Raw genomic sequence first — 71834 nt, 5'->3', positions numbered from 1 at the left:
TGTGCTGAGAACATAGCTTCTAAGAAATTTCTAAAAATATGTGAGCGTCTACCATGTTCTTTAGCTATATTTCTTAATTGTACAAGTTCCTTATTTGAGTTAGGTCTCCACGTCTTAATTGCAGTCTCCCCTCCATTCCTCCCCTGTCTGTATTCCACCAGAAAGGCATTTATTATTTCTGCCATCTGCCAATCGCCTGCCTTGGTCGCCTCTATTTTAATTAAAACCCAAGGATCAATTTGTAAAGAATCAGAGTCCGAATCACTAGAACTGCTGTTATTCTCCAATAAGGAGTTAGGGCGGGCAGACCGTAGCCTGTGCTTTTTGTAGCATTTTGAAGCGGGTTTATTCAAAAGCTTTGTATTTTGTGAGGAATCACAAGGCGTTTGGGCAGAAGGAGTCATTGAAACTGGAGTAGCACCACAGCAAACACAGACATGAGGGGGGGGGGTGACACCATGAGGGCTCCCGGAGATAACGCAGGGGTTGCATTGAGAGTGGGAGGAGGGCTGGGTAACATGAAGGTGAGAACAAGAAGCAGACGGGGCCGGAGGGGCAGCCCGATTGGTATGCGACCGCTTGAATGCATGGCTGTGGCCCCAATGGTTGTCCCGTGAAAAGACTGGAAGCAGGAAGGGAACTCGCGTTTCCAGGAGCGGGAACGGATGAAACCGAGCTTTGAATCGGTAACGCCGAGACCGAGGGGGAAGGGAGAGGAGCGGGGCCGGGGGTGGGGGAAACAGGAAGAGGGGCGGGAGGAGGGGGGGGAGGTGGAGGAGTGGGCTCTGGCGCGAGGGAAGGAGGGGCAGATGTCTGGGAGGCCGAGATAAGGACAGGAGAGAAAACAGGGGCCCCCGCAACAGCGAGCTGAGCCCCGGTTGAGGAGGCTAGAGGTTCAGCCTCCCCCGCAGAGGTAGAGCTGGTTTTTTTTGCCATTGAAGGAAAAAGCAAGGAATCCTCGGGAGAAGTTTGTAAGAAAGCTTTCGCAGAAGAATTTTGATGGTTATCAGGCTTATTAGCATGTAAAAGAGCCTCTGCCTCTGTTATGCAATCAAGGTTCTTTTTGTTAGATTTTTCGACCGCTTTGGTTATAACATGAAAAAGAGGCATGTATATCGTTACAGAAAAATCCTGGTTAGTCTGTACGTTACATATTGTTTTCCCAATCATATCCCAAAAAGAATTTTTTGTAATTATTTCTGTGTTAGTATCAGGAAACTGAGAAAGTATCCATTTTATAAATTTTTTTAGGTTAGTCTTGGAAAGTTTACCACTTGATAAGGAAAAGTTATTAGTAGATAAGATTTCTAGGATTAGTAAATATAAATCTCTCTCAATAGGGGATAACCTTAAACTTGAAATTTTCATCCCCATATTAATAATTCCCCTCCAGCAGCTAAAACAAGAAAAAAAAGAAAAAAAAAACAAAAAAATCCCCGAAAAATTTCTAGCGCGCTTAGAGGCTGGTTTAAACTTACATATTTCTTCAGCCGAGGGTCAAAAAGCTGCTGGAAGGCGTCTGCCGGGTCGTCTCCTCGGAACTTTGTCCAGATGACTGATTTGAGGTTCGAATCGACCCCCCTGCTAGGAAATCCCGCTAGAACGAGGGATAACTTCGCAGGGAGATGCAAAAGAACGGCAGTTACAGTTTCTTGGAGAGAAACGCTGCTCCGTCAGTGAAGAGTCTCTCATTCACCTGTTTGATGCGTCAGATGTAAAATAAAATGAAGCCACCAGGGCTAGCTTCTTAGCCGGATAGCTGGTCCCTCGTAGGGTAAGCGCCCCAGGCAAGCAGTCTCAAGGCCGACACCTCAGCCCTCTGGAGGCTGGGGTGCCCTAGGTCAAACTGCAGCTCAGCCGTGGCCCCTAGCAAGCTTAGTGATTGTCAGCTCTCAGTGAAAATCAGCTCTTTTATGATTTCAGCTCTTAGCTTGCTCGTAGGGGCTGTGGCTGGCTGTGGCTTCTGGAAGGCAGACGAAAAGAGAGAGGAGAAGGCGGCCAAGAGTTCCATGATGATTTATTCTGAGGGTCTTGCGAAGGGTCTTGAAGCTGCTCTTCTAAATAAATGGGCCAAGACAGCCTCTTTTATAGCGTTAGGGAGGATTGAAAACTGACCAATTGTAAGGGTTAGGGAAACTAGCCTATGGGGTCACAGAGAGATAAGCAGGCCTGGAGGACCAGAGTGAGGACTCCTGGTTCAATTCCTATGACTCAGCAAATACCTATCTCTAAACATCCCTCCACAGAGCCGTAGCTGGCCCTGCGTCTGCTACAGGAAGACATAATTATAGGGTGAAACACAGATTTTGGGATTTTGGTACAGGGGGGTTATGGAGACAAGATGGAGGAATCAGGGCGTGTCACAAGGCTCTTCTTTCTTCTTCTTGTCATCCATCTTCTGTGGTGATGTTGGCACTTGTGGATTGGTCTGGGGTGAAGGTGCACTTGGTGACGAGGGTGATAGGTATTGGGAAAAAAGAGTAAATATGATATGCGTAGTTTTTGCTATAAAAAGACGCGACCGCCTCGTGGGCGGTCAGAGTGCCTTTGGCTGCCGTGCTGGTCAGATCCAGGTCGGGCAGAGAAGGAACTTTGTAGATAAGAGACAATAAACAATTCTGAAGACCAAAAAACCTAGAGTCGAGACTCGTCTTTTGAGGCCCAGCATGCAAAGAACCATCCTACGTGTGTGTGGGAGCAGAGACGGACAGCCGAACCCCATAGATAAGAATTACAAGCATCTGTTGAGGGGACGTATACAGGGAACTGTAAGAGGTATTGGGGCAGTTTCTTTAAGAACCAACAAGTAAAGTAAAACAGGAAATAGAAGGCAAGACCAGGTTGGCCCCTGTGTTCGCCACTGAGAAGATTATGCCCCTGCTGCGGGCAGCAATCCCGTAGGCATGGTAAAGTGGGAACAAGAAAGCCATACCAGACCTCTGTCATTCCTCAGTTGTCTCTTAATTCAACAGAGACTAAAGGGCAAGACTGAGTTGGCCTCTGTACTCACCACTAAGATACATGTGCTATGAGTAGCAACCCCATAGGCACAGTAGATGGGAGTAAAAAGGCCATACTGTAACTCTGAGATCCCGTTTTGTCCATTCAAAATAAGTGTGTCTAAAGAAAATCTAAGATTTTTTTTCTGTTCCCACTGTCCTCACCCACATCAACAGATGCTAGTAAAAATTGTTCTTTTATTATATCTTTTTTTTGAGAAGTAACAGTAGATTATCAGAATCAAAAATGAGAATTAATTGTTCTAACCAAATGACTTATAGAAAAGGGGGGTTTCTTATAGATGAGTAATGTAATAGTTGGCTCTCACAATTAAGAGATAGATATTATGTGGATGTTAAAATGTATAGTAAAGTTATTGTAATATGTCCTCCCATAGTCCTCTTTCCTCTCCCCCTTGTAATAGTCTTAGTAGTCAGGACATTTGGGGAAGGCCAGCTTGTTATCAGGAGGCTCAGTGTAACAACACCTGACCTCCAATCAAGATGTAAGAAAGTAAAGTCCACCAAAACTTTGGGAGGGGGCTAACCATATAAAAGGCAGAGCATCCATTTTGTAGAGGAGCACGTGGCTGATAGTCACGGGGACTCCCAGTGCTGTGATTTTTCCTTATTCGGTCCTTTTGTTGTATTTTTGATAAGGCTTAATAAACCCTTTAAAATTATAAAAGTTAGGGTTGTTTCTCACAGCTGGGTTGCTTCTTTTTTGCGTTTCTTCCACAGCCTGGGCTGTGGCTGTGTTTTCACGACTTTGTGTATTCTGTTTCTGAGTTCCATCTTGCTACAGGCTGCAGCTCACTATATCTTAGCTGGTCCTACAGCTGGCTGCAGTCTTCCTTTCACAATTTGTGTAATTCGCCTGGTCCGGTGGCTGGCTTGGCTTGTCTCCTCTTTGTCGGCCGGTCGTTTCACATACTTTTTTGCATCAGGCTGTTAGTTTGTTATCAGGTCTTTTTCGTGGCAGGCTGTTTGTTCGTGATCATGTCCGGCTGTCACCAGATGTTGCAATAAATCAACTGTGACTCCATTTTCTTCATGCAGAAAAAACAAATTCTTTATTCACATAACTCATTTTATACAGTTTTCACAGACCTCATGTGCAACACCAATTGGCTAGTAGTTTTTTTACTACTTTATTCATTGGTCAGAAGGTGATTTGTGTGTTCGTGCTAAGATTCAGATATTTACATTTTTCCTTTGTGGGTTCTCACTGAACAGAGCTACTGTTTATGCAGGTGCAGACTTGTTTTTCTCCCCAATAATAGGTTGTTGTGTTAAGGAACTTTTCATGCATAAGATTGTTTTGCATGGGAACTTGCAAGCTATTGCTAGCTTAACTAAAGTAGCAGGACCTAATCCATATTTTGTAAGACTTTTCTTTTATTACACGTTTTACCAGTCTGCAACACACCTTGGGAGAGAAAGAGAGAAGAGTAGTCCTGTATTCCCAGAAGATCTCTGTTTCCAGGGATGAAGATGATTTTAGAGATAGATAATAAGAATTTTTGCCTTTGAAAAACTCATCTTTAAAACAATACCCCATAAGTTGACATGACCCATTGACAAGCTGTGAGATGGCTTGTGGAAAATGGGAGGGGCTTCACAATGGCAGGGTTCCCCAGGCAGCTGTTATCTGTGAGGAAATTGAGAGCCACTAGAGAATTGTTTTTTTCTCTTTTGTGGAGAAGTCTCCATAACATTAACAAGAGGGACTTGTCTCCCTAAGTGAACTGAAGAAAGACTATTTTAGAAGTGGTAAACTGACTAGAAATTTTAGGATTTGTTTCTTTACATTGTCAGTGGGAAAGAAAAGGTTGTGGGGGGAAGAGAATTGTTCTAAAGAGTTTGTTTTAATTCTTACTACTTTTTTCTTTTTTTTAGTTTCTATACATAAAATTTTCTTTATACCCTTTTAAAGGTTTTGAGCCTGCTTTGCCTTTCTCCTAATCCTATCTTCCTATCTCACAGCAGGAAGTGAGTGCGTAGGTGACTGGCTGGCACTGAAACCCATCACACTCATCAGCGCATTGGTTGGGAAATCTCAAAATTGGTGAAATCTTAAATTGGCAAAGCAAAACTACTACAAGTACGTAGCCTACTTGAAAGCCAATTAAGCTTTGACACACCAAGGAATTTTGCAAATGAGAAGATGAACTGGTAAAAATGTGGGACTTGAATTGTGGGTGCTGCTGCCTATTATCTGTTCCCAACAAAACTCTCATGTAGAAAAGAAGGTTGGGTTATTATTCAGGCAACGCAGTCAGATCCCTAAACAACACTCACCACAGCTGGCTCAGTGAGAGAGGCAAAAGGCTCCTTTTTGCAAGGTTTCATTTCAGCGAGATATTACATGTGGTGGCTGACGGGAACCTGGCAAGAAAGAGAAAGCAACCACATGGTGTAGGCAGCTTAAAAAGGGGAAGGGGTGGGGGACAGAGCTAAGGGCAGGGCAAAGGGGATTGGTCTCCAGGGGAGAGGGCGCAGCCACCAGGAGTATCCAACCAATGAGGGAACAGTGAAAGGAGAAAGCAGAGTAGGTTACAAAATATAGGGATCAGTGAGACAAAGTCCATGGGGGAGTCATGTCTTTCCCCCCAGGAGGAATGAACTCTATGGTGCAATGCCCTTGAGAATTGGCTGGGGCGGGGGGAGGGAGTTCATGGGATACTACAAGCTGCTGCGGCCAACATGGTGTTACTCATCATGTTGCTTCTATTAATGCCTGATATAGACACAAAAGTAAGATATGCTGAGTGTTTTTGGGTGTTCTCACTGTCTTGATAGTGTAAGTGAAACTTTCCTGTAAAATCAAGGCAGCTCGGGATAGGGTTTTTAGCAATGCAAATTGGGGGCAACTCAGTGTAAAATGCTTGGGAACCATTGATTTTGATCCATTTTATATTTTTTTTCAAGGGTCCCAGTGGTGGAAGCCAAATGCCTCCTGTCCAGTTTGTATCTTTACTTGCTATGGGTAGTTCAGCATCCCACTATGTAAGCGATCTAAAAATGTGAGGGTCAACAATGTAAGCCCAAAATACCTGTTCTGCAGTTGCCAAAGGCATGAAAAAAGAAAACAGAATAAACTTCTTCTAGCTACTATTGCTAGGTAGGCCAGGAAGGTGTTCCATGGGGTTGGTGCCACTCCTACACCATGCATCAGGATTTCAGCTCTTTCTTGTAGTTGCTTCAGCATCCCCCATGTTATCTCAGGGTTCATCTGTTTGCTGCTGGCTGGTGTTGTGAAGCGCCTCTTCATCACTACTGACAGTGTCTTCAGCTGGGGTATTGGGTTGTTGGACTGGTCTTTCTAGCTCATGGTATGGTTTTACCAGAGGAGAGGGTAACCACTTCACACCTGTTGGCCATAGAACACATGCGTACCCTGACCCTCAGGTTAATAAATCATCTGGGCCTTGCCATTGCACACCCAATTGTGTATTGCTCTGCTGGGAATTGAGACTGATGATCTGCATTCAAAAAAATAGTGTAACTATTACATTCTCTAATTGTTCTTGAGGAGCCATATTCCAGCTTTTTTGTTTTAACAACATGTGCTTCTTATTTTACTATGAATATTAAAGCAACACAAAAGTAAAACAATACATGTAATAAAACAATAAGCTTATTATGTGCTCAGCTTTAGCACCAAGCCAAAATAAACAAGGTAATACATGTAATCATTATTACATGAGAGAAAGGATAGTCATTTAGAAAGATATATCACCAATTGCCTAAATGCTTTACCATCATCCAGAGTCTGCAATCACTAGGGAGCCTCATTTCACAGCAAGGACCTGGAGAACCCTTTTCAGGTACGATTTCCAAGTTTACCCCGAAAGTGGGTCCAGCTTTCATAAGCCCAAATCAGAAAGTCAAAGTGACTGAATTATATTTTTAGTGCAGAAACACCTGGATCTGATGGCATGCCCCCTGACCAGCCAGGGCCAGGGCTTGACCAGAGCCTAGGCCTTGACTGGGAGGGTTTTCCCTAAAATATCCTACAAACAAACCTCTATTAATATCAGTTGTGAAAGTTTCTTTAAATGGTACATTTCTTGCAGATAAATACAGAAGGTTATCTAAAAGTTGCAAAGCAGACTGTTTGGCTTTGTCATCTATTTTTAGCTAAATAACCAATGGTAACGTAAACAAACCACTAACAACCAAAGGAATGTATATGAATAACATTAAACAATATCTTACAGCTAATTTTCTTTATAAAAGTGCCATGTATTAATGTTATGACATTAACAGCATATTCAGAATCACTATTTATATTGACTACTTCTTGCCTAAAAATAGTTGAGTGGAACCACTTTTTTGATTTTTTCCGTATTTCTGATCACAATCTTCTTGCCATGTAATGACTGCCTTTTCTGTGTTTCCTAATCAGTCAATAAAAACATTACATGCACCAGGAATAGGGCTGCAGTACACAATAGCTTGTAGTGTTAAAGGCAAGTGAACAACATTTTGCAATAGTTTGTGTGAAGGTAAAGAGAAAGAAATCTGTCCTACAAAATCTGCCAATGCTATATGAAAAATATCTGAACTTTGTAACAAATATCTATTAACTGTCAAGAAACAGTGATAAATTAATAACTTCCTGTAGGAGCGACGGTGGGTAGGACGGTTGGGATGGATGGAGACGAGAGATCTCTGAAGCCAGGTCTTGGAACTTGCGGTTTATTGCAAAGGGTGTGGGTGCAGGGGCCCTGCTTGGAACCGCCAGCCGCAGCTCGGAGCAGGCCCAAAAGAGAGAGAGAGAGAGCGAAGAATAAGAGCAAAAGGAAAAGAGAGCAAAGTTCCCATTACATTACAATAAATCTTCTTCTGTTCTGAATATTCTAATTTTCACTAACCAATCTAGTGCAAGACACAAATCCTATAGCATTTACATACAGCCTATAAGAATCATTACATTACCATACTGTGTTACATTTTAAATCCTAAAAACTACTCTTTGGGCCCTTTCTGCCAAGTTAGTAGGGTCTTCTCTGACCCTTGAACCTGTCTGCAAGCGGAGGGTATTGTTTAATCAAAAGGGGATTACCTTCAGAGGGCCACACCATTGTTTTCCAGTTGTTCAGTAACTAAGGTATCTCAAAGCTTGCTTTCATTTAAATCTCGCTTATAGTTTCCATATTCTCAAAATCTTTTGCCAGGCAATCATATTTATAAGGCTTTCTTGTTTCATCTTCCCCAACACTTCCAGATCATGTCCCATCAACTGCACGATGCGGGTTCTGGCCTTTGAAAAGATGCATAGAGCTCTATCAGGGTAGTGATAGTTTCTTAGGTGTATTTGGTAAAAAAATCCATTCTAAATGTTGGTGATGAGTTTAAATGCAAAGGAAAATCTAAAAATAAAAATAGGTATATCAGCAATGGAAATAACATACTGATGCAGTGTAATAGTGTTGGGCTTGGATGGTATTGTTTTTCCCCTCTTCCTCTCTATTTCTCATGCGAGCTGATGTCACAGTATGTCACAGTACAAGCTGGCTTGTACTTGGCAATTAATTTGGCTATAAAAAAGAAACCCACCCAGTTCCATAAAGCGGCCACATGGCTGACAGACAGGAACCTCAACCAATTGCATTCCATACTAACCTGCAGACATCTGACTGGTCCGGGAGCTGGGCGGTGTCAAAGATCAGACCAATGATCTATCCAGACTGGGTTTTTCAAACTCCCTTTATAAAGAGGGGTTCATACAATAAACTCTTGCTATTGCCACATGGACATCGGGGTGTGTGTTGTCCCTGTCTCTGACCACCAACCCCACAAAACACATGGCCCCTCACTTAATATGGGGTGATCCTGATAGTATCGGGATAAAATGTTTCTAAAATCATGGGATATTCAGGGGGGGTTGGAAAGAAAGGCTGGGCCTGGCAGGCCCTGGGAAATGTTAGGCTTTACTGGATCATGCAAAACTGCACCTGTATAATCATTTAATGACTATGATAAATTATATGATTGTTAGATGCGATGATTGTTTGGTAATTAGATATAATTGATGTTTAATTGTAACAAGAATCATCAGAAACGATGTTGGGGGGTTTGATGGAAATTACAGAAGTCCATGTTTGGATGAAATCAATAGAACAATATAAGTTTAATAATTAATATGTAGTTATATAACGATAAGGGTATAAGAACATGTTCATCCCGAACCCATGTTGGAGTGAGATTTAGGTCTGCACCCCTGACACCCAGAGCTCTCCAATAAAAGCACCTGCATATAATCATTCTGTGATTATGTGTTCCTGAACGCTAACAATCCCAACGTGATGGGGTTGCATGTAACATAAATGGGGAGTGTGGGTCGGAGACAGAGACGACTCACACTCCAGAGTTCTTGTGACAAATAGCCTCCAGTTTATTCCCACAGCTCCTTTTACAGGATCTCCAATTACAGATGTGATTCGCTGAGGTCTTAGCCCCATCCAGTTCTCTGGCCAATGATACACATCTGCATTTAGGGCTGAATGACATTGGCTGAGGGTCCCTGTGTAGATTGAATCCAACCTATCCTTGCCCACCCAGGGACTCCGATGCTACAGCTCACCCTTTTGGTTACATTAAAAAATGTAAATGATGAGCCTGGTTGAATAAGGCTTTTTCACTCAACTCAACGAGCCCAATCTCTTACAGATAGTGATATACCATGTGTATCATTGGAGCTGTGATGCTGACATCCAGAAGCTGTCAGTTAAAATCACCAACATTACAATCTTTTTAGGTTAGCATGTCACAGGCTTAATGCTCAGAAGTTACAAAATTACAACTTAACGCTACAAACAATAAACCTTGGAGCTTGAGTAAGGTGATTGACAGACTGCCTCACTATTGACAGTCTCCTGCCTCTGACTTGCCCGGTCATACTGTGATTTTATTGAAAAACATGAGAGAAACATGAGAATATGAGAACACTCAAGACCTTTGACAAGGGTGTACATCCATTCCTCTTTTCCCCCTTTTTTTCATTCTAGGAATTATAACAGGAACAAAATATGTACTTTTGAAGTTGAAACTTGCAACTGCCTATATGCTTTATCATCACCCAGTGTCTGCCATCGCTGAGGGGCCTCTTTCCCTCAATGAGGACTTGGAGGGCTTCTTCCAGACAAAACCTCCAAATTTATCTCAAAGGAAAGGGGTTCAGCTTTTGCAAAGCCAAATTAGCTAGTCAGTGTGACTTGCTTTCATCTTTTTTGTACAGAAACACCTGGTTTTGATAACTTTCTCTGCCAGACAAAGCCATAACCTGGCCAGGGCTATGACCTAGTCTGGGAGGGCCTGATGGAACACCTCTCCCACCAGTTAAGGCTACAGCTTGGCCAGAGCTGAGACCAAGACTGGATGGGCTTCCCCATCATATTCCCAAAATAAATCCTTCAGTAATAACCCATAGAATAGTTGGCTTTGTTGTTTATCTCTAGCTAAATTATATTATAAAAAACCTGTAAATAACTGTCATTAAGTACACACATAAACAAATCTCTTGAAAGCACCATTTGCCCTCATTACAAACAAACCAATTTTAAACTATAAACATAGATAGGCTTTAGTACTACAAAACAGAAATAACAAAAATGAAATCACTTTGACATATATGAGTCAGTTTCAAGCTTAGCACATGTAAATGTTGCAGTCCTCCCTTTTGAGGAAGGAGCTATTAAACCAGCTCAACCTTTTCTTTAATTTAGTATCAGCTTATTAGAGTTTGTAGGGCATGAAAGACCTTGGTAGAATTGAAGCAGCAGTAGGTGTCTTTTGCAGATTTGTGTCTCTCCCTCGCTGCTTTTGCTGCCACATGTCAGCAGAGAAAGGCTTGGAGAGGCTGTGGCAGGGACCGGGGCTGTTGCGCTAGGACTTGTTGGTTGCGGTATATTTCTGGGAGTGACATAGGCTCTGCATCTGGGCATCTGTAGTGGTGTCTCACTGGGGGTCCCCCCTGTATGGCAACAGCAAGCAGGCGTGGCAACCAGAGGCTGGATCGGGGGTGGAACCACGCCTCCTGGAGGCACGGCCATGCTCCACGGAGGCGTAGCTTTGGAGCCAGCCCGCTCGGTCTCAGGAGGGGGCAGTTCCATGGTGATGAGAGGTGTGGGCTGCTCCTGCATGCCACATGCCTGTTGGGCCCCCCGCTGGGGCTTTTCCCACACCCTGATTGGTGAAGGGGAAGGGTGCCTGGGAGCCCCCCTTCCCCTCGGGGTGACAGTTTTCGGCACAGCTGGGGTTTGTTCAGAGCGCTGTGTTGGGCTCTGGAGCTTTTCGGTCGCTGTTGAGGGTGCCGGTGCTGGTACTGCTGGCGTCCCTCTGAACCGGCTGAGACAGTGGCCCACCTTTTGCCGCTGTGACACGGCTGTGCCATGTGGCGGGCACCATCTTTTCGGGACAGCTTGATTGTTACCGCCCCCACGGTACCATGCCCCTGCTCACCTCTCCCCGCCGTTCCCCTGTAGGGGTTTTTCCCATGTTTTCTTGGCTTAGAGATGGGAGCCTTGGCCTCCCCCCCCAGCCCCCCGGGTGGCAGTTTTTTGCGCAGCTGGGGCTGGCTCAGAGCCCCAAGTGATCACAGGCGTACGGCGGTCCAGCCGCAGCCGCTGTGGCACCACGTCCTGGCAGATCCGCCTGCTCCCTCTCCCCGCCGCTGTCCCTGCTGCTTGTGGGAGGGGCAGGGAACATGGCGTTACTTTTGCTGGTGTTGCCCTTGCTGGGGACATGCAGCTTTGCGCATCCCCCTCCCCCCCGCTGTTGCTGTCGCTGTTGCTGTCACTGTCACTCCATTTTCGAAGAGGGTGGGCCGAGAGGAGGCACGCTGCTAAGGAGGGACCCCCTGGCCCCAGCCACTTGCCGCGGCTCGTCTCTCTAGCCCCTGTTGACTTACAGTTCTTGGCTAGAGGCGTAGAAAAACTCCGAGGGGCTGCTGTGGTGGCATGAACATCTTTCTTTGGTCTGAGGGTGCAGTGCAGCAGCTTGGATTTGGCCACAGATGCAATGACACATGGTATTCCGCAGCCATGGGCTTTGGTGGTTGCTCAGGCGCTCGCAGCACAGGAAAAGCTACGTGCAAGGCAGGGGCAGCCATCATTGGCAGCAGCAGCTTGGTCTGGGTGCCGATTGAGTCAGCCAGATCTCCCAGTCTCTCGGGTGCTGACCTCAGGGATGGCTACCTTGGTGCATCACAGGTTTCTCGAGTCCTGACTGTGGATGCAGTGATATGCGGCACTCCACAGTCTCGGGCGCCAGCGGCAGAGCTGCCGGCTTCTCCACCATCTTGGGTGAGTGTCTCCTGCGCCATGTGCTCGACACCATTTTGACCTAACGGCACTGGTGTTTTAATAGCCGCTTTTGCGTTTTTCTTGGCTTCTAACTGCCTTAGCCAGACCGAAACTAGTCTCTGTGAATTTATGTCTATAGCGGCTTTTAAAGCTTGTTCTATAAGTTTCCAAGGTTTTATAACATAAAAAAGAAAGGTCCATATTTGGATGGGAGCCTGCACTCCGATGTCCCTCGGCAGCGATTCCAATTAACAAAAAAGGGGTTTGGAACCACGCGGCACACTCCACCGGGATTTTTGCAGCAATTTTCCACTACCCACAGTAATTCCACCACTGTACCACTGCCTTAGCAGCCTTTTACTGCAATTTTTTTGCTGCTCGTGACAAAATCCGTCACTGTATTTTTACACGGCCTGATGGCTGTCCTGTCTCTCATGCAAATTCTGCAGTTGTTTAATGTTATGAACAAAAAAAGTTACCTGGTTTTTTTTAAGAGAAGAAGCTGCAGAGTTTTGAGTTGAGCTGAGAAACTGATCGCTGGCCAAGAGTTCTTTGTTAGTGAAATGTTGTAATCACCCCTTGAGTATCCTTAAGTATCGCCGTTTAACTCTCTATTGTGGAGAATTTTTGTTTTTCAGTACCACCCTAGCCTGTTGCCAGGAGGATGACAACCCCCCCTCGGAAGGTGGGGAGAGGGAGATATTTGCATCTCAGGAGACATGCAAATTTATCTCAAAACCCAGACTGCACTGGGACGGGACCTTCACCAAATCCTGGAAAATACCCCAAAAGAGACGAGCCAAAGCAGAATTGAGAGGTCAGGGTGGGTTCTGGACAGCAGGGCCGAGGTCCGGAGCCGGCAGAGATGCTTGAAAACCTCGGTCACTCCTCGCCCCAATAAAAAACGATGCCAGTCGGACCCAGGACCCCCTGGACTGACAACCCAAACTGAAAACCCTGGGTACACCCCCACTGCCATTGATAGGACAGGACTCCCGGCTCTGGCCCCTAGGGGACAGAGCTGCAAATCCTCTTCCTCTGAGTCACTGCTGGGAGCGGCGGCAGAACTCCGCGGATCTGCCAAAACCCCCATTTTGAGCTGATCGCTCTAATAAAGGCATTAAAAGGAGGAAAATTTCCTGCCCCTGTTTATTTCATTTACTATGGCTGGTATCCGTTCCTCATGCAGGGTCACCACGTGTAACGTCAATGGAGAGTGTGGGTCGGAGACAGAGATAACTCACACTCCAGAGTTCTTGTGACAGCCTCGAGTTCATTTCCACAGTTCCTCTTATAGGAGCTCAAATTATAGATGTGATTTGTTGAGGTCTTAGCCCGGTCCAGTTCTCTGGCCAATGATACACATCTGCCTTTTGGGCTGAATGACATTGGCTGAGGGTCCCTGTGTAGATTGAATCCAACCTATCCTTGCCCACTGAAACAGAGTGGAAATTTTACAGGGTAGAAATCCATTTCAGATTTAGGTGAAATGTGATGCTTTGAATTATTAAGTCTGTAGCTTGCTAGCGTAGGTGAAATATGCTGTTTTATTTTGTTTCGTCTGTTAGCTCTGCTGGACTCCAAGCTAAAGAGATAAGAGGAGCCCCTTGAACTTTGAAACAAAGGTGAAGAGCCAAAGCTGAGTCTGCAAGAGATGGACAAAGTGACCAGAGAGTTCTCTGTACAAAGACTAATTGCAAGTTGTAACCCGAAACCAGTAAAATGAATATGCATTAACCTATTGTGAAACTCTATGCATATGTACCAGTAAGGGAGGATAAAAAAAGATCGAGAATTCTCAGGGGTGCACATGTCCTTTAGGGGGAACGATCCCCACATGCGTCCAGCACTGTAATAAACACACCAGCTTTACAACTTTTAGAAGTCTTGGAATTAGTTTTTTTTCCACAAATCACCACCCAGGGATTCCAATGCTACAAGCTCCCTTTTATTTAATCTCGTTACAGATAAACCGCTGCCTTCTAATTGGTCCCTATTGAATCTTGCTAATTTTGCAACACACAAAACACGTCTCAAGCATTCCATGCATGTGATTGTTTCCAGTCATGATAAACCACATGGTCATACTCATATGGTGGTTTTCCACCCAGAAATGAGATTTCACAGCATCCTTCAGCCATGCACAATTAGCAGGGCCCTTAGGTTAACATTTTCTTGTTCTAACCTTGGTCAGGATGCCAGGTGTTTGGCACAGTTCCCACACTGCAAAAGTTGGAAGTGAGGAAGGACCTAGGTAAATTGGTGGACATCCCTTGGAAGGTATATCCGAATATAGATTCAGAAGATGGGGATCGAGAAGGTGGGGATCGCTGTCACAAGTGTCATGGACACAAAGGCCAGCATAGTAAGAGGGTGTCCTGGGGTGACTTTATGATGCTGATATCCCCATTCGTCTGCTTAGCCCAGGGCCAATGTCACATGCTCATACAGTGGTTTTGAATAATGATTTTAAAAGGGTTAAAATTTTAGCAGAGGGTTAGAACCAATTCATATTCAACTTAGATACACCAATGATAGGTTAATGATTATTAGATGGTTAAGCTAAAGCTAATTATTATATTATGAGCTCATTTGTAGAAGAAAGTGGAGCAAGTGAACCAATATAGGAGCATATTGAAACCAGTTGAACAATGCCCAGCACCTGGACTCTACGCTAATCCATCACGAAGCAGAGGGCATTGAATCGTGCCAGAGGGTCACAGAGACCTGATGAAAACCTTCCTGACTTCATCCCTGGGACCACTGACCCAATTCGAGACCTCCGACCCAATTCAAGAGAAGAGTTGTGCATGTGTGAAGGACTAATAATTTCATTTTAATACAAAGTGGGGATGGGAGGTGCTGGGGTTATGCATATGAAATATTTTGGGAAATAAATAGAAGGCAAAAATCCTTGTGCGGTGAGGTCACGCATTTCAGGGACGACCCCGCCTGTGCCACCAGCCGGCGTAATAAACATACCACTTTCTAACTTTGACTAGGCGTGCACATGGTCAGGAAAGGACGTTGGTAAGCTGTAGGAGATGTTCAAGGTGCAACTTGTGCCTCTGTAGTGTGCTTGCAAGATGAAGTTGCAGTTGAAATCTAGTCGTCAGTAGAAAGAGTTGTTGAACTGTCGTACTGAGCTCGGGCTTTTGTTGCTGACAGGGATTTTTATCATTTTTTTCACCATAGAGGGCTCAGTTTGCTACCGATAGGGCTAGCAGTCATAAGGGCAAATCCCAGTCTAAAGTTGTTATGCTATTGTGAATGTGTCCTGATTGTGAGAATGATTGTGACAGTGTTTGTTGAGACGTGCTGTTAACATGATGCAAGTGGGAATTTGGACCTGCAGTTCCATTTTCGGGCCACTGAAACAGCTGGGGAAAAACAAAGTGAGTGGGGTGCATGATCCTTAATAAAATCCCCTTACCGCTGTGACTGTGTGAGTGTGGTTAAAAGGGTTTGGACTCTGAGAAATTATAGGGGCGGCGCTTTGCTGTTCAGGTGTTTATGTTCGTAGAATTTGAAATATAGAAGTTGAGTGCTTTAGTGTAGTGTGTTTGTATATTGTTAGACTGCACGAAGTGTTTCCCACGGGAATAATAAGAGTGTGATGTATTCGTGTTTAGAGCTGTGGTGTTTGTTGTTTTTTTGAGGCAGCACTTCCATCTTGTGTCAGAAGTTGTAAGTGTAACACACGTTGAGTGTAAAGCAGTAAAACTAGTTTGTTTGAAGCCTTTGATAAGAATTTACTTGTAGTTTTAAGTACAGGGATTGTGTTTTTAGCTGGTGTGCGGAAAGTCACATTTAGTACCTGAGTGGTGGGCTGTGTGAGAAAAAGACTGGGAAAAGACTGTACAAATCTGTGAAGCCAGGTTTGGGTGGATGCAAGACAAGAAGCAAAGGAGGAGGTAATAAGGATTAAAGTGCTGGTTTTGTTAAGGAGAAGGGGAGCAATGGGAAGCAACCAGAGTAAAGAGATCCCCAAAAGTAGTCCTTTAGAGTGTATTTTAGCACACTAGAAGGAACTAGTAGGGTATGGGGGGATAGAAACTAAAAAGACCCTTGTGAAATTTTCCACACAGTGGTGGCCACTCTATAGGTTTGAAGAGGGGGTCAGGTGGCCCCCAACTGGAACCCTACATTATGAGATTTTGTTACAGCTTATGTTATTTTTGAGACAGGAACAGAAATGGGAAGAGGTGATGTATGCTGACATGTTTTTCTCCCTCCAGAACTACCCGGAGTGGCAGAAGGATTGTGGACTCAGGGCTCCCTCTAACCCCTTTGTATTGGCCCTAGAAAAAGACAATGAAGCTAGTAGGGGGAGGCTGAAATGGTGTTGTAGCGCATGCTCCATAAACCAATGCTGCACACACCCAGACAAAGTGTACCCAGCTGACTCACTAGAGCAAGAGTTGGGGGATCTGTTTGAACCACCCCCTAGAAGGCAAGGGGGGCAGAGAAGGGCAGCAAATTTGAGAACAACCTCAACTCCAGCTCCAGCTCTTATTCCACCTCCCAAGACTTCACCCTCAACTCCAACTCTAGCTTTTGTTCCACCCCCTAAGACTTCACCCTTAATTCCAACTCCAGCTCTTGCTCCACTCTCTAATACCTCTGTCCAAACTCCAGCTCATATTCCATCCCCCACTCCAATAAAGCCACTACTCTTTCAACCCCATCTCCAGCTTTAACCAAAGCTATTTCTATTTCAACTCAAACTCCAGTTTTAAGCTCAGCTAAATTAACTCCGGCTTCCATTTCAAGTTCAGCCCCAGCTTCTACTCTATACCCCACCTCAACTACTCCTGAATTTTTCCAACTACCCAGCAGCGACAGTGAACAAGAGGAGCCCCCTCCAGAAGGCCTAATAGCATCCCAGACTTGGAAACAAACTAAGAAAATTATACAAACACCTTTGAGGGAGGCAGTAAGTCCTGAAGGGAAGACAATGTTAGTTCAAATTCCTTTTTCTACAACAGGTTTAGAGGTTTGGGAAAAGATTGCTAAACGTTATCAGAGTGACCCAATAGGTGTTGCAAAGACATTAAAGTTTATGATTAAACATCTGATTGGTCAGATCTCCAGCTGTTGTTAGATGCCCTAATGGAAACAGAAAAACAGCTAGTTTTAAAGGTAGCTGGGGGTTTAGCAGAAGATGCTTGTAGAATAACACAGAGTGATATAAGAGATGCCTTTCCTCTTCAAGATCCACATTGGAATGCTAATGATGTTAGTGATATAGAAAGACTAGAGGATTATCAAGACTTCATAGTAAGGAAGTTAGAAAGGACAATCCCTAAAACAATTAACTGGTCATTCTTATATACAGCTAAGCAAGGTCCCTCCAGAACACTTTCTGAATTTCTAGAACATTTGTGGGATGCAATGCATCTTTATACAACTTTGGATCCTGAATCTGAGGAAGGGATACAACATCTAGTGGGTTTATTCTTAGGACAATCTACAAGGGACATTAGATGCTAACATCAGAAGATACAGGGTCCAACAGTGTGAGATTTAGAGACTTTTCTAGAAGAGGCATGGAGAGTATTTATTAACCAGGAAGAAAAGTGCAAAAAAGGAATGAAAAAATTATTAGCAGTAGTAAGGGAAGAAGAAAAAGGGAAATGTGGACAAAGGCCACTAAGGCAGGGACCACCTCAGCTAAGGAAAGATCAATGTGCATTCTGCAAGAGAGTTGGACACTGGAAGAACCAGTGCCCGTAACAAAGAAAAGGTGATGAACAAAGAAAAGGAAATAAAAAAGGGGGGCAGCGGTTGTCCATGTTAAGGAAGACTGATGTGGACTGGAAGATCTTACCCCAGGAGACCCTCTGGTTATAATGAAACTAGAGAATAAGGAAAAAAAATGGAATTTCTGATAGACACAGGAGCAACATATTCGGTGTTAAATAAAGCTTTAATACCAATAACAGATTATTTTGTCATGGTAAAAGGGACAACTGGCCAATCTGAAAGAGCTTATTTTTGTAGACCATTGAAATATAAACTTAGGAAACAATAGGGAATTCATAAGTTTTTATACATACCAAATGCTCTATCAGCACTTTTAGGTAGAGATTTATTGGAACTATTAGAAGCAAAAATAATATTCAAAAATTGAGAGATTACTTTGGAGGTTAAAGACCAACAATATGTGGGATTGTTAAGCCTGGTGGTAATAACCAATGAGGCTAAAGTTGAAAGTGAAGATGAGATTCACAGGAAAATACTAGATCAAGTATTTCCTGGGGTATGGGCTTCTAACATACCAGGGATAGCAAAGAATGCACCCCCAGTGCAAATTATGCTTAAAGAAGGAAAACAACCAGTTAGGGTCAAGCAGTACCCTTTGAGAAAGGAAGACAGAGAAGAGATTAGCCCAGTAATCAAACACTTTTTACAGATAGGGCTATTAAAAGTATCAGTCTGAGTTCAATACTCCTATTTTACCTGTTAAAAAGCCTGATGGATCATACCAAATAGTACAAGATTTGAGAGCTGTTAATACGATAACTGAGGATTTATACCCAGTTGTTGCCAACCCCTACACTTTGTTAACTCATTGAACATCTGTACTAACATGGTTTGCTGTTTTAGATTGGAAGGATACTTTCTTTTGCCTTCCTCTCCATGAGGCCAGTCAGAAAATTTTTGCATTTGAGTGGGAAAACCCCAAAACTGGATGAAAAACCCATCTCACATGGTCAGTTCTGCCTCAAGAGTTCAAGAACTCCCCTATGATATTTGGAGAAGAACTAGCAAAAGATCTGGAATCCTGGAAAGTTCCATCAGAAGAAGGACAGGTGTTACAGTATGTGGATGACCTCCTGGTAACTACCAATACTCAAGAAGCATGTGTGGAGTGGACAGTAAGCCTCTTAAACTTTTTAGGCCTACAGTAGTATCAAGTATCCCAGAAGAAAGACTAGATGGTGAAGCAAACAGTTATTTGGGCTATGAAGTTAGTGCTGGACAAAGAACTTGAAGACAAGATTGCAAAGAAGCAATATGCCAGACCCCAAAGCCCCAGAGAGTAAAAGAACTGAGAACCTTTTTAGGCATGACCAGGTGGTACAGGCTGTGGGTTTATAATTACGGATTATTAGTCAAACCCCTATATGCCTTGATTACAGAAGGAAACAGAGATCTCCAATAGACAAAAGAAGTAACACGAGCCTTCGGCCAACTAAAGAAGGCCCTCATGTCAGCTCCATCCCAGGGACTTCCAGATGTGAGTAATCCATTCTTTTTGTTTTCTCACGAAAACCAGGGAATTGCTTTGGGAATACTAGCACAAAATCTGAGCCCGTACCACAGGGCAGTCGCCCATCTCTCTAAGCAGCAGGATGCAATGGCTAAGGGATGGCAAGGGTGCCTCAGAGCTGTTGAGGCAGTGAACAGCCAGGAAGCACGCAAGTTCACCCTGGGCCAGAAGATGACTGTACTAGTGTCCCACACAGTGTCTGCAGTACTAAAAGTAAAGGGGGGACATTGGCTGTCCCCACAAAGATTCTTGAAATACCAAGCCATAATAGTGAAACAAGACGATGTAGAAATTGTGGTAACTAATATTGTGAATCAAGCTTCTTTTGTCAGTGGTAGTATAGGAAAACTGGTGATCCGTGATTGCCTAGAGGCTATCGAAGCTACCTACTCCAGTCGCCCAGATCTGAAAGACACCCCTCTCAAGGACGCTGAGACCTGGTTCACTGATAGAAGCAGCGACGTCATCAGTGGAAAAAGGTATGCTGGGTATGCAGTTACCACAAGCCAAGAGATAATAGAGTCTAGATCATTACCAATCAACACCTCAGCACAGAAGACTGAAATAATTGCCTTAACCCAGGCTTTAGAGCTGGCAAAAAGAAAGAAAATCAATATTTACACAGACTTGAGGTATGCATTTGGGGTAGTCCATGCACATGGTGCCATCTGGAACCAAAGAGGACTGTTGAACTCACAAGGAAAAAGCATTAAACATGCACAAGAGATGTTAGAGGCAGTCCAGCTACCTGAAAAGGTAGCCACCATGCACATCAAGGCACACCAAAAAGTGAGCTCTGAATTGGAGGAAGGAAATGAGCTGGTGGACAGAAAGGCAAAAGAAACAGCTAAAGGTGAGGAAATTGTTGAGTCAGTTGAGGCAGCCTTAAACCCAGATAGACAAATTTCTATTAAAAGTAAGCCAAGGTATAGCAAAAAACCCCAAAAGGCTTATTGAGAAAGAAAATGGAAGTTATAATCAAGAAGTGTAGGCTTTTACAGATGAAAGGAAAGGAAGGCTTGCAGTCCCCTCTTACATGTTATGGTCATTAGTGAAAGATGATCATGAAGAAACCCATTAGGGAATAGATGCCTAGTATAATTACTTGAAAGATAGAATCCTAGCCAGAAACTTGCAAAGTACAGTGATTCAGTTGACTCGTCAGTGTACCCTTTGCCTCCAAACTAATCCCAAAAATATTCCTAAATCAAAACTTAGGCAAATTGGAAAAAAGATAGGGACCTGGGCAGCAATGGCAAATTAATTTTTCAGAACTACCCAGGAAACGGGGGTACCAATACCTATTGGTGTTAACAGATACCTTTTCAAGGTGGCCAGAAGCTTTCCCTACAAGAACTGCCAAAGGGCAGGAGGTAACCAAAGCATTGTTACAAGAAATAATACCGTATTTTGGAGTCCCAGCCATGATGTCTTCAGATAGAGTGCCACATTTTATTTCAAAAGTTGTGCAGCAAATTAGCCACCATTTAGGCATAGACTGGGAACTTCATACTTCATATCATCTTCAGTCAAGTGGTCAAGTGGAGAAAATGAATCACTTGATTAAGCAGCAAATATTAAGACTTGGACAAGAGGTCAAGTTACCTTGGCCTCAGGCTCTTCCATTAGCATTATTATGAATCTGGAATAAACCAAGAGTAAAGGAAAAACTGAGTCCATTTGAAATACTGTATGGAAGGCCATATGGAATTCAAAAAAGGACAACAGCCACTCAAGTAAGAGAAGAAATCCTACACAAATATGTGGTGGCCTTAAACAAACAACTTAGAGAAACTGAGAAACATGTGACTGGGGCTCGAAGCAGAGAATTAGATGGACCAGTACATGATGTACAACCTGGGGATTATGTATATGTTAAGTCTTTTGCAGAGAAGACTCTGGAACCACAGTGAGAAGGACCATTCCAAGTGCTCCTCACCACCTTTACTGCAATCAAGATTAAGGAACAAAGTGCCTGGATCCATCATGCCCAAGTGAAGAAGGCTCCCGAGAGACTCTAGAAAGTTATACCGGGGGACAACGAACTAAAATTAAAACATTCTTGGGAAAATAAATAGAGTGTAGGTGAAATGATAACTCAAGAATGAAAGTTTGTAGTTATAATGGATAATCAAGTAGGTGTAGCCTGGAGAGTTGTGGTGTTTGTGATTATCACTATAGCCACAGCAAATGCAGTGCCGCTTGCATATAATGTGACTGGTATATATAGGTGCCAAGGGAAAGCCTATAACTCTGACTCCCATAAGTCTCTGTATCAGATGCTAAAAGTTACAAATGCAACTGTGTGAGAAGGAAGAAATATTTGGGGATATAAATATGCGTTTGTCCAGGATGGGTTTCATAAATTTAATCAAAAACCCATGAAACTTATTCAAATTGGTCCTGAATGCTGTGACAAATGCTTAACCAATTGTCCAGAGTTTAGACTCAAAATAGAAGGTTATGCAATCAAGGATTCTAAGACTGATTATAGTATAACTCAATTTTGTACTGCTTTCTGAATGAATAAGGTTAAAATAACTCAACCAGTACCAACACTGAGAGAAACCACGACTACTCAAATCACTTTAAAACTCATGGTTCCCATAATTACCAAAATTAGATCATATGCTGTTAAGAAGACCGGAATTCACAAATTGCTAATCAATCCAAAGTGATCATTCAAACGGGTAAAGATGGCAATGCAAGTGAATGCCTCTGCCATTCAGCCTGAGTGTGCTCCATTTTTAAGGACCTCTTTTATGGACTGGACCACCTGGCTGCAGAAGCGTATGCCTTGTATGTCCAGACAGAAGATCTTACTGCATTATTGGGAACAGGACTATGGGTTCTAAATACAATGGATTCAGAAGTATTAATGAACAAATTTACAGCACTTGGTGGTGATATAGTTAAATTACAACAACCCTTACAATCTTCCTTGTTGGCATTAGATACCAGCCAGTGGAAATTTTCCAAAATATTACCAGAATGAGAAAATATAAAAGAGCGAGATCATCAATTGATAATTGATACTTTAGGCACAGCTAGGGGCAACATTTCTTTAGCTTTTGGGTGTACACAGGTGCAATTATGTATACAATCAGTAGCGGCCTCAGGCATTAGGGATGAGAAAGAAGGCATAGTCCCTGCTGAAATGCGTAAAGTTGTTTGAGATAATGCCTCAGATTTAGAAAAAGAGCTTCAACCCTGGTAGGTTTTAGTTAATTTTACTTATGATCCCATGACAAGTATGGTAACAGCTTTTGTTTTAACCATATATGATGCACCAGTAAGCTTAATATATCCAATTGTTCCTTTAAGGCTAAATCACGAAGGGGGGGCCATACTATATCCTTTTGAACACAGAATGTGAGCATGAAAGGTAGAAGGAATGTGACAAACTATTAACTTAGAGCCCTGCTCAATGAGACAACAATTGTGGTTTGTATGTGAAGGCAATGTAAGTGATTATAAAGATATTTGTTTAGATACAGAGCAAAGCATTTGTCACTTTAAAATGCACCCCATTAACCAGACAACCTTGCTTATGTATACAGGACAAGGTTGTGTCTGCCTCAGAACAGCATGTCCCACTATGATAGTAGATGAGATCACTGTGAATAAAACTCAATTCAACTTGTGCATTTGTAACTTTGTCAAAATTGAGGGATGTGATTTTTCCTATCAGGCACCTGTCTTATCATACCAACATATAAAGGCAAATTTGATTACTGTCCAAGAAATATCGCCCGTGTCCATAGGGATGAACTTAGCTTTGGTTACCCAATTGTTGAAACATTATGAATTAAAGAAAATGCTTAAATGAATTAAAGATGAAACAAGGAAAATTTTGATTACAAGACACCATGACAGAGGGACTATACTGACAGTATTTAAAAGATTAGAAGAAGGCCCATCCCATCATTAGTGGGATGTGCTCTTTCGGTGGTCTCCAACAGCAACTGACTCACTCAATACTTTAGTTCATCCAATTATTGTTTTGCTTATCTTAGTTAGTATAAGTTTAATTTTGTCTATTATAGTGAAACAGAGTGGAAATTTTCCAGAGTAGAAATGCATTTCAGATTTAGGTGAAATGAGCCACTTTGAATTATTAAGTCTGTAGCTTGCAAGCATAGCTGTTTTGGTCTTCATTCAAGACTACCTGTTCTCACAAAAAACCCCTATGCTCGAAAAACTGCCTCAGCCGAAGGACTGAGATAAGAGGGGCCCGTTGAACTTTGAAACAGATGGAGACTGGGGCTGAGGCTGTGGGAGACAGGGCAGGATGACCCAGGAGTTCTTTCTGTACTTTCTGATAAAAAACTAGCTGCAAGTGTAACACGAAATCAGTAAAATGAATGTGTATGAACCTATTGTGAAATTCTATGCATATGAATCAGTAAGGGAGATAAAAAAGGATTGGGAGTTCTCAGGGGTGCGCATGTTCTTTAAGGGGGAACAATCCCCACATACGTCCAGCGCTGCAATAAACATACCGGCTTTACAACTTTTACAAAGTTGTGGAGTTTTTTCTTTCCGTAAATCAACAGTACTTGTTTAGAATTGAAGGTTGTTGCGGCGAGTAGCAGCTTTAGCTTCAATATCAAGAGCATATAGTACAGTTGTAAGAAACGCCTACCACGCCGCTTTGCTAGATGAAGAAGAATCTGTATATTAGAAAAAGAATTTACTAACTTTAAAAAAGGAGTGAAGAATGAATCATGATTTTAAAAGGGTTAAGATTTTAGCTGAGGGTCAGAACCAATTCATATTCAAGTTAGATACACCAATGATAAGTTAATGATTATTAGATGCCTAAGCTAAAGCTAATAGTTATATTATGAGCTCATTTGTAGAAAGAAGTGGAGCAAGTGAACCATTACAGGAGCATATTGAAACCAGTAGAACAATGCTCAGCACCTGGACTCTGTGCTAATCCATCACGAAGCAGGGGGCCTTGGATCGTGCCAGAGGATCACAGAGACCGGACAAAGACTTTCCTGACTTCATCCCTGGGACCATTGACCCAATTCGAGACCACTGACCCAATTCAAGAGAATGTTCCATCTCTCTGCATTATCCACCATATGCAACCTGGTCCCTGAGCAAAGACAACCCGATGAATGGGTTTGTCAGTACTCAAGGCAGAATTAATCCAAACAGTTTTCCCTGACAAACCTCTGACATGTACCACTGGGACTTTATCTCCGTCTCCTATATTCAGAGTCTCAGATTGGGCAGGACATGCTCGGTTGATGGAACCTCAGGTGTTAATTAACCAGGTGGCCTTTGCTAGATGCTGCTCCCAATTTTTGAAAGATCCCCTACTGTCGTGGCTTGAGAGGAAGTCAGTTTTTTGGGATGCTGTGGTCAAACCAATAGGTGCTCAGATTTGAATATTGGCACCTGGTGTGGCCACTGAGGACATGGTTACACCTCTGAGAACACAGGGGGGTTAAAAGCTGAGAACTCCTGGGGGAAGCTCTCTCTTGGTTCCGGTTTGTGAAAGAGAACAGACCTCTCCTGCCCGGCTCCGAGCTGGGAGGGGTAGGGGAAGCCATGCGGCTGGAGGAAGTATGTTGTATTGCACTAAATAGTTTATTTAGTTGTTGTTTGCACTGGGTGGAGGGAAATCTTTACTGAGTAGGTTAGGTCACGAGAATGGTTTTTCCCCTCCTTCACATCGTCTCCCCCTCACACCCCCCGCCCGTTATACACACCTGGGCGGTCTGTCCCATAGGTACCTTGCCCCTCCCCAATGGCATCCCATTGACCATGGTCCTCTCTACCCCGCCCCCATCCCCTAGGGTATAAAACTTCCTTGTGAGAGTTCGACGCCATCTTTTCTACCTGGGTGGCCCCGTCACCTGTGTCTTGCCACCAAGCCAATAAACAAGATACTTGCACCCACGTGGAGAAGAGCGCCTCTCGTCTTTTACTTTCGTCTATGCGGGTCCGTGTGGGCTAGAGTCTTAAGCTAGCCAGATTTGGACACATATAAGGCCCAGGCAAACCATGGAATACTGCAGAGGTAGGCTGGGCCTTCGACAGAGAAGGGAGGTGAAGGCCCCTGCAGGATGGAAGGGTGGAGGAGCACTGAGAGGCTTCAGGAAGCCCACCCCACCCCCCGAGGAGGAGAGAGAGAGCTGGTGTCTGTGCCTGTGCCACCTTGAAATTTGATAGCATGGCTGGTGTGAAGGAGAAGGCGGGGTGCTGTGAGAAGGTGCCATGCAGGGCAGCCGTGGGAGTTCTGGACAGGCAGAGCCTGAGACTTTTAAGCCTTTTCTTGGATGATGGGAAGGTTACAAATGCTGATTCCTCCTGGAGTTGAATGAGAAGAGAGATAGACATGAGGTAAGAGGAAATGGGCCACGAGAGAAGTTGAGAAGAATCTTAGGTGGGAGGAGATGATGGAGTGGCCTTTGGCTGGACTTTTCTTGTATAGCCATGGACAGAACCATTTTTCCTGTGACACAGAGACTGCATTTAGGGGGGAGGCAATTTCTTGGAGCCAAGAGAGTGCAGTGTTGTTATGTGAAGGAGTGGCGTGAACAGAGACGACAAGTGAGGAGGGTGGTAGTGGTGCCCTCCGTCTTCAGAGAAGATCTCTGTTCTCGAGACCCCTTGGCCCCAGGGGGTGAAATTTGGGGGGGACAGGTGTCCCAAAAGTGAGGGACTGTGCTTTTTTTGGAACTGGGCAAAGCACCCTTAAAAAGGAAATCCCTAGAAGCAGCTCTGGTCCATGTGCAGTGGTGAGAGCACTGGGCATGGAAGGAAGATTTTCACGATGGCAGATGATCTCCGGGTGGTGCCACATGTGACATGGAAACACGAGAGGTTTCAACTGTGTTTCCTGGGGAAGGCTATGGTACAGGAGGGACTCCTCTCTCCTTGATGAACTGAGAATTGATTATCTAAAGGGTGGTGATGGAATGAGAGTTGATGATCTGAGGGGTGGATGTATTGGAAATTTGGTGGGAGGAGGAATGCATTTGGAAGGTTTTCATCCTGAGTTCTGTGTGTTTCTTTTATAGCTGTAGGTTAATAAAGTTTTTTTTCCCTTTTATTCCTAAGCTGGAGCCTGCTTTGCTCTATTTGTGATCACATCTCACAGCAGACACCAGGGAGGAAGTATTTTCATGGGGGGCACTGGCATTGCGCCAGACTCAAACCATGACACCTACCCAATGCTTTCAAGGTGGTTTTTAACAGTCCATTGTACCTCTCCATTTTGCCTGCAGCAGGTGCGTTGATAAGGCTGTTCTTGAAATGAGTCCCATTGTCTGACTCATTCTCTCAGGGGTACCATGTCTCCAAACAACTTGCTTTTCAAGGCCCAGGATGGGGTTACAGGCAGTAGCCTCAGGCACAGGGTAGGTTTCCAACCATCCTGTGGTGGCTTCTACCATTGTCAGCATGTAGCACTTGCCTTGGTGTGCCTGGGGCAGTGTGATGTAGTCAATCTGCTGGGCCTCTCCATACTTATATTTGGACCACCACCCACTATACTATAGGGGCTTTACTCGCTTGGCCTGTTTGATGGCAGCACACGCCTCACAGTCATGGATAACCTGAGAAATACTGTCCATGGTTAAATCCACCCCTCTGTCTTGTGCCCACTTACAGGTGGCATCTCTACCCTGATGGCCTGAGGCATCGAGCTAGGAATAAATCTCCCTTGTGTTCCCAATCTAAATCCATCTTTGACACCCCTGTCTTTGCAGCCTGGTCTACCTGCTGATTGTTTTGGTGCTCCTCATTAACTCTAGTCTTGGGGACATAGGCATCTACATGGCGGACTTTCACAGGTATATTCCCTACCCTGGTAGCGATGTCTTTCCACTCTTCAGCAGTCCAAATTGGTTTTCCTCTACGCTGCCAATTAGCCTCTTTCCACCTCTCCAGCCATCTCCACAGAGCATTGGCTATCATCCATGAATCAGTGTAGAGGTAGAGTGTGGATGCCATGGGACAGAGAGAGAGAAACGGCAAATGTTTCTCACACTGGCTTGTGAGAAATTTTAGGGAGCTGGAAAGATGTGATAACCTGTTGACTATAAACAATTTGCAGGTGCTGTTTTTCTACTTTGTTTTTCTGTTCCTCTCAAGGACAGTGCGTGAGAAAGATGCTTTTGTTAGTTAGCCAATAGAATAGAATCTATCATACCACTCTATAAAAACCGAGCAGTTCTTTTGAATAAAGTCCTTCTTCACCTTTGCTACGATCCTGCCTCTTGCCTGTTCCTGCCCTGACCCCGGTGCACGAGTGACATCTGGACACCCCGACGTGTCCTGCACCGATCGACCGTCGCGGAGTGCGGTGGATGCCTGGGACCTTCGCCGGACCCCTCGGGGGAACGTTGCGCCCACGCGGCTTTGCTGCGTTCGGACACTCTTTGTTTCCCCGGAGAGATACCTGCCTTTCCCCTGTGCCCTTCTCTTTGGGCTTTGTTCATGGGGCTGCCCTGGTAGTTGGGACTCGCAGGTGGGGACTGCCTCCCCAGGACTTGCACACTTTGCGAACTGCTGGGGTTGGGTGCCAGTGTTTCCGGGATGGGGGATAGTCAAGCGGAGGAGGGCTGGGTTTTCTCCGTGTGGAGGCACCTCCTTTCCTATGGGGGGTTTTCGGTGCCTGACGCCTCGCTGATTGACCTGCTTTTGTGGGCCAGGGTTCATGAGATCCCAATGGGCATGGCTGATGCTTTTGACCTGGGACCGTGTCAGGAACTGTGTGGTCGGCTTGCGGAGGGGTTTTACAGTGGGGATGATGCTATACTCCCGCTCCTGGCTGTGTGTGACTTCCTGTGCATGGTCCTTCAGGACCGGGCCAGAGGAGCGGACACAGGCAGTTCGAGGGGCAGGGGTAGTGCCAGCGATTTGCAAGCACGATCGTCCAGTCACGGCTCTCCATCGGTGCGTGGTTCAGCCCCCGTCTCCCTTCAGAAGGTGGGACCGGGAGTTGGCTGGGGCAGAACATCTGCCTTTCCCCGCCTCAACTGCCGAAGAATCAGGATTCTCCCGTCTGACTGATGTCCCGCCTCTCTTCGCCCCTGACACCGAGGTTGCTGGATTCACCGGGCCACCGCCATCCCCGCCTTTCCCTCCCCCGCCTTTTGGGGGTCGGCATTCTCCCGAGCCACGGGAGCCGTGGTTTCGAGCCCAGCAGCTCCCCCCGAACTGCCTGAGGGGGCGGGGCCTGCTCCTGACTCGGTGGTTGCCAAGACGCTGCGGGTCGCTCCCCCTGCTTCTTCGTCGTCACCCATGGAGCCAGTGCAGCTGTACTGGCCATGCCCATCATCGATGCTGGCAGGTGGAGCATCGCCCTAGCTGGTGTCGTGTTCCCGGCCGGTGTTCCTGTCCTTCCCCATGGCGCCTGCGCAGACAACAATGGCGACTGTGCCTTCGGCCCCATCTTTCGGAACGGTAAATCATCCGGAGGGGGCGGTGCCTCTTTCTTCTTCCGGTGCTGCGGCTGCTTTGGGGGACTTGATGTCTTTTACATCTCTGCCAGGGCAGCCTGCGGTGGCGGTGGGGCCATCAGCTTCGGCTGTGCCACCTGCTGCCCCGTCTCGGGCCGCGGTGGTGCCGGTGGCTGGTTTGCCACTGTCCCAGCCTGGGGCTTTCTCTCCAGGTTTGCGGCCCACGGGTGGTTTCTCGGATCCGGGCCCCTTTGCTAGTGTGCCTCCCCTGATCACCCACTGGGGGCCCTTTTCGTTCCGGGGGGGGGGGGGGGGGATTCGGACAGCGATGATGACCAGCGGGCGGTCCCCCGGCAGGGGCACACCACAATGGGGAAGGGCCGGCAGCGGCGGGCTGAATCAGCATCCGCTTGTCACCTTTGGACGCTGCCTCCTTGTAGGGTGACTGTCTGCCCCAACAAACCCGCCAGCTTTTGGGACGCGGTTAAAGTATGGGTCTCGGAGGCTGAAGATGAGGGTCTGTTGGGGGATCGGGGGGGCCATGTTTCGCCCCATGGTGCCATGGGGGCTCATCCTGTGTTAAAACCTCTCCCGAATTCAGGGCATGCAGACAAGCAGGGGGTCATTGCCTGGTGGGTGATTAAGGAGCTGCGGGGTGAGGTCGCAAAGCATGGCCTTGGTTTGGAGGAAGTCATGCAGTCTCTCCGACTCATCGCCACTGACCTGCTCTGTCCCTTTGATATTAGGCACCTTGCTCATGTGCTTTTTTGGCCTCTGCAGTTTGCGATGTTTTTGACGTTCTGGGCAGAGGGGGCTGAGAAGATTGCAGTGAGCAACAGGCTTCTGCCACCAGAGGATCCTAGGCATGGCGTGGAGGTTGATGCTCTGCTTGGAGAGGGCACCTATTCCCATCCTGATTTCCAGGTCACCTGGGATGCCGCTGTTCTCCATCAGTGTCAGTCTCTGGGGTTTGCTGCATTGGTGAAGACCATCGAGGCAGCTTCCCCGAGGCCCGACTTTACTGACATACGGTAGAAGTCGGGCGAGCCTTTCATGCCATTTGTCGAGAGGCTGATTGCTGACTTGGAGAGGCAGGTGAAGGAGCCTGGCCTCAGAGAGCCCCTTGTGAAACGGTTGGCCCAGAACCATTCCAACCCTGAATGCCGGAAGATCATACATTCTCTTCTGAGGCATCCTTCAGTGATAGAAATGGCACGGGCTTGTGCGATGGTGAGCGGTGGCAGTCCTGACGTGTCTGCTCTGGCAGTTGCTCTGTGGCCAGGTCAGGTGCCCTCAGGGGGTGGGCACAAGACGAAGCATAAGGGTAAAAAGCAGCAGGGCGTGCCAAAGGCAGCAGGTTCGGGCCCTGAGTTTTTGTGCGCCAGGTGCCATAAGGCGGGTCACCCTGCCAGCCAGTGCAGGGCGACCTTCGGGGTGGATGGCCGGCCTTTGGCAGGCCCGGGAAACAGGAAGAAGAGTGCAAAGGGGAATTGCGCCCCGACAAAAGTGATTCCTCAGGGCTCGACACCAGCCCAGGTCTGCCCGGCCAGCTCGCAGGCAACGCCCACGTATGTACCACCAGAACAGTCATCTTAGACTCCAATGGTGAGCATAGGTGTCTTGGTTTGGATAAGACAGGTGCCTGCTAAAGAAGGCAGGAGCTTCTCCTGAAATGGAGAATGCAAACCCTCCCCACCCCTCCAAATTGCTATGAATTTTAAATTAAGGGGCTCTCAGGCAAAAAAATACGGGAGCAGGAAATAACAGTTCTTTAATAGGGAAGGGGGGAAAAAACATAAAATGATAAAATAAAAACAATGCAGTACACTAAAATGACAGAGTCAGAACTCAACCTGACACCCTGTTGGTCAGGGTGCTGGCAGCAGTCCAATTGGAAAAGTGGCTGCAGTCCTCCTGAGGTGTCAGGTGTGGTTCTGTTGGAGCAGGGGGTCCTGTAGAGAAAAAGGGTGATTCTTCCTCCGCAGATCCGTGGAAGTAGAAGCAGCTGCTGTTCCTCTGGTGAATCCAGTGGAGAAGCTGTGCTGGTGTGTCAGAATCTCCTGATTATATCTGGATAGCAATGCTCGGCTCCTCCCTCTGGGCGGAGCATCTCACAATGGGATGTTACAGTTCTTATCAGCCATGCAGTGACATTCAATAGCCTCTTATCAAAGGATGCCCCCTGCTGAGGGAGGAGTGATTGTGATATCTCAGGGAGAGAGATAAGGGGAAATTGCCCACTTAACACCTAGACAACTGCCATACAGATGGTAATAGAATACATCCTGCCTTGCAATCCAGAACACCGTTATACATATATAGGAACTTACGGAAATCTTAGGTCATTTCTGCTTCAGGCGGAATAAACTGTATATAAGCTGGCTACCTGGAGCAGTTGGTGTGAAACTCTGGGGAGACACTGACACTACGTCAGTTTGAACCAGATTCACCCAGCGTCAAAGTCTGGGGTTGACGCTGTCTTGACTGTGGCAGTTTTATAATAATCTATTTTTGGTTGTCGATCAAATAAATTTATAAAAATTTTTATATAAATTTGGCTGCCGATTTGATAATTTGCAACAGAAAGCAAAGCATGGAAGAAGGCCTTTGAACCAATCTTTTGGTTGCAATCAACTGTTATAAGTCTTAAGCTGTTTTGTAATAAGAACCTTTGAATTATAGCTTTAAAATGTTGCTTTGTATTAAGGGTTTTTAAACTGCAGCTTTAGAATATATAAAGGATTTAAACAAAAGAGAGAAGTGAACCTATCCCAAGCTCCTAAGGAAACGGTGAAAGCATCCTGAAAACGGAAGAAAGACATCAACGTCGCTGATTGATGATTTTGAAAAGGAAAGCTGGACATCACTATCATAGATTAATGGTCCTAGAAAATAGAAGCTGGGCCCCACCCCTGGAAGCTGGACCCCACCATCTGGGATACACATCCTGGGATGTACATCCTGGGATATTGAAACCTGGAATAGATCACAATAGAGTATAGAAATTGTAAAGAACCAAACATCACCATCATAGATTTACAACCCTGAAGTATAGAATTGTGACGTAAAAAATTTGAAATAGAAACTGCTGAGAAAGTTCATGAATATGCATGAATATGATCAATAAATACCAGCAAGCCCAGCAATCAGTGTGCAGTTGGAGGGGAAAACCCTCACCACTGTACCCAGTGCTGTTTTTGCTCATACGTTACCATGTTAATTAATAAATTGAAATACTGGTTGATATATTGGCTGAGTCAAGCTTCTCATTTCTAACAGAAATACAAATATATTGAAAAAAAAGCTTTTTACAATACTGAAGATAAAGCATTCAGTTTGCAAAGGTGTTTACAGATTTGAAAAGTTTTTAAAACATTCTGTAAGAGATTGTGTGTTTAGAGCCTGACAAGTCTGCTCTCTACTTCAGAAACATCTTCCCACTGTGGTAGGACGTGTCCTCCCCCTCTCTACCACAGATAGTTGGTACATATGGAAGAGATAACCTAGGGGCTGATAGGCCCAGCAAGGGGTCATCTCTGGAACCAAAAGGGCTCAAGCCCCCAGCTAACAATCAACATTTTAGCCTGGAAAGCAGATGTGGGAAGAGATAAAAGAAATATTTTTGACTGAGAGACAGTGGTTTACAAACTATAAAAGACACACAAATTATCACAGAGGCAGAAGCCTTCTACACACACCCTGAAAGTGTTCGAGACTTCTCCCCAGAGTTTGAACAGAGATTCTGTGGTTACTTTCCTGGGAATTGAGGGAACGGATCTCAATGTTTGCTCCACTAACAACTGGATGGTAAGATACATTGAATCTTAACTTATATTATTTCTTCACTAGATGTAGCATTAATAGGTACCTTGAACCTCACACTGTGTATACCTACAAGTAGACTATTTTGTCCTTATTCCTGTGTATTATATAGTTTAAGTCTTACATCTGTTAGTTTTGTGTCTATTAAATAAATAATTCATTCTATAATAGACCAAATCAACCATTATTAAAGAACTTGCAAAGAAGAGTGGGTTTTGGGGTGCCGTCCACCTCAGTAAACCTACTGCCTGCTGCTGGAGGCCTGGGCAAAAGACAGGGACTTATCTAAACCCCCACATCTATTCATAACACCCACTCCCCTCCTTGATATATTGCATCTCTAAAAAATCAGTAACACTGTAACAGTCTCTCATACAAGGAGACAGACAGAAGAATATAGCCATACAACTGTGAAAAATACATATTATATGATTGGCTCTTCACAAATATTAAAAGGAATATTATATGTGTTATGTTGGAAAGTTATGTTGTATTAATTTGTAGTACTGTATTCATCCTTTTAAAGTAATGTGGTAAATATAGTTTTAGGCTATATCATAATATTAAAATAGAAACTGTGAGAAGTGCATATTATGTGGCTCTACGCAGATATTTACTATACATATTATGTTGTATTGATTAGTAGTGCTGTAATAACATTTTAATAGTTTGATAAATGTAGTTTTGTAGTTAAAATAGAAACTATGTATGTGGGTTTTTTTTTTAAAGAGAGCAATGAGGTACTTGCACCAAAATAGCAGCCATAGGACACCTAAATCTTTCAGAGAAAAATAATTTATTGCTCTCTTATCAGAAGAAACTAACTTCTTCCTGCCTTGCTCAGCCTTGAAGATGCGGTCAGGATTAAGAGGAAGAAGTTGACACTGACCAGACAGAATCCTTTGTTTGAATGGAATTTACGCATCATGTATGAGATGTATGACTATGCAACAGGCTATTGCTTTTAAGGGTTAATCCTCAGTTAACGTGTGTTGTGTTGTGTTAGGTTGTTCTGTTCCCCTCTCAGTTTGTATGTTGGATTGTTCTGTTTCCCCCCCTCAGTTGCAATGGTTCAAGACTGGTTCATTCTGCCCTCCTCCCCACTGCCTGTCATCCCTGCTCCCCCCCCCCCGGCCTCATGAATCCTTCCTTTGATCCCTCCCTGTCTGTCACTTGGCACTCCCTCCCTTCCCTCTAGAAACTTCTAGCTGGAGCGTCGAGTGATTGGATCAGGGACCAGGACCCCTCCCTCGATGTATTCCCGTTGGTCTGTCCCTAATGTCAATCCCCTGCATCCCACTCCCCTCTGGTTTCCCATTTGTCCAGAGGTGGTTTCCTCCCCTGTTTCCCCTGCCCCCTTAAAAGCTGCTGCATTTCTGGGGTCGGGGCTCCAACCGGGAAAATTTATTAGAGCCAGTAAAGCCTGATTATACCCTCGGCTGGAGTCAGCTCTCTTTTTCTGTTGGCTGTTGCTGCGAGTCCCGTCCGATGCAGGGAGCTGCCTTCACAATAGCGTGGAGCTGTATCCCTAGGCGCTGTCTCGGGTGAGACCCGAGAGTGCTTCTGCTGCGAGCAGTGTGCTGGTTGCTTGCCGGGCGAAAGGGGGAGGACAAGCCTCCCCCCGACAGCTTGCTGCTTCAGTTTGGCCGCCCAGCGTAGGGCCCGAGGGCATCCCCGGACCCCACGGACGAGACTCGTGGATCTTTTGGACTTTGCCTCTGGATTTCCACTTTGAGCTTTGGCCGGCAAACTACCTTTAGGTTGAGCAGACCCCTTTCTGGTGGGTGGCGCTCCCTGAGGATAGGGAACGGCAGCTCCTAGCACCCGAAGGAGTCGTTCCCCCAACAGAACCACTGAACCCAGGTTTTTTTTGGTCCTCGCCGGATTTGGTAAGTGTTCTTTTTGCCCTGTCTTTTTAGTCCTTCTCGACTGACTTTTGTTCGGTCCCTTTTCTCTGTGCCTAAAAGCACCTCGCTGTGCAGCTTTCTCTTTTTCTGACAGGGTCTGGCGTGGGGCTCTTGCTTTCTTTTCTTTAACCTTTTCCTGGGGCAGTGGGTGGACTGAGTTGCACCCCGTAAAATCCTCATAATGGGTGCTAGCTTGTCTGCAACTCAAAAGAGAGCTTTTATCCAAGTTGCGGGAATCCTTGCGGGGGGTGGTGTACAAGTTTAAAAAAGGGAGTTAAAAAAGTTAGTGAGCTGGCTGTTTTCTCACTTTCCAGAGGTTTCTCCTAACAAAATTTATGACCCAGGTTTTTGGGGAGTTGTCACCCACAAATTACAAGATTTGGTTAAGTCAGGAGACTCTTCTCTTCTTAAAAATTCATTTTGGGCTTCCCAAATTAAACTTATTTTGCAGTCTGCCCCCAGATTATAGAAACAGCCATCCTCACAAAGTTTAGTCCCCAGTTCTACCTGTACCCCTTGTCCTAGCCCTCTTCCCTCCCCTGCTCGCCCTAAAGGTGGGATTTTGAGAGGAGCAGCTCGCTCCAGCACAGCACAGGGTGTCCACCATTCCCCTGGCTCCCCTCAAAGCTCCCCATCCCCTTGCCCGAAGAGTCCTGGCCAGACTCTCTGGGGTTCCTCTCCTTCCCCCTCTCTCCCAGTTAGAAAATCCCCAGTTCGCAGACCCTCAGTTCAGTTTTGTTTGCCTCCCCAAGATGGCTTCCATGGAGCTCAAGATGGTGGAAGCCACATGGCTTTTCCCGTCTTTTCCATTTCTTCTCCCCATAATCCTTTTCGCTCCTCAAAAAACCTCTTCCTGTCCCTCGGCTCCTCCCAACTTCCCTCAGCTCCTCCCTCAGCTCCTCCCTCAGCCCCTCCCATTCCTCCGCCCTCTTACCACTCCCTTGAGGCGGAGTCACAGGAAATTGAAATCTCCTCCCATTTTCCCAGCCACTCCTCCTCCCCTCTCAGCTCCGGTTCCCACGCCCTGCCTTCCGGTTCCCACGCTTTGGAGTCCGGGGCGGGGGAGGTGGAGACCCGAGACCTGGAGCTGGCTTCCATCCCTACAGCAGCTCCTGTCACCTACCATCCTGAGAGGGAAGGGAGAGCTCAGGTGTAGTATTGTCCACAAGGGTCCCAGGATGAGGGAAGAGACGAGAAAGTTGACTCCATGTATCAGAAGGCTTGATTTATTATTTTATGATAGATAATATATTAAAACTGTACTAAAAGAACAGAAGAAGGGATTTCATCAGAAGGCTAAGCTAAGAATAGAAAAGGAATGAATAACAAAGGCTTGTCTCTGACCGAGACAGTCTGGGCAGGTGATCTGTGATTGGCCCTTAGTTACAAACACCCAGATGAGACCAATCACAGATTCCCCCTGTTGCATTCCACAGCAGCAGATAAGAATTGTTTACAGTTTGTTCTTGAGGCCTCTCAGCTTCTCAGGAGGGAAAAATCCTAAGGAAAGGATTTTTCATAAAACATGTCGGTGACACTCAGGCTCAGTGGACCCCTTTCCCACATCATGTCATCAAAGAGCTGTGCAAAGCCCAAAAGGATTTCTCCCGGGAGAGTGAGTACTTCCGGGGAATCCTGAGGGCCACCCTAACCGAATCAGATGTGACCCCTGCCGACTTGCAGCTGCTTTTTTCATGACTGCTAAACCCAACCGAGTTTGTTATGTGGGAAGCAGCATGGAAAAAAGAAATCATGGGAGTTTTACCATTCCTCTGGGACAATCCCCGAACTGGGCACGATTTTGATGGGGGGACGATCTCCACCGACCATCTTTGCGGGGTGGGGAATTGGGCCGATGGCCCATCACAGGCATGCACAATTCCTCCCGAAGTTTTAAGAGAGAGTGCAAAGGCAGCAGAAAAAGCTTTCTTTGCACTTAAGCCGGCAGCACCGCATTTAACATATTCTAAGATTTTTCAGCTACCAGATGAACAGTTTGTTGCCTTTGTTGAGCGCCTCCGCAAGGCAATTGATCTTCAGGTGCAGAGTGAGGAAGCCAAAGTTGAAATTCTTAAGGAAGTAGCCTTTGCCAATGCCAATCCAGCATGCAAGGCAGCCATCTTCAGCCTGCCCCTGGATCCTCCTCCCACCCTGCACCACATGTTGGAAGTGTGTGCTCGCAAGGTCACCATTTCGCCTGTGGACTTTGACCTGAAGACCAGACAGCGACCCTGGAAAGTTGCTGCTGCCGATGCTGCTGGGGATAAACGCATCATATAGTCAACCTAGGGCATATGGTCCTTCTATTTGTCCTGATTTTAGAATTTTAATTAAAACTGGGGGGTGTTTCTTCAGTTTTGCTTTTTTGTTCTTCTTAAAATGTCTGTAAATGGGGCCATCTGGCTCTTCTGCAGAGCTATTAAAAAAGTTAGAAACATACAAAGCCTAATTCAACTTCCTCTGAGGTGTATCCTGGGCTCTCCCCCCCCCTTTCTATTGATCTAAAATGCGTTTTAGGGTTTGATGTGTTCTTTCCACCACTCCCTGACCCGTGGGAGAGTAGGGAATACCAAATGTATGGTGAACACCCCAGTCATTTAAAAATGTGGCCAATTCTTGTGAAGCATATGAAGGACCAATATAATTTTTAATTTCTTGAGAGACCCCCAATGAGGAAAATGCTTGTGAAAGATGCTGGCAAACATGCTTAGCTGTTTCTCCTGTATGTACAGATGCAAAAACTGCTTTTGAAAATGTATAAATAGAGACATGGATATTTTTAAATTTATGAAAAGAAGGGTACTTTGTGACATCTGTTTGCCATTTCTTCAAGCTTTCTAACCCCCTTGGGTTGGTTGCTCCTGTAGAAGGGATAGGTTGGACAAGCTGGCAGTCAGGGCAAGCCTGTACAATGGCTTGTGCTTGCTCTAGGGAGATGTGAAAATCTCGTCTGAGCGCCTGTGCATTTTGGTGAAAAAAGGCATGACTCAATTTAGCTTGTTCAACAATGTTTGGCAAGGTAGCTGCAGGAAGCACCCAAGTGCAATCTTTAATGTCTCCTGCAGTTCCCTCATCACGCGCTGCTGATGCCAATGCATCAGCTTGTTCATTCCCTTCTGCCATAAATCCTGGGAGACCAGAGTGAGCTCTAATGTGAGCAACAAAGTAAGGATTAGTTATGTGTAACAAAATTTGATAAAGACTGGTAAACCAAAGACAATTTGTTGTTCCTAACATCTTTTAAAACAGGCCCTTCAATTCTCCTAACAACATTAGCAACATATGCAGAATCAGTGACTAAGTTAAAAGGTTCTAGGAAGAGCTGAAATGCTCTTACAACTGCAGCAAATTCAACAATCTGAGGAGAACCTTCGACCTTTTGAATGTCTTGTTCCCAGGATTTAGTGTTTTTATTTTGCCATGTAACTACTGCCTTGTGTGTTTGTTGTGACCCATCAGTGAAGAGAGTAACTGCATCTAAAGTCTCTTCACTGATAAGGGGTTTCTCTCTGTAGCATAATTGAGCTTTGATCAGTTTGTGTGCTGGATAATGAATAGAGCAAACACCTGGAAAATCTAACAAGGCATACAGTAAATCTTCTGACTTTTGCACGGCCCAATCAAAATAGGATTTAATCATAGGTAAATAGATGATTTCAAATTCGCGACCTGCTATAGAAAGAAGCCTTGCTCTGCCCTTAAATGACAATTTGAGAAATCATCTCTAAAGGTGTGAAGATTGACTTTGGTGACCTGTAAGAAAGAAAAACCCATTTAATTATTAACAAAGGATCATTTTGAGAGGAGTTCCACTGGAAAATGAGGCCATACAATCTCAGCATTTCTCCTAGAACTGCAAGGAAAAAAGGTTTATCTGGAACATAACAATGTGCTTGTCTATTTTGTAGAGCATCAGTAATTTTCTCTAAAGCCTTGCTAGCTTCAGGAGTAAGAGATCTGGGGGATTTAATGTCATTGCTTCCTTTTAACAAATCAAAAATTGGAGCGAGTTCATCAGCAGTCATTCCTAGTACCGGCCTAATCCAATTAATTTCACCTAAAAGCTGTTTTAAGTCCCACAGAGTGTGAACACTGGTTCTGAGTTGTATCTTTTGAGGCATGATAGAGTGTTCTGTCAGCTTCCAGCCTAAATATTTCCAGGGAGCAGTCTCCTGTATTTTTGACTCAGAAATAACCAGTCCAGTTTTCCTTATTTCAGTGTCAACACTGTTGCGAATTTTTTGCATTTGTTTTTGTGTTGGTGTTGAAATGAGCAAATCATCCATGTAATGAAGAATAACTGATTGTGGAAACTGCTCTGAAACTGGAGACAAAGTGCGGGCTACAAAGTATTGACAAATACTGGGCGAGTTAATTCCCTGAGGAAGTACAAGCCAATGATACCTCTGGAACGGTTCCTGAAGGTTTGTACTTGGAACAGAAGAGGCAAAATGAGGAGTATCATCTGAGTTGAGAGGAATATTGAAAAAACAGTCTTTTAGATCAATAATAACAAGTGGCCAGTCTCTTGGAATCATGGAAAGTTTAGGTAGACCAGGTTGGAGTGAGCCCATTTTTTCAATTACAGCATTAATTTTTCTAAGATCATGTAACAACCACCAGGTGTTAGAAGTTTTCTTGCGGATCACAAACACGGGCGAATTCCAGGGACTTGTAGTGGATTTAATGTGGCCTTTTTGTAACTGCTCAGACACTAGTTTTTTGAGGGCACTCAGTTTTTCATCTTGTAGGGGCCACTGGTCCACCCAGACAGGGGTGTTAGTTTTCCAAGTCAGCTTCAGAGTGGTGAGTGCCTCAGTGACCCCTATTAAAAACCCACTTCAATTTTTGCCCCCCACTAAGAAAGCAAATCCCTTCCCCACACCGTGATAGGTTTCTGCACTACATAGGGGTGAATCAATGCTTTTTTCCCTTCTGGTCCTTTAACACTAACCATAGAATCACTTTGCAAACACAGAGTGGCACCTCCAATGCCTGTGAGACCGCCTGAGGGAGTTATTAACTTCCAACTTCTTGGCCACAGGGAATGCGATATTACCGTAACATCAGCTCCAGTATCAACCATGCCTGAGATATCAACCCAAGCTCCAGCCTTTGATAATTCACAAGTCAGCAGTGGCCATTGATGATTAATTTTTTGAACCCAAAAGACATCCGGATTTTTAGGAGCAACCGAGAAACAGCGTGGTGGCATTTGATCTGCAGTCCCCAGAGGCAGTGCTATAGCAATAGCTATAGGGGTTCTAGGAAGAACATGCAATGGGGGATCATAGGCTTTAGCTAACACCAATAACTCTTCATTGCAATCAACAGACATTACACAAGGTAAGACAAGCAGTCCTAGAATGCTGTTCCTCTATTTACCAACAACTAGAAAGTCTTGTCTTTTTTGTGAGGTTCCAGTAACTCCTGTTGAAATATAATAATATCCATTATCTTTTAAAAAGGTTGTTGGTTTGGAGGTTGCCAAAATGTCTGGGGTCGGCTGTCTGTCTCTGCCCCCACACACGCTCAGGATGGTTCTTGCACGCTGGGCTTCAAAGGATGAGACTGGATGCTAGGTTTTTTCGGTCTTCAGTTTTGTTTATTATCTCTTATCTATAAAGTCCTTTTCCCTGCCTGAAGGATCTGACCAGCACGGCAGCCAAAGGCACTCTGCCCACCCCCAAGGCGGCCGCATCTTTTATAACAAAAACTACGTATATCATATTTACATTTTTGTCCCCAATACCTATCATCTTCGTCACCAAGTACACCCTCATCCCAGACCAATCCACAAGTGTCAACACCACCCCAGAAGATGGAAGACAGGAAGAAGAAGGAAAAGCCTGGTGGCACACCCTGATTCCTCCATCTTGTCTCTACCACCCCCCTGTACCGAAACCCCAAAATTTGTAATTCACCCTATAATAATATCTTCCCTTCACTATTTACACCTGAGTGGTTCTCGCATGTTCCATTTCCTCATACATCGGTGGCACATCTCTAGATGGATCAAAATCAAGCCACCAAGTGCTTTTGGCAACATTCCAGGACTCCCGAGCCCCCCAAGGGTTCTCTCGGTAGCTCTGGACATCAGGAGTGATGTGCTGAGCTCCCACATCTCCCCCTTCTGTTTGCACAAAAAGCACTTCTTTTGTAATCGAACGTACAATGCACCGTACACTCAAAAGGATGCATGGTATGAAGACTATGAGAACTGCAAGAATTAACAAAATATAAAATCCTACCTTCAAAAGCTCTCTCCATATGGGAGAAAGATAAAAAAACTTTACTACATCATCAATCCATGATCCAGTGATCTCACCAAGTTTTTCTATGCTGTCTTTTATCTTTTTGATGTTTTCTGTAATTGATTGTGAATGGTCTGAGAGATTCATGCAACACATCCCTGCAAATTCTTCACATCCATGTCCATGGGCAAGCAACAGATAATCGACCGCTGCCCTGTTTTGCAGAGTTGCCTGTCTTACACTGCTCACGTCTTTCAACATGTCACTCAGTGCAAGAGAGACTGATTGAGCATGTTTGCTCAACCAACAACCCATGTGGTCCAATTGAGTCAAGGCCACCCCCAACGCTGTCTGAGGTGAGAAAATTGCTGTCGCAATTCTCCTTGCCTTGTCCCAAGTGTACACTGTATCATCGCAATTTGTGCTATAATGTTGTAATGTTCTTTTTTCTTTGCATTTTGACTTTTTTAGCATTTTTGAATCCGGTGACAACATTGAAATCTTTCCAATGCTGCATGGACCTCCCATTGCATTCGCAGGAACACCATACCAAATTCTGTCCCCGCAAATCAAAAACAATCCCTTTGGCAATTGCACTGGAACTTGGAGTGACCCTGTAGTTGTTATTGTGTTTTTGCACCAAGCTGATGCATTTTTATAATATTCATGATTCGGTGTGACATCAATGGTCTTATTTTTTGCCACATTTAAGACTCCGAATTGCATGCACAATTCCATTGTCATGGACCCAAAAATCTCCAATTCCTGAGGCTCAGTAGAATCCACAGGAAGAAGATGCGTCCAAGCACGCCACTCCGTCACAGGATCTTTAACAACCTGTGAGATTTTGACTGGAGCGTGCCCTGGAATTGGCCATTCGTCCACCGGCATCCCAATCATGCATGCCGAAAATGGACTCCCTGGTCTGGAGTGAGTTAGACAAATGCTATCTAAATTCGCTGCCTGAGCTAAAGCTTCCCAGACATTCTTTTTCGGTTGTTTAACTGGCAAATTTGCTTCGTCATTTGAAGCAATTGATGACGAAATGGAACACATGAGAATCACAAACCTTACGATCCCATTCCTGTAACATAACATTGCCATTTTTTCCTCCCAAACCTTTTTTTTTTTTTTTCCCAAAGAAAGAAAAAATCCCCAAAGTCTTTTTATTCTTTTGTCTTCTCCGAACTGCTGTTTGTAACTTCAACTTCCTCTTCTGTCTGGGTACTCGTCTCTCTGCTTCCAGAATCGGTGCTTTCCTGCTCTTGCGTCCGGAACGGTTTCACGTGCCGCGCCGACACCCACTTCGGACCTCACCCTGTGGAAACACAAGCAAAACCCTTGCCCCAAGTGATTAGTCTGAAAGGACCCTCTATTTGTCCTGACTCGGGGTTTCTGACCAAGACTAAAGGATTCTCCCTTAATCTTGCCTGAGAACTGTTTGAAAAATGTCTCAAAATGGGTGGATTGGGGTCTGAGGATGAACTATTGAGAAAGTTCAACACATACAATGCTTTGTTTAACTTCATGTGAGTTTCAGTGTGGTGAGTGCCGCAGTGACCCCGACTAAAAATCCACTTCGATCTTCGTGCCCCATTGTGCCAAAAGATCTCTTCCCCAAACGGTGATTGGCTTTTGCACAACAAAAGGACGAATGATCGCCGTCTTGTCTCCTGGTCCGGTGACAACGATGGAATTTTCACTTTGCAGACAAAGAGAAGCTCCCCCTATGCCTGAGAGAGTTCCCAAGGGTGCAATCAAGCTCCAATCACGGGGCCAAAAGATGTAGGATATTACTGTGACATCTGCCCCGGTGTCCAACATTCCTCTGACCTCTATCGTTCTGTCTCCACAAGTCAGCTGACAAGTGAGCGTGGGTCGATCTCGGCCTATGTGCTTTATCCATGTAGCATGTATCTCAACATGTTCCTTCAGTGGAAACCCTTCCTCGTCGAAAATCGACATGACCTGTTTGACGGCGTGTGGTGGCAAGGCAAAAGCCCTTGCGACTTGGGTGTTTTCCGCCACGGTCAATGGTCAGTTCCGTTTTTTTGTCTGCTGAGACAACAGACGGATAAACAATGAGTCCAAGGGTACTACTTCTGTCCAACCCCACTATCAAGAAATCTTGCTTCTTGTGTGAATCCCCGCAGATACCTGTGGGTATCTCTGCGTGACTCTCATCCAAGAAACACACTAATTTGGAAGCTGCCAATGTGCACTGTGCCCCTGGTGGGAGGAGGTCTGGGTCGCTGGGGAATCGGCTGAGGACTTTGCTGAGTGCATTTGCCTGGCGTTCTCCGATGATTGCCCTGTCTGCTCTTGGGCCATCGCCATCACTTGTGTCGTAGCGCGCTGGCGATTCCCCGCGCTCAATCTGGCGTTTCCCGGACGCGGTAGAGGATTCCCGTCCACGTCCATCTGGGAGTAACATTCATTCGCAGCATGTCTTCCTTTTCTGCACCGTGCGCAGATTGGTTTTTGCAGCTTTGGTGCTTGCACTTGTATGTTCGCTTGTGGACAATTCTTCCTCATGTGCCCAAATGCTCCACACCTGTAACACTGTCCTCCCAATGGGTTGTTTTTCTTGATGACTGCATGAATTTCGTTCATTATTTCGCTCTTCTGTTGTTGGAGCATCTTTTCCAGCGTCTTCTCCTCTGACTGTTTTGCTAGATGTCCTTCCAGCTGTCTCTTTATCTGTTCTTCCCACTCTCCTTTCAACTCGTCCCTCACGATCGACGCAACATGCTGAGGCGTTCCCACTTTGCTGCAAGCCTCCACCATCTCTGCCAAGGATGGCCGTCCTGGCATTGCTGAGATGACCCGTTGGCAATCCGGGTTGGCACCGCTGTAGGCTAAACTTTCCATGAGTGGCTGCTTTACCTGTTCATCTACCACCTGTCGATCCACAGCTTGTGAGAGTCGATCTATATATGATGAAAATGATTCTGTGGGACCTTGCTTGATGGATGAGAATGGGATATCTGGAACTCCTGCTGGTGGAATCTGCAGGATTGCTCTTCGCGCCGCTTCTTTGATGTCATTCAGCACTTGCCTCGGAAGTCGCACTGCTTGTTCCGCTGGATTGTCGTTTGGAGGATCCCCTGCCAACTGTGCTACAGTGAGGTTCGCATTTGGTCCACCTTGATAACTGTTCCTCAATCCTTCGAGATATCTTCGCCATCTTCTGTCCCAGATGAGATTCTCTGTGTCCGTGAGGATAATTGACACAAGGCTTCGGATGTCATATGGTGTAAATTCATAATTGTCGAATGTCCCCTTCAGCAGTTGTTTGAAGTACCGTGAATTCAACCCGTTGCTCTGAATGGCCTTTGCTAAATCTTTGACCACGTCGTGACCCAGCCTTTCCCACCTTGGGTTCTGTCCCTGTGCATCATACGTCACTGGCATTGTCAGATCTCCTGATCCTCTTAACAAACCCTTCTCCTTGGACAACTTCTTTCTGATGTTTTTCCAATCTATTGGCCTCTTCGGTTGCCTTTCTTCTTCCTCTGGAAATTCCTCTTCTGGTAGTTCTGATGGCAACAGGTTACACAGTGGAACCCTGGAAGTCATTGGTGATTCCTCGGTCCACATCCTTCGACTTGAGGTTTTTGGCCTCGCTCCCAAATCCGGAAAAGGAATTTCAAATTCTCGTGACTTCTTCTTCTTTTTCTTCACTGTATCAAATGATTGCAGAAAGCCTTTTGCTGCTTCTGCCATTGTAAACATCCATGCTGGAGTTCCCTCTGAAGCTGTTTTTGTATCATGTCTTCTCCTTCTTCTTCTTCCGCTTCTGATGATGTGTCTTCGAATCCTTGAAGCTCTAAAGTTGACTGAAAGTCTGTTTGCTGCGTTGCTTTTTCCTTCTTTGTCGCTGTTTTCTTTTTGTATGTTGTTGGGAAAAACTGCTGCATTGTTATCGTTTTGCCACGAGATGGAGCTGTGGCGCGACCGACCGGGTCCGGCATGTCCTGCACTGTGGTATTCCCGCCACTAGGTGGCGCTGTGGTCCGCCTGGACGACCGTAATGGCGTCCCGGACTCGATCGGCTCCTCAGCCGCTTCGGCTGAATGCAGCGTTTCTGATTTTTGGAACCGAGCTCGCACGGGTTTTGAATGAGCCAACAATGAAGCCTGAACACATGAACGTCCCTCAAGAATGGGAGAGGTTTGAATCGCAGGGATTGGGATCGGGGAAGCCGAAACCGGAGAGAGGGTGGAGCCCCGGGATGTGGAACCCCGAGCACGGCCCCTCCTCGCCCGCAACGTCACAGGGGATCGGGCTAGCCCCCGACTGCGCTCCTTCCGCACTCTCTGCGCATGCGCAGGTTCGGGAATGCCCCCTGTCTCCCCTGAACTGACGTCACTGTCTCCGTCCCGCTCCGCCTCTGATGACTCCTCCCCTATGTCTGTCCCTGACTCCCTCTCCTCCTCCTCTGACGCTGTATTCACGCCCCCTGCTCGCGCGTACAACCCCTGCCCCGCCCGTGCCTGCGTGCGCAGAGCAATCCAAGCAGACCGCCGTGGCTCGACTTCCGGGTCCTGCATCATCACGCGTCTCCTACGTCTACCTACGGGTGCCGCTTGGAGCTCTGCGGCTGCTCCTAGCCCATTGCCCGCGTCTGACGTGGACGCTGTATTTTGAGAGCCCTTCCCGGACGTTCCGCGGGTCTCGCCCTGCGCGCGCGTCTTTGGCACTGCGCCAGCTGAGGCTGCCGCTGTCGGTGTCGCGCTCACAGCCCCCGCGCCGAAACTCGCGTCCCCCACTGCCTCCGCGCTCCCCCCGCCGCTCGCCGCCGCCGCGCAGCCACTCTCGCCGCGAGAGAGCAATCCCTCCTCCCCCTCCGGTCCCCGTTCGCCCCCCCTTTCCGACTTGGGCGCTTTTCCCGTCCCTTTCCCCTGTTGTTTTCGCGAACTGGGAGGGTTTGCCCCTACAGGGCGTTCTTGCCCCTCTGGTTCGCTGGATGAAAATCCTAATTCATCTGGGGTAAGGACCGTATTTGCGTCCGAATCGGAACCCGAACTCCCCGCTGTTTCTGGGGTTTCAGGGCGTTTTGGAGGCCTCCTGGACTTTCGGGGTAGTGGAACTGGAGGCGGTAAAGCTACTTCCCGCTCCCTCTCATCGGGAGCTACTTCCCGCTCCCTCTCATCGGGAGCTAATACCGCTCCCTCTCATCGGGAGCTACTTCTCCAGGGCTGGTTGGGACCAGAGACAATCTCTGCTTTGAGCTTTGCTCTCCTCCCCCCGCCCCTGTGGGATTGACAATTAATGACCTTTTAGTTCTACTCCGGGATCTTGCCGTAATTGCCTCTAACATGATCCTTGCTGGAGACAGTAACTTCAAGGCCTTCCCATCACCCTTCGTGGCCAAAAGATATACGTGTCTATTAACTTCTTGCCAGAAACCCGTTTCGAATAACACACGGGTTTCCAGATGTGGATAATTAAGTCTCACCCACATCAATAAATCTTTGAGTGCTTTCTTAGGAATTCCCTTTGTGTTTGCCTCTGCCACACTTTGTAGTGCGGACAAAGCCTCTATTTGTTCCTGGGAGTATGTGTTCCCCATGTTCTTAATTTTTGACCTTCTTACCGAATTCACGTCGTCAGAGCAGTCCAAAGGCTCCCGGTCTCTGTCCAGCAGGTCGCAGGAGATGGGGTCGGAGGCGCCTTTCCAATCCCGGTCCGGGCTGTTCTGGTACGATTTTTCTTCGGCAGAGGTAGAGTGCGATGTCCTTTTTGGCCGCTGCTTCTTCTTCGGATCCCTCTGGCTGTTTTCCCAAGGAGTTATCAGTGGTCTCCTGGGAACCCGTCCAACTCAGGGAGCTGCCCGCCGGCGAGACTGCTTGCTTAACCGCAGTCCTCGATGGCCTTGCAGCACTGCCCTTGCAGCCCAGCTCCGTGGCCCACCTTTGTGGCCCACCTCTGTGGCCCACCTCGTGGCCCACCTCGTGGCCCACCTCGTGGCCCGCCCAGGGACTGCCAAGTCTGGGGTCGGCTGTCTGTCTCTGCCCCCAGACGCGCTTAGGATGGTTCTTGCACGCTGGGCTTCAAAGGATGAGACTGGATGCTAGGTTTTTTCGGTCTTCAGTTTTGTTTATTATCTCTTATCTATAAAGTCCTTTTCCCTGCCTGAAGGATCTGACCAGCACGGCAGCCAAAGGCACTCTGCCCACCCCTAAGGCGGCCGCATCTTTTATAACAAAAACTACGTATATCATATTTACATTTTTGTCCCCAATACCTATCATCTTCGTCACTAAGTACACCCTCATCCCAGACCAATCCACAAGTGCCAACACCACCCCAGAAGATGGAAGACAGGAAGAAGAAGGAAAAGCCTGGTGGCACACCCTGATTCCTCCATCTTGTCTCTACCACCCCCCTGTACCGAAACCCCAAAATTTGTAATTCACCCTATAATAATATCTTCCCTTCACTATTTACACCTGAGTGGTTCTCGCATGTTCCATTTCCTCATGCATCGGTGGCACATCTCTAGATGGATCAAAATCAAGCCACCAAGTGCTTTTGGCAACATTCCAGGACTCCCGAGCCCTCCAAGGGTTCTCTCGGTAGCTCTGGACATCAGGAGTGATGTGCTGAGCTCCCACAAAAATGGACCAGGACCCGGGGGGTAGTAGGTCTGGGTCACTTCCTGGGATTTGGCTGGCAATGAAGTGTAGTGATTCAGAGTCGGGGTACTCATAAACCCCCCCCCCGGATGAGTCCTCGGGTACTTGTGGTGCCACTACTTGTGTCATCACACCGTGACGCTGCGCATTAATTTTGGAGTTTTTTTGAATTGGGTTTCCCTCAGCATCATATTTAGAGCGGCACTGTCTAGCATAATGCCTTCCTCTTCTACATTTAGGACAAAGGTACGGTGCCTGTACATCTCTTTTCACCTCCCGGCAATTTCTTATTATGTGGCCATGTTTTTTACAAAAATAGCACGGTCCTGAGGCCACTGCAGTTTGCATAACAGCCATAGTGTTGTTTGGTTGTGGAGAGTTTAAATGAAGAGCAGCCAAAATTTCAGTAAGCTTTTGTGTTGCAGTGAGGGAGACTTGAGATGCTCAATATGAGAATCAGCAAGCTTCCTTTATTGATTAGAGCATCAGACATTTATGCACAACAAATAATAAACTCATGCATATTCTGTAAGCTAAGCAATCTATTGGTTATACTATAGGTATCAGTTCCCCCCCTTACTTCCTCATTCCTTACGACTTACATCTTTTTCTCATGTCTCTCTCTCAGCTACATCATCTTGTTATCATACTACAGCTATGCTCAAGGCCACAGCGGCCTTGCAGGTGCAGGGACTCAGATTAGCTGGGTCCGGTACTTTTCGAATTCTTGGTCAGCTATCCAGAGCATGTCTACGTGGCCTTTGTCATGTAACCAGGCTCCACAATTCCCGTTTTCTTTTTGCACAAGCAATATTTGATTAAATGCAACAAATATCATCTTTTGTAAGCACATGCAAAAACAAGGCAAAATTAATACTATTAACAAAGCTATAATGCTTACTATAATACCAGCTTTAACAATAAAGCAGAGCTATGATTTTAGGCTTAAAGATTTGAGCTATCTTTCAACACCAAAGCTTGATTCTACCTGTAAGTTTCTGGTTAATTTCCGCAACTCAGAGAGCTGGGAGTGAATGGACTGCGAATGGTTAGAAAGGTGTATGCAACACATGCTTTCAAATTCTTTACAGCTATGGAGTTCTCTTTGGTGTACTCACAGGGTTCTTTTACAGCTCCTCAGTACCACTCCCACCCCCTCTGGGTTGGGGAACAGAGGCAGAACTTTCAGGAGCTACCTCCCCCACGCCGCTGGGGCACGCGGGGGGAGTCAGGCATTCTAAACTCTAACGGGAACTTCTGAACTTCTGAATCGGCTCACGAAAAACCCTGAGTTTGAACATAGGCACTCGGCTGCGCTGAAATCAGCTGTCGAGCTACGCCTCCCTCACGGAGGGGTAGGCTGGCGTCCTTTTCCTCTGTCTCAGCTCCTCCCACAGGGGCGGCCTTGGGACAGTTCGAAAAACTTGGGAGGGAATTTGGGCTGATCACAGGTGCCGCTTGGTGATTGCTGTTCTCAAATTCAATCTTCTCTACCGGCGTGGTGGGCGGCTGCAAAACTGGAGGGAGTGCATTCCCCGCCAGGCTGGGGACAGCAGCTGTGTCGTCTCTGGGTACTGGAAACTGGAGAGCAGGCGCAGACAGCAAAGCTGATGGAGCCGACACGGGAGGTGGTGGGACAACTGCAGCCGGAGCCCTCACGGGCTCTACTGGAGGGATGGCCGCTGGAGGGGTTGGCGCGGGCGGCACAGGGTAGACCCCCGCCGGCACCGCTGTGAATGCAATTGCCGGCTGCGATGCAGAAGGGGAAGGCACAGGGGCAGCAGCAGCTCCCAGTGTAGGAACTAGATGTTGCTTTCACTACATCGCTACTCGCTAAGTGGTAAAGTTCCTCTGGTTAATTGAGACAAAAGAATCAATTGAACAACTCGCGATCTAGCTGGAATGAACAATGGTGGGAATAGCGTTTGTGCTATTATTTATATTTCACCTGTATAATCGGCATCAATTAGTCCAACAATAATAGCAAGTCTCAACATGCTGGCAAACAAGCGTCCAATCAATAAAGCTCTCACTGGTTGTCCACCTGCTGTAACAGGCCCTTTAACCTCTGTTTGAATACGTTGCAGCTTGCAGTCTATATGCAAGCAATCTCGGGAGTTCTTTTCCCAGGTCAATACCTTATAGTCCCGGCTTTTCTAAAAAGCATTTTAAAAGATTATACGCCGCTTTTCTCTCCATTACCTTCTAATTTAGTCATCAGCGCTGTTGCAGCCCTTACAAGACGTCGGCGGCGCTTAGTTGGCCGAGACTCCTCCCTAGGGTTGCTTGGGGCCGAAGACCAGCTTTTTGCCTCCCGTGCTGCATCGGGACCGACACGGATACTGCACTGGACTGTGGCTAGCAGGTTCAAGCCCTCTTTAGGGTCTCTGTTCAAGGTGCCACTTTTGGTCTCGTGCTTCTGCTTGCACTGCCTGAGCAGCTGCCTGAGCTGTCTGATCTGTAAGAGCTCTTTCAATTTGCTCTCCCAGAGTTTTTCTGAGCTCATTTGCCTGTATAGTAGCCACTTGCTGGGGGCTCCTGATCTTATTACAGGCATCTATCATTTCAGGTACTGTAGGTTTATCTTTTCCAAAGGCTTTGATAGCTCGTTTGCACTCTTCAGTGGCATTATTTTCAATAATATCACGCACCATAATTGGACGAGCAATATTGTCACTACACTGCCTTTCCTCTGCCTGTAGTACCCAATCAACAAATGTGGTAAATGGCTCAGATGTCTCTTGTTTAATTAGATTATAAGCTTTTTCAAAATTTCCAGCAGGCTGAATTTGCAAAAAGGCTCTGCGAGCCATTTTTTTAATATCATCAAATATCACTCTGGGTAAAGTCAATTGATCTTCATTCCTGTCATCAGGGTGTTCCCCTGTAAGCTTGGATATAGTAAGGGTACGAAGATCTGCATCAGTGCTTTGCCTGTAAGTTGACAATACTTCTGCAAGCATTCTTTTCCATTTGAGTTCCCATAGCATATACTGTCAGTCTGTGAGAATCATGCTAGTAAAATTTTTACAGTCATTTGGTGTAAGAGTATGCCCTTCCAGGGTGCTTTTCAGCAATTGTTTAAAGTACGGGAAGCATATCCCACTATCTCTCATGGCTCTTCTGATTTCTTTAATTTTGTGAGGGGGGATGGGAGCCCACGTTCTAGGGTTGCCAGGCTGCTGTCCAAAGATCACATGCATAGCTAAAAGATCTAGACTCTCCTCTTTGCAGATCTGGCGCCTTATCTCTTGCCAGTCTGTCAATTGAAAATTATCTGACCCCCCCTTGAGCAATTTTCTGACCTAGGAAGCAGTGCTGGAGGATGTCCAGGGCTTGGCTTCTCTTTCAGGGTCAAAAGATCTTCATTCCCGGGGCAAGCCCTGGGGTTATTTGGAAACAATTCTAGTTGGTTTTCGGGGTTTCCTAGCTTTGCAGTAAAGGAATTCCCCTCTCTCTCCGAGATATCATTAGTTTCGTCTGCCTCTTCTACTGCCTCGGCAGTTGCTGTAATCTTCTCCCCCTCCCCCCCTTTTCTCGCGGCTTGAGAGGCTGGCCGGGACTGTTCGGAAGGGCACGGCTGCGAAGCTTCAGGTGGTATGGGGGTGGGGGAGGGGCGCAGTGGCAGGGAATTCGTGGCAAAGATTTCCACAAGGACTTGGCAAGTGGGAAGAAGTTCCGCAGCAGTTTTGTTGGGCCAAGAGATAGCATTATACAATTTAACCCCCACAGAGTCTCAAAAGTGGTATAGACAGCTTCAGAGTCAGCATTTGGGAAATGAGTTATAGTCCATTTTAAAAGCTCTTTGAGCTCTTGCTTAGGCAAGGCTTTTGGACTTGATGCAATTAAAGATTTTAAATGCTGATACACATCTCTCTGCGGAACAGACTTATTCTGCCCCATTATTCCCAGTGCTCACCTGCTGTCCAGCTATGCAGCAGGCTCTGTACGTAGAGGCTCCGATCCAGGTACTGTCCAGCAGCAACTCCTGTCTGGGCCCCGGTCACCCTCCTTCCAGGTGCCTGATCCTTTGTGGCCACTTCCTACTGAGTTTACCAGGAGGTCTCTTACTGCCAAAAAGTCTGAGTTTGCCAACTAAAACGTGGGTGCCACTGTAAGAGCCTAAATGAGAGAGGCGGGACTCCAGGCGGCTCTCCAAAATGCAATTTATTACATCCAAGACGTTACAGCAATCCAGGGTCGTGGGCGACAGAGCCTGTGCCTACAGCTGTCAGCTCCAGCTGCAGACAAGCCTCGAGACCCTTTAGTTTTGGTTACAATGCATTATATACTTTGCTTTTCTTTGCATCTTAATACAGTAGAACCAATCTATACCTTAACTATTATCTATAGTCTGTCATAACTACTATAATTACCATATTAATGTTACTTGTTACTATTCTCCAATCACTAAAAGTTAGTACATTACAGTTTAAGCTAGAAGTTGTTTTTCAGTTTTCTTGCAGTGGAAAATTCTGAGACCTTTTTTCTACTTGCAACATCGGCAGGCTTGTTTGCCTGTGCTATCTTCCTGCTTGGTAAAAACATCTTCTTTTTTGAGGTAGGTTTATCCTTTGCTCTATGTCCTAAAATCCCCTTCTAACTAACAAACCCTTTGCCTTCTTGGTTATCCAGTAAGACTGGCTCAGCAGTTCTTTTCTTCTATATCAAAACTTGCTTCCATCTCTATTCCTTCATCAGACTCTACATTTAAAAATCTTTCTGCTAAGCATACATATCTGTGAGACTTTCTTGTCAAACTTTCATCCTTCCCAACAAGGGACAATCCACGCCTCAAAAATCCAGGATTGGAGGAACACCAGGAGTAACCTGAGCAGCTGTCTCCACATGTTGTCCAGTACGGATGTCACTTGAACATAAAAGAAGAAAAACACAGTGGGGAAACTAAACAATGACTTTCATCAGAAAATAAAGAAATGAAATATGGGAGTTCTGAGTTTTCTTGTTCTTTCATCCTCTTTCGGTTGGAGGCTACAGCAACATCGGCTGGGTCCTCCAACAGCGACGGGGTAATAGTTTGGTGGTCTTTTTCTTTTTCAGCCAACAGATACGGCCTGACCCATTTTTTAGGATCCACTTTGGACCAGAGGGAGCGGACATGCAAGTATACCCACACCCCCAAATGATCAAGTCTCAGGGCTCTTGGATCTGCTGCCACTCGGGATCTTTTATTAACACTGGCGGTTTTTCTTTGAACTTTAACATGTGATTTTGGTTGAAGTGGCTCACTACTGGTGGGTTTAGACTTTCAAAGGAACAGTTCAAGAAGTTGAGGGTGAACAGTGCCTTTGAAAGCCTGATTTTGGGGGATAACTCTTTGGCCTCGGCCCTCTGATGTTCTAGGGTTCGTTTCAGGTTCTGATGAGTCCTCTCTATTATTGCTTGGCCAGTGGGCCAGTATGGAATTCTAGTTTGATGTTCGATTCCCCATTCAAGCAGGAAATTACCAAAGACCCTGGAGACATAGGCTGGACTGTTGTCAGTCTTCATGACTTTTGGAATCCCCAACATGAAGAAGGCCTGTATTCGGTGTTTCTGTGCATCCATTGCCTTCTCCTCTGTATGGGCTGAGACATAGACTGCACCAGAAAAGGTATCCATGCTAACATGAGCATATTTAAATCTGCCAAATTGGGGTACGTGCGTTACATCAGTCTGCCAGATTTCACAACTTTGAAGACCTCTGGGGTTTACCCCGCCCCCAGTGATGGTAATGTGGACCCCTAAAATTGTGGGCATGTGGCCATGATCGCTCTGGCCTTGTAATGCGGTAGATGGAATTGGCGGACCAGACCAGGCACATTCTGATGGAACTGCTAATTGCTGAGTTTGGCTCGATGGAAGGTGTTGCCTTAGCCAGCCAGTTGTAATGGTGGGGCCAAGGCATCAGCTCTACGGTTGCCCTCCGGGATGAAACCTGGGAGATCAGAGTGTGATCGCACATGCATGATGTAAAAAGGTTGCTCTCAGTGGGAAACCAGCTGTACTAATCTTGAGAGCAACTTGTAAATCACCGGGTTCAAGACTTCTTTGAGCATCATGTGCTCGGCCCTAAACCCCACCCCTGCCACATAAGCTAAATCAGTTACTACAATGTTAATGGGTTCGGGAAATTTCTCAAATACTCTAACGACAGCATCCAACTCAGCTACTTGAGGGGAGCCTTCAACGATCTTAACATCGGTTTCCCACCGCTGAGTCTGGGGGTCCTTCCACGTCATTACAGACTCGTGGGAACTCCCGGACACGTAGGTGAAAATGGTTAGAGCCTTAAGGGGCTTATGACTTTGACTTTCTTTTGGCACCAGATGGAATTCACCATTAAACAATTTATGACCAGTTTGGTGAATAGTCAATTTCCTAGGGTAACTGTCTAGGGAAAACTGGAGGTTTTCATTCTCTTTCAGTAGATGTTCTAAAGTCTCATTGTTCAGTCTTCCGGTGGACAGCCAAATCGGTACGTGGATGCATGCAAAATCACACCCTGCAAGCAATTGCACACATGCCCTAGCCTTAAAAATCAGCTGGGACATCAGTTCTTGTGGCTGAGTGATGCTTTTGGACAGACTGTGGACAAGGAACATCCACTCTGTAATCAAGAGGGGGTCCCTCTGACTTCTGTCCCGCTGAAAAATCAACCCATGCAAATATGTCAGTTTCTCTAAGATGATGAAATTGAAAGGGAATTTGGGAGGGCAGCAGTGGGCCTGCCGACTTCCCAATGCTAATTGGATCCTTTCTAACACAGCCCGTGCCTCTTGGGTTAATGTCCTTGGGGCATCCATCTCTTCCCCCCATTTTAAAAAATCAAAAAGAAGAGACAGATCACCCATGGTTAGGCCCAACCAGAGCCTCACCCAGTTTAAGGTTCCACACAGCTGTTGGAGATCTTGCAGGGTTTTGGGCTCATCTTTGATTACCAGTCGCTGTGGTGTTATCTTGTGGTTGGTGATTTCAAGGCCTAAATATCTCCAGGGCAGAAGCCTCTGCACTTTTTCATGATTTGACCCAAATCCTGGTGCTGACAAAGCAATAACAGTATCATCAAGAACCTGTGGGAGTGTGTTGTCATCGGAGGCGCATATAAGTACATCATCCATGTAATGATAGATGATGTAGTCTCCTGCTTTGGCACGCACTGTGGACAAGACTCTAGTGATGTACCATAGGCAGATGGTTGGCGAGTTCTTAATCTCTTGGAGAAGAACACACCAATGGTAACGTTGCATTAGGGCTTCTTGGTTGATGGAAGGAATAGAGAAGGCAAAACATGGCACATCGTCTGGGTGTATACAAATTTTAAAAAAGCAATCTTTGATGTCAATGACTGCCAATTGCCAATTTTGAGGGGATGGCATACCTGGCTGGAGAGACCACATGTCTACAATTGCATCATTAATTTTTATCAAGTCATGAAGGAGCCACCACCTGTCTTTCCCCATCTTTTTGATAACAAATACTGGGGAATTCCAAGGGCTATTGGTTTCTACAATGTGTCCCTTGACCAACTGTTCCTCCACGAGTTGATTGAGAGCTTTTAATTTCTGTTTACTGAGCGGCCACTGATCTACCCAAACTGGTGTTTCAGTTAGCCAGTTTAACTTCTGAGTAGGGCGCTCTTTCTCAGTGGCCACTGTTAAAAGCCCTGAGGGGTTGGCAGTTCTAATTTGGCCCCTCATTGGGACATGCAGTCTCTCCCCCCTAGGGTAAACTTGGTGTTTAATACGAATGGGTGTATATTTGCTAATTATCCATTGGGTCCCATAATTTGCACGATGCTCCTCAATTGTTTTGTGAGTTGTGTGCCCCCTACACCTATGACCTTGCAGCCTATGTCCTGCAGTTCCCATTGTGATGGCCATTTATGCGGTGGAATGACCATTACCTCTACCCTGGTGTCCATCATCCCTTTAAGTTGGACGTTGTGCCCCTCGCACTTAAGGCCACACCATACAAGGGGCTTCTCCTCTCCCACCTCTTCAGTATAGTAAACTGAAAGGTCCTGATTGTCCCATAAAAACTGTGGCAATGGAATGGCCTGGATGACGACCTGGCCCTTTGGTAGGAAGAGGGAGGAATGGACACAGCGTGCCATGAGAATTAGATGCTCTGGGATAGGTGGTAGAAGTCCTCGCGCAATCTGGATCTCACAGGGTGTATGCTTTGTGTCCCCTACAAGTTACTCACATCTCTGCTGGTAGAGACACTGGACCCGTTTGCACAATGTGATTTCCAGCTCCAGGTCCACGTAAAAGTTCTTTCCAGTTCAATTTGGTAAATGTCACATATTATGGGAAGTAGAAGAAGAACCACAAGATGGGGACCAAGCCATGTGGTGTCCACCATTTGGTGACTGGGTAAGGTGAGGAATCTGGGAGATGACCTATAGGTTTTTCTACTGGCAAAGGAAGTGAGGTATTAGGGTCTAGGGAAGGAGCTCTGACAGGGTCATCAGTCCTGCCAGAATATGAGGGAACTGGGGAAGATGTGGGGAGCCAGGGAGACCCACAATGTGGGAGTGGCTGTGCACCTGCTGCACGTGGTTTGCTCTCCTCAGCTCAGTCAGTTCGGAAAGCTGGGGGTCAGGAACAATGGAGACTGGAGCAGGGGTTTCAGGAGGAACTGGGGAAGATTTAATTGGATTTTGTTTCACTTTCTTTTCCATTTCTAACATGATCATTTTCAATCTTATAGAGGATAAAAATTACTTTTTGATTCACCATCTATCATTGCATCTTTTCCAAGTTTTATCCCAAAATCTTAGTGTTTTTACCTCATCAGGGGTAGTAGCTGGAAAATGAAAAAAAATCCACTTAACAAATCTCTTACCTTTTCCCTTTGATAAATGAAACCCCACTCCCACTAGGGAACCCACAACTTGGTTATAAGTTCCCTAGTAGACAGTCTTGCATCCACTGTGACTGAGACTGTCTGCTAGGTTTTTTCCATCCACTCTCCGAGGTAAAACAAAAACTAAAGGAAAAGCACCTGAGAATTGCCAGTGGGGGTGGTTTTAACGTTGCGCGCTATGTGTCCCCTAATCCACGGGAGTTCCCCCCACCACAACCCCAGTGTACCCCAGCCGGCTCCTTCCTGGCCACTGGAATACTCACAAACCCAGAGATTCTTGGAAACTAAAAGCTTTGGATATGGTCCCCGATCCAAGGGAAGGTTCCTCTCACATCCGGAACAGGAATGGAGGAGGTTAACTTTCCTGCCTGCCAGGAGCCGAGTCAACCAGAAAGTGCGTGGATTCGCTGGGGGCGCTTGGCGGTCCACGAACTTCACAGAGGCATCCGCACGCCCTGGAGACAGTTCTTACCGTGGAGTCTTGCTCGTGCAGCTCCCATGGTGGGTGCTAAGCTGATGTTGCATCCCCATCATGGGAGGAGCGGTGGCGCCAGCTATTTCTTTTAAGGGGTAATCCTTTGTTAGCAAGGTGTGCTTTGTGGCAGAGTGCAAAGCACCCAGACATCCGTAATTCTTTGCTTTTTATTGTCTTTTATTGTCCTAACTCTGATTGTCCAAATTCTTATTGTCCTAATTTTTATTACTATTTTCATTCTTATTAAACTTCTAAAATTTTAACAAAAGTGAATCGTCGCTGTTGAGTAAGAAAGCGGCACAGACTCCGAGAAGGCTGGTTTGCACAACAGCAGCTTTAATACAAAACAACTTCTCCCTTTTGTAGACTGTTCTGATACATCCAGTGATGTTGCGTCCCGATCGCGGGAGGAGTGGTGGCGCCGGTCGCCTGGGCGGTCCGGTCCCCTTTCGCTATCGATGTGTGTCAGGAGTGGCCTTGTCCCACCTCAGCTCCTGGCAGGCAGGATCGCGGTTCGGCTACTGGCTGAGGTCCCGGACCAACAGGTGCGGCCGATAAATGTGGACCCACGTCTAAGGATCGAGGTAAAGGAAGAAGGAAGGACTCTTTGCTTGCTTCTCCGAGCTGCCTTTATTCTTTCCCCTGGCAGGAACGGCACAGGCTTGAAGGGGGGCAGTGACAAAAGAGCATGAAGCAAAGAAAAACAGCAGCTTTTATGGGGGGGGGGGCAGTTTCCCGAGAGGAGACCATCTAACAAATGAAGGGCTAGATAGGAGGGGTATGGGGGGACAAATGTAAACATAATGCCAATAGAAAAGGGGACGGGAAAGGTGCATACCAATGGAAGAAGGGAAATATCATAACTGACAATGCAGCTTCTGGAAAAATGGGTGTAGCAAATTATGACAGGCTGCAGGGGCAGGATTTTGGAGGATAGACAGGGAAGGATCTGGAATTGTCATAACTGCCACGGAGAAAAAGCAGGAAGACAGGTGGTAAACAATTTTAGAGAGAGCCTAAACATATAATCTTCAAAACCCCACTGCCCCAATCCAGACCAGATTAGTCAATCATCCACTACATTTCACCTAATTGGCTAATTAACAAAAACGCCTTTCTCCTGCATAATCCTTGAGAAGAACAGGAAAACAAAAATAGGAAAAACACTACCTGCAGGTTGTTAATGATAACAAGTTATCATTGTTTCTCTACAACTCCCTAAAAAGTCTCACAAGTCCACTGTGAGAAAACTTATCTGGTTTTCTTTCTCTCTGACCAGGCTTTCACATCCACAGTGAATAGCATTTTTCACAGAGAACAAACAAAGTATGCATACGCTGTCCAGGTCGTCTGAAAACTCCTGTGGGACTCAACTGAACTGATGAATCAAGCAACGTTACAGTGCTGGAGGTTGCCGGGTCCCTTCCTGCGCTGCCTGGGGTTGCTGGTTGTAGGTTGGTGACGGTCCAGCCAGGGCTGCCTGTGGTCCAGCAAAGGCTGCTTGGGGTGGTGGCTGGGTTGAGGCTTGCGGCGGTTTACTCTGAGGCATTGACTGGCGCATCTGTGCTGCTCCACGCTTCTGCTCCAGTTTCCCGATACTGGACGCCCTCCAAAATCATACTTGGACCGACATTGATTACGGCACAGTGGGCAAATACCAGGCGTTTTGGATCTGGCCTCCCCCTGTTGGAAACAGTCCTTTTTCAAATGTCTAGATTTCCCGCAAATTTGGGGGTCCCCCTCCTTAAGAGCTTTTTTCTTTACTTGCATCCAATTATCATAAAGGTCAGGAGGGAATGGATCAGTCTCATAGTCTGAATCTATTGGTCCTGGATCGAAGGGCTCCCCCTCCTCCTCACTGCTAGAGCCCTGGTCAGTGATATAAACTGCTAACAACTGTCAGAAAGGATGCCTCCCCCTCCTTTGTCTGGGCAGGGGCGAGGTTGATGGCTGCGGCTGGTCTTCAGTAACAGAGGTGCCAGTTTCAAGTGGGCAGGGAGAGTCAGAGCGAGGCAGGGGGCTGGTAGCACCCTGTAAGAGACAGTCTGAAGTTTCCCTCATTTGTCTCACGACCGTCCGAAGGACAGACATTGGGACCCTGAGGACCCTGACTGGAGTTCTGGACTGGTTGAGGTGGATGCTCACCCAGTGATTGTTTGCAGCTGTGTTTACAGTGCTGCCATGGTATACTGCTTCAAGGGAGCAGGGTCTGCCAAGGAGCGACTCGCCCTATATGCTTGCACCTTCTTCATGACAATTGCCCATGAATTTCCCCACCTCTTGGCCAAATGAACTTTCTGGGGTAACTTTGGTGATCCTCCACAGAAACTCCCTCATCTGCCTCGCGACCACTGTGATGGACGGAGATTGAAGCCCCCTCCCAAGGACTGAGATTGAGGCCCCTATAATTCTAACACGGGGGGGCTGGCCTGACTGAAGCAAGAATGTTGCCTGCAGGTGTGTTCGCTGGACCAAAACTGGTTTCCCATAGAAACCAGTCCTGAAACAATGGGTTCCACTCATTGCTGAAATCAACTTATCCTGTTTTGGAACATAGACTGTCTGTACCCGTTTTCAATAGATTTATTCTTCATTGTACCTGTTCCCCCCTCAGAGGAGGACTGTAATAGACCCCTGAGTTAACCAAGACTTTTACATTCTCCCTGAGGTGACAAGGCTGATCTATTGGCTGGTTGACGAGGATTTAGTCTCTACGTCTGGTAGCTATACCCCTTTCCCCTCTTTCTCTCTCTCTCTCTCTATCCTTTATCTCCTTTTCTAAATCCTTCTATCACATTTGCTGTGGACATTCAATAAAAGGTGCATTTGTTTTGATTAATACTGAAATCCCCTCCATGTTGTTTTTGCACTCTGAGATCAGTTAACGAACCATCACGACATGCCCTTGTACGAGCGGATCGTGACACATCCACAAAAGATATAGCCCGAGACTGCTTGCTTTTTCACAATGTCTCAAAAAGTATTCTCTAGGATGGTAGCATACGTGACACCCAATGTAAAAGTGACTTAAGGTCCTGCTTTAGGATGGGGGAGTCATGCCTGCCCAAAAGGGCGAGCATGGTTTCATAGACATCTCTCTCACTGGAATTGTCCTTTCCCACTTTTAGTTCCCCTGGCTCACCTGTCAGTCACAGCATACAGGCCACTGTGGGCCCAGATGCAGTTCTCTCACCATCATGATCAGTTCCAGGGGTGCGTTGACTGCCAGCCAGTCAGGCCGGTTCATTTTCTCACACGGGGCACCAATTGTCGGGGATGAAGAGAGAGGGAAGACTGATTTTTTGCTTGCAGAATTTAATGAGTTTTTCTTTTTCCCGTAAACCCATCTGATTTAATCTTCTTGCAATCTAGATCTAATTTTCAAAGTTCCGTTTACTTTTGCCAAGGCCTTTTGTTTATCAAATCTCTTATGCTTACCAGGTCCAAAGTCCATCATCTGTCTTGTGTCCCCCAGCCTCTCAACATCTCCCCACTCTAAACGATTTGTTATTCTCATCCTTTTGCAAAATTTCAATAGATTCTTCTTAGGAGAATTTGGCAAATAGAGAAACTTATTAATCACATAATGTTTTCCTAATTCATATTTTAAAGGTTGGAAGGTCTTATCTTGCTCCTGAGGTACTAGTAGTTCTTACAGTACCTTGACTCCCCTCTGCTCTGCGCAGGGATGGATGCACAGCAAGGATATACCTGCCTGGGGACACCCCTGGCTTGGCCACTTTGCCCATGTTTGGTCCTTGCCACCACCTCTTTTTGTTTCAGTGTCTGTCTGGGCTGGTTTTGCAATAATTGATATTATAGATGGATAATGAGATGATTTGCTCTCAAAATTAAGGGATGAATATTGTGTGAATATTAAGAAAAGCTTTAGTGATGTATAGTTATGTTATTGTAACTTGGATGTCCTCTGTTCTCCCCAGAGTTCCCTTCCCCCCCCACTCTCTGTATTGTTGCCATCAGACAGCCTGGGTTGTCTAGGACAGGTAGAAAGAAGGCGTGCACATGTGCCCCTTCCATGGGGCAGTTGGGGATGGAAAAGCTTGTTGCTAAAGGGGGCATGACAACACCTGACCCTCCAATCAAGTTACAAGAAAGCAGTCTCCACCGATAAATGGCAAAGAAGAGCTGACTGACAGACTTTAGGAGGGGCCAGGGTTGGCTGTTGCAACCCCCAGGGGTATAAAAGGCTGACCATCCATGTTGAAGAGGAACCAGCCACGTGGTAGGCAGCCATGAAGGCAGTTCCCAGCGCTGTAAATTTTTCCTTGATTAGTCCTTTTGTTGTATTTTTGTTAAGCTTTAATAAACTTTTTTAAATTTTCAAAGTGAGCAGATGTCTCTAACACTGATTTTTGGTGAAGAGGGAAAGTTAGCTATGGAAGTGATTCTCTGTGAGGACCTGCTAGCAGCTTCTTCCGTGCTTGGCAAAACCAATTGCTGGCTAGCTCTGAGAATTGGCACACTGCTTAGTCAATTAAAAAAGCTGGAAAGGCCTCTATAATAATATATTTAAGAATGAAAAAAGTCATGGGAAGCTCTCTCGCTCCCTGTTTTCAACAGAGGAGTGGGGAGCTGGCCGGGGCCCTCTTCTGGGGAGTGCCATCTGGGGCCCTTTCCCGGAAGGGCTGAGGCCCTTTCCTGGAGGGGGCCGCTGGACCCCATCCTTGAGCAGCTGATGGGCCATGCTGCCAGGGGCCATCCCAGTGCCATGAGCAACCATGCGGCCAGGGCAGTGGTTTTCTCAGCATGACTCACAATAGACTTTATTTACTTAGCTGCTATTAACCAGCCATGCTGCAGACAGAATGACAAAAGTGGCAGCTTTTCTTTTTTTGGCTTCCCACAAGAAGAACAGGTGTGGAGTGGAGATAGCAGTGGGCATGACTTGTGCAGTGCTGGTGGCGATTTGTGGAAGCAAACAAACTCCACAACTTTGTGAAAGTTGCAAAGCTGGTATGTTTATTACAGCGCTGGACGCATGTGGAGATTACTCTGCTTAAAAGACATGCGTACCTCTGGGAACTCCAGATCTTTTTTTATCCCCCTCTCAAATACATATGCATGCAATTTCACAATATGTTCATACATATTCATTTTTACCTATTTCGCCTGACATTTGTCGCTAGATTTTCTTTATCATAAAGAATTCCTGGGTCAGGTTGACTTGCTTTCGTAGCAGTCTCTCTGTCTTTCTGTCTGCCCTTCCCATATCTCTGTGTTTCAGCTGAAGCAGTTTTTCTGAGCATAGGCTTTTTACAAGAACAGGTAGTCAGACTTAACAGCTATGTTTTCAAACAACAGACTTAACTCAAAGATGTACATTTCACCTAAATCAAAATGGATTTCTACTCTGAAAAATTTCTACTCTGTCTCAGTGGAGACCACATTACCAAGAGAGAAAAAAGCACGGTGAGCAATTTCCCTGATTGTGGAGCCTGGACAAGATTAACCTTTCAGTGCTGCAGAGTTCTATAAAAACTGTTTCAATTGATAGAACTTGAAAACAAATGAACCTATGAACACCAATTCTCTCCCAAGTCAGAGAAAAGGAAAAAGTGAGGACACATGAGGAGAACAAAATGGCTACACTAAGGTTAGTGCAAAAGAAAGAGGGGGAGGAGGAAGTGCTCCAAGTGTCGAAACTGAGATTCTTCTGCAAGCCGCAGTGAGGGCTATGATACAATAAACTGTTTCCCTGTAATTAATGAAGTGCATGGGGGGATGCAGCATTCCCCCACAGCCCGTGAGAAAAAGGCACTCATGTTGGAGCATGTGGATGCTGAAGAGCTGTGATCTGGTGGAAGGTTTAAACAGAAAGAGAGTGAATCCTTGCTTTCAAAGACAGAGGAAGAGGACCCTTGCTTTTATACTAGTATAGCTCATCCTTAAAATCTGCACCCAATAAACTAAATGGCACATGAAAAGAAGTTGTGGGAAGACTGCAAGCTGTGGGAGGGACTTCACATTGCAAGCAGGTTCTGGGCAGACTGTTAGCTGGGAAAATTAAAACCAGGTTGGAAAAGTTCACAGAGAACTGTTTCCCATAGGGAAGACCCCATGGCATAGCAAAAGAGACTCCTCTCCCTGAGCAAATTGAGAAAAGATCTTAAAAAGTGGCAAACTGACTAAAAATCCCATATTTTGTCTCCCTGTGCTGTCAGTGAGAAAAAAAGAAGGGCTGGGATGCTGGGAAAGCTGTTCTAAAGGTTTATTTTAGTTCTCATCGCACTCTTTTAATGCTGTTATTTTCTTTTTCCTTTATACCTTTTAGAGTCTGTTTTGCCCTTAAAGTGTTTTCTCCTAATCCTTATCTCACCCCATGAATTTTCTTTCCCCCTCCTCTACATAACTATAGCCGAGGAGAATGAATAAATTATTTCCTTAGGTGCACTAGTGTTTGGCCAGAGTTAACCCATCACACTATCCAAAATAAAACTTGTTACTATGGAAACTGCGATCAAACCGTTCATCTTAGAAGCTGTCTTCCCACCTACAAAGGTGAAATCAGTTTCTCTGTGGGGCTCAACTCTGCCTCTGCCCCCACCCCCTGCAATAGCAGAAGTAGCACCATCCACAGATCTCGCACTCCCGGTCCCCTCTGGGCCCCTGTGGGCAGAGGCAGTCCTCCCGCAGGACCAGGGGTCAAATGGCAGAGCAGCGGCCCTGGTCCTGGGCCAGGTCCCGGGACTGCTTCCTTGCCCCAGCTCCCAATCACTGCCAGGGCGATGGTGGAGGCCACCTCAGCCACAGCTCTCAGAGCGGCTGTTCCCCCCATTTCCATCCCAGCTCACCTCTCCGTCTCGTGACTTTGGTCACAATTTCGGGAGTTGCCCTTGCCCCTAGATCCCAGAAAAAATGCCACTAAATCCCTTCCTTGACCTCAAAAGAAACTGAGCCTCCTCTCAGACTGCTCTGCTTCAACTTGCTGAGGCTTCGTACCTCTCTTTCCACAGATGCAATGCCATCCATGTTCACCACAATGTAGGAAGTGGGGGCCCCTTCCACAATGGCACAAGCCAGGCCTCCCCGGCTGCTCCGAAAAACCTGTTTTGTTTATTCCTAGACATCCCTAGGCAAATACCACATTCCAAACCCATGCATGCTAAACATGAAAACCTTTGGAGGGCCATTTGTTTATCTTCATCAATAAACAACCTCAGCCTATGGCAAACACACACATGTGTGAGAAATGAAGTCCACTCCTCAGCTGAATTTTAAAAAATTTAATAGGGACAATAGGGGACAAAATCAATAAAGCAAAAGTAACAGCGCTGGGTGCGTAGCCGTAGCCAGAGGCACACTGGCTAACCATAGCAACTCTACTAATATACCTTTTCTATTGCATTGGTCAAATACATATTCATAAATTATTATACATATTCAAACATTTCTTCGAACTAGTTTACATGTTCCAGGAACTTTTTAGCATGGCCCCTCCTCTGATCCACCTTTTTAGAGCATGTGCAGTATTCTTGGTTGTGGTTTTGAGGGTTGTGTGTCACCCCCCATGTATTGGTTTGGCATGGCCGGGTTTAAGATAGCAGGGGGTCCACAAAGATGGCTCCTGTGAAAAGCTGCTGGAAGCTTCCCAACATGTCCGGCAGAGCCAATGGCTGATGCCTCTGAAGATGGACATGCTGCTGGCCAAAACTGGGCCAATGAGAGAGGCTGGTAGTGCCTCTGTGATGACATATTAAGAAGAAAATGAAAACAAAGTCATGTGTTTTGCTTCTAGTCAGAGAAGAAGAGGAGGTGAGAATATGTGAGAGAAACAACATGGCAACACCAAGGTCAGTGGAGAAGGAGGGGGAGGAGGTGCTCCAGGCACTGGAACTGAGATTCCTCTGCAGGCCGTGGTGAAGTCCATAGTGAAGCAGGTTGTTCCCCATGAAGCCCATGGGTATCCATGAGGGACGCAGAGATCCACCTGCAGCCTGTGGGGGAGGTGCCCATGCCAGAATGGGTGGATGCCTGGAGGAGGCTGTGATCCAGTGGAAGACCCGGTGGAGAGATGGCGCCCTGCTTCCAGGATGGAGCAGCCTGTCCTTGGAGGACTGCACCCTGTGGGAAGTCAGCCACATCGCAGCAGTTTTGGGAAGACTGTCTGCCTGTGGGAATAACTGACATTTGCAGCAGGTGTGGTTTGGCTGCTGCTCATGAGAGTGGACCCATGCCAGAGAAGTTCACAGAGAACTGTCTCCTGTGGGAGGGACCCCACAGCTTCACAAAGGAAGGACTCCTCTCCCGGAGCAGTGGAAGAAAATCTCAGTGATGAACTGACCAAAACCCCCATGCCCTGTCTCTCTATGCTGTCATTAGGAAGGGGGTAGGGGCTGGGGGGAAGAAGGTTTCTTAAGGACTTATTTTACTTCTCATTTTCCTCCTCTGATTCTGTTAGTAATAAATTTCACTTTGCAACTAAAGTTGAGCCTGTTTTGCCCTTGCAATATTTCTCCTGGTCCTTATCTCACTCACAAAGCCTTTGTTAACTTTTTTTTCCTTTTCTCTCCTTTGCCCAGCTGTGGTAGGGGAGGGTGAGCAAGAAACTCTCGTGGGTGCCTGGCATTGGGCCAGCATCAATGGTGCCCTGTTCCGTGGTTTCAGCAGGTGAAAGTTATTGATAGTCAAAGTGTCAGTAGCAGGGGTCCTCGTCATGCCTGTTCCTCAAATTTTATCTGACCATGCAGATGGTTTAGTTATTTCAAGTTAATCACAAGTACTCTAAATTAACATCAGCTACTTAACAAATATGTCTGAGTTAATTATTGCCAGTTAGTTACAAAAATAAAGCAGTAGTTATTATTACACAGCTATAGCTACTTCTGCAAAAGTTAACATTATATTATATTGCACAACACATAGCATTCACCTTAATATTTGCAAAAGCCAAAACTATAATGTATTTATCACACTCTTTCTCTCTCTCTCTCTCTCTCTCTTTCTTCCTCTCTGTCATGGTTTGATGCTGGCGCAATGCCAGTGCCCCCATGAAAATACATTCTCCCTAGTGTCTGCTGTGAGATGTGACCAGGAATAGAGCAAAGCAGGCTCCAACTTAGGAATAAAGGAAAAAAACCCAAAAACTTTATTAGCCTACAACTATATGTAAAAAGAAACACACACCTAACTCAGAATGAAAAACTTCCAAAAACATTCCTCCTCCCCCCACCAAATTTCCAATACATCACAGTAGGACAAAACCTTGGATTCTCAATTCAGTTACCACCCCTCAGATCACTAACTCAGTCCATCACCACCCTTCAGATAATCAATTCTCAGTTCATCAAGGAGAGAGGAGTCCCTCTTGTACTATAGGCTTCCCCTGGAAACAGTTGAAACCTCTCGTGTTTCCATGTCAAACCTGGCACCGCCCGGAGAACATTTGCCATCGTGACATCTTCCTTCCATATCCAGTGCTCTCACCACTGTGCATGGACCAGAGCTGCTTCTAGGGTTCCCCTTTTAAGGATGCTTTGCCCAGTTCCAAAAAGAGCACAGTCTCTCACCTTGAGGGACACCTGTCCCCCGCAAATTTCACCCCCTGGGGCCGAGGGGTCTTGAGAACAGAGATCATCTTCTTCACCGAAGATCGAGGGCACCATCACCCTCCTCACCCATCGTCTCTGTTCACGCCACTCCTTCACATAACAACACTGCACTCTCTTGGCTCCAAGCCATTGCCTGCCCCTAAATGCAGTCTCTGTGTCACAGGAAAAATGGTTCTGTCCATGGCTATACAAAAAAAGTCCAGCCAAAGGCCACTCCATCATCTCCTCCCACCTAGAATTCTTCTCAACTTCTCTCAGACATCTTTCACTTGCACAAACTTGCATCACACTTGCCCATTTCCTCCTATTTCATCCTTATCTCTCTTCTCATTCAGCTCCAGGAGGATCAGCATTTGTAAGGTTTCCATTATCCAAGAAAAGGGTTAAAATCTCAGGCTCTGCCTGTCCAGATCTCCCACACTGGCCCTGCCGGGCACCTTCTCGCCACCCCCCCCCCCCCTTCTCGGCCAGGCCAGTGCTATTTTCAAGGTGGCACAAGCACAGGCACTGTCTCTCTCTCTCTCTCTCTCTGGGGAGGGGGGGGGGGGGTGGGGTGGGGGCTGCCTGATGCCTCTCAGTGCTCTTCCACCCTTCCATCCTGCAAGGGCCTTCACCTCCCTTCTCTGTCCAAGGCCCTGGCCTACCTCACCCGGCCTCATGGCTTCCCCTCCCCCACCCAGCCCGCAGCTGGGCAGGGGAGGTCTGACCTCTTTCAGGGACCAGAACCAAGAGAGCTTCCCCCTGGGAGTTCTCTGCTTTTAACCCCCCTGTGTTCTCAAGAGGCGTATCTATGTCCTCAGTGGCCACACCAGGTGCCAATATTCAAATCTGAGCACCTATTGGTTTGACCACAGCATCCCAAAAATCTCACTTCCTTTTCAAACCAGGACTCTCTCTCTCTCTTCCTCTCCTCTCCTCTCCTCTCCTCTCCTCTCCTCTCCTCTCCTCTCCTCTCCTCTCCTCTCCTCTCCTCTCCTCTCCTCTCCTCTCCTCTCCTCTCCTCTCCTCTCCTCTCCTCTCCTCTCCTCTCCTCTCCTCTCCTCTCCTCTCCTCTCCTCTCCTCTCCTCTCCTCTCCTCTCCTCTCCTCTCCTCTCCTCTCCTCTCCTCTCCTCTCCTCTCCTCTCCTCTCCTCCCCTCCCCTCCCCTCCCCTCCCCTCCCCTCCCCTCCCCTCCCCTCCCCTCCCCTCCCCTCCCCTTCCCTTCCCTTCCCTTCCCTTCCCTTCCCTTCCCTTCCCTTCCCTTCCCTTCCCTTCCCTTCCCTTCCCTTCCCTTCCCTTCCCTTCCCTTCCCTTCCCTTCCCTTCCCTTCCCTTCCCTTCCCTTCCCTTCCCTTCCCTTCCCTTCCCTTCCCTTCCCTTCCCTTCCCTTCCCTTCCCTTCCCTTCCCTTCCCTTCCCTTCCCTTCCCTTCCCTTCCCTTCCCTTCCCTTCCCTTCCCTTCCTTCCATCCTTTACTATTAAATAAAATATATAATTCTTTTGGCACTGACATCTAACCTCCTTTGGTTTTAATCTAATTTTTTGGTATATTTTGAACCGTCAAAGTTCTTTCCATTTTATACACAGAGACTTTGTCTCCTTTGCTCTTCTGGGTTTAAAATGGATCAAAACAGGCTGACAAGGGGCTAGCATGGGTGAAGCAGAGCATGTGGCACCGGCCATGCCGGGGGTATCCCTGGGTGGGTGTGCGCCCACTGTGTGCCTGTCACCGCTCTGGGCGGTGGACAGCAAGCACGCTTTGTCTGTGCTGCCGGGCTGGGGTCGAAGCAGCCAGTCCTGCCCAGCTGCGCAGGTCTATGGGAATGGGGCTACACTATCTGCCCCCTCCCCTTTGCTACCCAAAAGGGAAAAGAAGGGGTCCAGTTATGGACCAGCTGCCTGGTCAGTCTGAATCAATGTGCCTTTTGCAAGAAACATCAGGTCCAAAGAGGAAGAAGTCGCATTTCAAACTCCCTTAAAACAGGCTATAAGCAAACAGAGTCCCATTTGAATTAACACATTAGAAAGGAAAAGGAGTCAAAATACTGTAATAGTGGTTGGCACCACAGGGATAAGTGAGATAAGACCTTTCTTGCAACCTTTGAAATTTGAATTGGGAAAATACTGGGTGATTCATCAGCTTCTCTATTTGCCAAATTCTCCTAAAAAGAATATTGACATTTTGCAAAGGGGAGACAATAGCAGATAATTTAAGAGGGTATCTGTGGGAACCCAGGAAATTCCTCTAGCTGCCCTGGAGGGCTCGAGACCCTGCCCAAGGGACTCAGAGACCTTGGCACAGAGCCTAAGACCAGTGTGCCTTTCATTTAGCCCTTGGAAAAAACAATTACCAACCTTATATGAAGAATTACAAGCCACCACAGTTTAAGTAGAATGATAGTGAATTTATCACGGGGTGAAAAAGTAGATTTTGGGGTTTTTAGAATGAGGGTTAAGGGGGCAAGATGGAGGAATCTGGGCGTGTCCAGCCTTTCTCCTTCTTCTTGGCCTCCATCTTCTGCTGTGATGTTGGCATTTTTAGATTGGTTTAGAGTAGAAGCTCACTCTCTAACACAGGTGATAGGTATTGGAAAGTAATTGTAAATATTGTACACGCAGTTTTTAGTATAAAAAGATAACACTGCCCTGGGGGAGGCAGAGTGCCTTGGACTGTCTTGCTGAGTGGACCTCGGCTGGACAGGAGAAAGAATTTTATAGATAAGATACAATAAGCAACCTTGAGACCAAGAAATGAAGAGCTCTGACTCCTTCTTCAAGCGCCAGGCTGGGAAAAGAGACTTTCTAACTTTTCTCGGGGTCACTCTGACCAGCGAGAGGCCCTGAGCCAGGTATCGTGTATTAAACTTTAAAAATACCTTCTCCTGCATTCCTACAAATATGGAAGGCCAAGGACTCTTTGCTGTTAAGTGGAAGAATCCTGAAACAGGAAGAAAGAGCCAGCTCACTGAGACAGTCCTACCTGAGGGTTTAAAGAAGCGCTAAACTATATTCAGAAATTAGCTGACAAAGGAACTGGAGAACTGGAGAAGGCAGAAGCTGAGAATTCCTGCATCCAACAGTTGCATTCAACTTATTGTAAGTTTGTTCTGTGGACATCGACATGTGCCCTATCGGCTACGAAGAGAGATGGAGAAAACTTTGAGATGGTCAAAGAATCCAAATTTATTGTGGGATACAAATGCTTATATAGTATTTTAGGAAGGCTAGTAATGTTTTACTACAATGATTGGGTTAAAAATCACATAAACAAACATGCATTTTACAGCATCTCTTGCTTGCAGAGTTTGAAGTAATTTTCATTTCTGTTAAGTCCACCTGATTTAATCTTCTTGCATTCTTGATTTAATCCTCAAAGTTCTGTTTGCTATTGCCAAGGCACCCTGTTATCAAATCTCATATGCTAACCAGGTCCAAAGTCCATCATCTGTCTTGTGTATCCCAATAGTGCCCTACGCCATGTTATTGGAACAAGGTAGTGTTATTCTGAAAACATTTGCTGTCAGTCCTGGTATGTCTCTGTTCCTGACAGTAACTGATAGTGTATCTGAGTATGACTGTTTACAGACCATCCAAGAGGCCTATTCCAGCAGACCAGACTTGAAGGACATGCTTCCAGAAAATCCAGACTGGGAGCAGTGTACAGACGAGAGCAGCTTCATGCGAGATGGCAAACAGATGAAAAGTTATTCAGTGACAACCATGGACAAGGTAATCAGGGAAAAGGCCTTGCCATCAGATGTGTCAGTGCAGAGAACTGAACTGATTGCATCAACGAAATATCTAGAACTAAGCAAAGGAAAGAAGGTAAAAATATGGACTAATTATGAATATGCATTTAATTTTGTGTATGTCACTGGACTCATCTGGAAGGAAAGAGGACTGCCAGCTTATCAAGGTAAAGGGATTAAACATACTGAAGAGATCCATGCGCTGCTGCAGAGTGTTTGGGAGTCTAGAGAAGCAGCTTTTATGCACTGCAAAGCTCATCAAAATGGGAAAACATCTCCCAAATTAGAGAATAATTTTGCTGATTAAATAGTAAGAGGGGCCACAGAAAAGGACATTTTAACAGTGGTTCCACAGAAGGAAATTGGTTTGTCAGGGTTTACCCCAAAGTATGATCAGAAGGACCATCAGTCCCTTAAATCTGAAATCAAGGAAAGTGAATGGACTATTACACCAGAGGGACAGATTGTAGTCCCACTTCACCAAGAACATGAAAGCACCCATAGGGGAACAGAGAACCTTCTGAAACCTCTGAGGAAGTTAGTAATAAAAAGGGAAATGACTGATATTGTACAGTCTATAACAGGCAAATGTGAAATCTGCTATAGAAACAGCAGTGACATGAGCATAAGAGTTGTGTTGGAAATAACAGTGGCTGGGGATTTTCCTGGAGATTATTAGCAAATAGATTCTGTTGAGTTACTGTCTTGGTTTAGGGCAAATCCGAGGGAAAATCTCCAAAGGGGTTCCTCTAGAAAGCAGATTCAAGCTGCCCCTCCCCCAACTGGTTCTGGAAAAGATTTCCTTGGAGGAAAGTGGAAAAAAACTGTTTATTTAACAGGCAAAGCATTCACCAGCACAAAAAAAAAAAATGAACAATAGTAAACAGCAAAACCTCTTACCTCTCTGAAGAGATGGCAAACTCAGAAAGTCCCCTTTGTGGGCTGCAGTTCGGCTGACTCAGTTTGTTATCAGTCCCTCCGGCACCAGGAAATGCCACGGCCCAGGCCCGTCCCAGTGGGCCACAGGTGTGAGCTCTTCTGGGTTTTCAGTCCAGAGCAGGTTCAAACAGGTCCAAGAAAAAGGAAAACCATAGTCCAGGGAGCTTCTCTGCCTCAGCTAGCTAAAAACTAACTAAAAAGCAAAGGAGAGCTCTGTCCCGCTGTCTGTCTGTCCGCAGACAACACAGTCCAGGAGCAGGAATGTGGAGGAGTGAGTGCAGTTTCTGAAAACAAACTTGGGGCTTCTTTGTTCCCCCCGCTTTGCTCTCAGAACCAGTCTTAAGGGTGCAAAACTTATTTCTGGGCTAAACAGACAAATGGCGATACAAGCATCATGAAGTCACCCCAGGACACTTACCAAACAAAGAAGGATACAGGTATGTATTGGTGTTGGTTGACACCTTTAGTGGATGGTCTTAAGCTTACCCCTGTCACACTAACACAGCAAAAGAGGTAGTGAAAATTTTGCTCGGTCATATAATTCCAAGGTTTGGGATTCCTTTGGGGTTGGTCCCCCAGTGATCAGGCAAGTTAGTCAAATGTAGGGAGTTGTTTGGGA

The 71834-nt window shown here is 46.1% G+C and overlaps 1 protein-coding gene and 1 long non-coding RNA gene across 2 annotated transcripts in view; one reads left to right on the top strand and one right to left on the bottom strand.

Moving 5' to 3' along the window:
* The window catches only part of LOC132341473 (uncharacterized), an 8356-nt gene extending 6097 nt beyond the window's left edge, over positions 1 to 2259 (bottom strand). The window contains exon 1 of the mRNA XM_059873052.1: positions 1479 to 2259. The gene's annotated coding sequence lies outside the window, so the exon portion shown is untranslated. The remainder of the gene's footprint in view (positions 1 to 1478) is intronic.
* Positions 2260 to 34004: 31745 nt separating this feature from the next.
* On the top strand, positions 34005 to 61331 carry LOC132341437 (uncharacterized). Its single transcript, XR_009490210.1, has 3 exons — positions 34005 to 34722; positions 57348 to 57565; positions 58261 to 61331. It is a non-coding gene; the product is annotated as an uncharacterized LOC132341437 (long non-coding RNA).
* Positions 61332 to 71834: the final 10503 nt, after the last annotated feature.

The sequence above is a fragment of the Haemorhous mexicanus genome, chromosome W (genome assembly GCF_027477595.1).
Source record: "Haemorhous mexicanus isolate bHaeMex1 chromosome W, bHaeMex1.pri, whole genome shotgun sequence".
NCBI classification, from domain to species: Eukaryota; Metazoa; Chordata; class Aves; order Passeriformes; family Fringillidae; genus Haemorhous; species Haemorhous mexicanus.
This window is presented reverse-complemented; position numbering and strand designations above follow the sequence as displayed.